This window comes from Panthera tigris, chromosome B4 (genome assembly GCF_018350195.1).
Source record: "Panthera tigris isolate Pti1 chromosome B4, P.tigris_Pti1_mat1.1, whole genome shotgun sequence".
Taxonomy (NCBI): Eukaryota; Metazoa; Chordata; class Mammalia; order Carnivora; family Felidae; genus Panthera; species Panthera tigris.
The window spans coordinates 20562892-20623839 of NC_056666.1; the positions used below are offsets into that span (position 1 = coordinate 20562892).

Sequence of the window (60948 nt, forward strand, 5' to 3'; positions counted from 1 at the left end):
CTCTATACTGTTTTAAATCAATACCTTAGAATAATGCCATTATCAGAATAAGTAATCATTTGTTCTGCAAATTTGTTAATGACCATGTCCAAAAGCCTTAAAATTCTGATCTGAAATGGCATGAATCTTGCTCATAAATGTGGCTGTATGGGCTTACAAAAGACTATAAGATGCTTGCCCTTGACTTATTATAAGGTGAAAATTATACATGCTTCTGAATTTTTCCCAATTAATCAGGTCTCTGATTAATCCAGTCTCTACAAATGCTAACTGACAGGTAAGTATGACCCCTGAATGCTACAACCAAAGAACAATTCTTTTCTTCTTTCTATTCCTGAAAATTTGTCATATGTTAATATATATATATTTTTGCCAATAGTGAAATTCTCAACGGCATTGTAAATTGTAAACAGTATTGTTACATATAATTTGCAACTCCAGAACAGCTACTTAAAACACAGTAAGCTTTGTTGATGGCTTTTCAGGCATGATCATTGACCTCCAGAGGACAAACCTGAACTAAGACTTTTCTAGGCTGATAGTAGAAATTTGCCACTTATCTAATAATATTCTTTTACAGTGATAATATGAACTGAGGCTTAGTCTACCCTCTCAGGAAAAGAAAATATTCAATTCTTTCTGTCACTTAATCAGGTATGTTGTATAAAAGCCATGGAAGTTTCATGATCATATTTTGAAAAACAAAAAGAACACTTCCACTGTTTCTAATAGCCAGTAGAGTGAATCCTCATTAATTTATATCTTGCAAGTTCTGAGTTTGTTGTTACTCTCACTGTGATTACAAACATATTTCCAGGGGCGCCTGGGTGGCTCAGTCGGTTAAGCGTCCGACTTCGGCTCAGGTCATGATCTCAACAATAGCTAAACTATGGAGAGAGCCCAAACGTCCACCGACTGATGGACAGATAAAGAAGATGTGGTTTATATTTACAATGGAATACTACTTGGCAGTGAGAAAGAATGAAGTCCTGCCATTTGCAGCAACATGGGTGGAAATGAAACGTATTATGCTGAGTGAAATAAGTCAGTCAGAGAAGGACAGATATATGTTTTCACTCATATGTGGATCTTGAGAAACTGAACAGAAGACCATGGGGGAAAGGGAGGGGAAAAAAATAGTTACAAACAGAGAGGGAGGGAGGCAAACCATAAGAGACTCTTAAATACAGAGAACGAACTGAGGGTGGATGGGGGAGTGTGGGAGAGGGGGAAATGGGTGATGGGTATTGAGGAGGGCACTTGTTGGAATGAGCACTGGGCATTGTTTGTAAGCAATGAACCATGGGAGTCTACCCCAAAAACCAAGAGCACACTTTACACACTGTATGCTAGCCGATTTAACAATAAGTTGTATTAAAAATAAAATTAAAGGGGTGCTTGGGTGGCTCAGTCGGTTGGGCGGCCGACTTCGGCGCAGGTCATGATCTCGCGGTCCGTGAGTTCGAGACCCGCGTCGGGCTCTGTGCTGACAGCTCGGAGCCTGGAGCCTGTTTCAGATTCTGTGTCTCCCTCTCTCTCTGACCCTCCCCCGCTCATGCTCTCTCTCTGTCTCAAAAATAAACGTTAAAAAAATTAAAAAAAAAAAAGAAAAAGAAAATTAAAAAGATGTGATATATATATGTGTGTATATACACACACACACACATATATGTATATATACATATATATACACAATGGAATATTACTCAGCCACCAAAAAATGAAATCTTACCATTTGCAACAACCTGGATGGAGCTAGAGTGTATTAAGCTAAGTGAAACCAGTCAGTCAGAGAAAGATAATACCATATGATTTCACTCAAATGTGGAATTTAAGAAACAAAGCAGATGAAAATATGGGAAAGGGGGAAGAGGAGAGAGGCAAACAAACCACAAGGGACACTTAATGACAGAGAACAAACTATGGGTTGACAGAGAGAGGTAGGTGGGGGCAGGGCTAGACAGGTGATGGGTACCAAGGAGGGCACTTGTTGGGACGAGCACTGGGTGTTGTACGTAAATGATGAATCACTGAAATCTGCTTCTGAAACCGATATTGCACTGTATGTTAATTAACTAAAATTTCAGGTAAAAAAAAACTTGAGGGTACATTATTATTCAATAAAATCAGGAATTTGAAAGAGGCTCCATTTCAGACAAAAGTGGATTGCTAGGGTTTTCTAAACAGTGTACAACTAAAACTTTCTCAGGTTGTCTCCAGTTTCTAATTCCAAGTTAATTTTGTATGCTAACTGAATTTTCAAGAGGGAATTGCCTATGTATATATTTTTAAAATTTTTTTGAAGTTTATTTATTTATTTTGAGAGAGACAGAGACAGCATGAGTGACGGAGGGACAGAGAAAGAGGGAGAGAGAATCCCAAGCGGGCTCTGTGCTGCCAGTGCAGAGCTTGAAGTCACAAAACCATGAGATCATGACCTAAGCTGAAACCAAGAGTCGGACACATAACCGACTGAGCCATCCAGGCACCCTCAATGTATATTTTTTGTTTTTGTTTCAGAGATAACATACCTCCCCAATATTGACTTGAAAATGCAGTGATATAAGTAGATGGATATTCAGATTATTTCAAAGTGATATGAAAAATAAAATTGCGTGTATAGTAGAAACATTATGCAAATACATTTTCAAGAAAAGAATAAAAAGATAGTGTATATTCAACTCAATGTTGTAGACTATATTTCTCCAATCAATCCATCAATCAATAAATACTTGTTGAATATCTATTGTGTACTGAGCTGTTGTTGCTTGGTGATTATATCATAATAACTATAATTCAATAGGAATGTGTGAATCCTTGAATTTAAAGAGCTTATAATATAACTGAGGATGTAAGATTTAAACAGTAGAGATCATTTTGAGTAGAATTATATTAAAAAAGAAAAACGGTACATTATAAATGCAACAGAAGTTGAGATAAGGAAGTAATTCGTAGGTGCTGGTATATTCAAGTAAAATTAAAAGGAGGCAGTGAACTTTAATCAAGGCCATAAGGAGATGAATGGAATTTCAGCAAGAGGCTGAGGGCAATGAGTTGTCTCAGCTGGAGGAAGAGAATAAGCAAAATAACACAGGTGGGAGTTCACAAAGTTTGTTTTATGGGCAAAAAGGAGTCCATTTTTGGAAGTGGTGGAAATTCATCTGGATCACCAGTGAAGACTGTGGGCCATTGCTTGGCAAAGACGATGTTACAAATGACAAAGAAAGCAGAACGTCATAAGCTCTGTTTGCTCAAGTTCAGTTGTATTGTCTTTATTCCATCAGAAAGAAGAAAATTTAGAAAAAACACACCAGGAGCGTGAAGTGCAAAACACATGGGTAGAGACTGAGAAAGGAGCGACTGCCACAATTTAATACAAAAAATATATTGATGGAGTGCCTCCTACTCGCCACATACTTGCTGTGAAGCAAACACAAAACCCCATTCATGTGTCCCAAGAGTCTGCAGGATAGTGGATGTTATACCAAGGAATGTACATCTGACATTTTTATAAATGTCCTAACAGAGGTGCAGATAAAATCCCATGAGCGTTCACAGAAGAGCAAAACCATCTTTCGGTTACACACATCAGGGTGGGCTTCATGAAAGAGGCCACATTTTTTGTAAATCCCAAAATGAGTACATTGTCAGAAGGAAAGGGAAGGGAGCCTCGGAAAAGTAATGTGTATTCCGAGTGGTCTTGTGTCTGCTAAAAATCATGAGTTATTATAGCAAAGATATCTGGCTAGTATGCAGAATACATGTGGGTCCTGCTGCCCAAACTGCTTTGGAATACTTCCTTAGCAGGAGGAATGTTCTGGCTAATGAAAGAGAGGAGTTGCTCAAGTGGGGTAGAATGATGGAGTTATGAGGTTACCAAGATGGGGAGGTGGGAGGAGAGCAATTTATCTAGCAGAGCAGTCAACCTGAAGAAGTGAAGAATGTATTTTGTGAGCTAATACCAACCTTTTCCATTCTTGGCTCTGCCCTTTTGTTCACCAATCCTGTCATAATTCAGGATTATCCTGATTGCTAAAACCCTCCTTTCCTCATTCCTTGGCTGTCTTTCAACCCTGTTCCCTAGAAAGTAAAATTCAAACTCCGGGGCTGACCATACTTTTGCTCCAAACCTTCTATTATTCATCTACAATGTTGGCATACTTAACCTCCTTTGTGTGACAAACAATGGACTCTATTAGCTGGGAAACTTCAACCTGAAGAGAACAGGCAACTCTTGTGATCTAATTCAGACATTTCTCTTGATTCATATTATCCCTGCACTAGAGACCTTCCATGTCCCCAGATATCAGTTAGTTCCTCACTAAAATTGACCATAGAGTTGGGGTGCCTGGGTAGCTCAGTCAGTTAAGCATCTGACTTCAGCTGAGGTCACGCTCTCATGGTTTGTGGTTCGAGCCCCGTGTCGGGGTTCTGTGCTGACAGCTCGGAACCTGGAGCCAGCTTCGTATTCTGTGTCTCCCTCTCTCTCTGTTCCTCCCCTGCTCACATTCTGTGTCTCCCCCCGCTCAAAAATAAAGATTAAAAAAAAAAATTCAACCGACCACAGAGCAATCTTACCTTATGCATATTTATTTAACATCAAATTTAATTAATTGGGTTAAAAATGTAATTTGCATGAGCTCAAGCAACGATTGTTTATTGTTAAAAAATAAAACACTTGACCTTCTAGAGTGGGCTACAGAGACTTCCCTAAAGGACAATTCGTTCTGCAACTGATTTTCTAAATGTTTAGTAGCACTCCAACACAGCCACAAACAGGCTATTTGCTTGTAAAAAGAAACAGTGGCACTTGGGATACCGCTGTCAAGTTTTTGATAAACAAGTACAATACGCTCTTGGGAAACTGATGGATCTAATTCAAAACAAAATAAGACCTTCTTGTGCCTCTTCCACACAACGCCAGTGATTGTCCACTATTCTTCCTCTATTGCTCTTCCCAGTCTTGCTTCCTCCTGATCCCCTCTAACTTGAATGTCGCTGTACCCCATGGCTCAGTCTTCACGTCTGCCTCCTTCCTGGGCTGATACGTAGCAATCGCTTGGCTTTAAGAATCACCTCTGTGCTGGCAACGCCCCATTTTCCGTCTCCAGCTCAGACTTCTCCCCTGAGCTCCAGTCGCATGTATGCCCGTGTATAGAGCATCATATGGATGTCCAATGTCCAAAAGACACGTCAAACTTAATCCCAAAACAGAATTTCGGATTTTCCCCCTAAAAACAAACTCAGTCCCACAGTCTTCCCCATCTCGATAAATAGCAACCCCCTCCTTTCGAATTGCTAAGGTCAGAAACCTGGGTGTCATTCTTGACTTATCTCTTTTTCTCTTGCAACACCCACATCTAAGCCATGAGGAAACCCTGTCAGTTCTACCTCCATAATCTCTCTACACTTTGACCACCCTCATTACCTCTGTCACTCATTACCTCTGTCACAGTGCAGGCTGCCATTAACTTTCACCTAAATTCTTTTAATAGTCTCCTAACTGGTTTCCCTGCTTCAACCTTCTTCTCCAACCCCCATACCTAAGGTCTACTTGACTAGAGCACCAGAGGTGATCCTTTGAAAATCTCTTCTGCTGCTCACAGCCCTCCGATGTATTCCTATCTCAGACAGAGTCAAGGTCAAGCTCTTCACAATCGCCTCAGATGCCCCACCTCTGCTCCAGCCCACCCTGGCTCCCTTGCTATCCCTCCGACCCTTCCAGGCATGCTCTCCCCTCAAGATCGTTGCAATTGTTGGTCGTCTATCAAGAATGGTCTTTTTCCGGATGGCCTCATAGATATTTTCAGGTCTTGATTCAAGGTCATCTTGTCAGTGAGTCTTTACCTGACTAGCCCATTAAAAAGTGCAACATCCACCTTCCCCCCAACACTCTATCTCTTATCTCTCCTCTACTTTTGTCCACAGCACTTATTACCTTCTGATGTATATTTTACTTATAGTTTATTGTCTATCTCCCTTCATTGGAACGCAAGCTCCATGAAGGCAGGGACTTTTGTTTATTCATCCAGAGCAATTCCTGGCACACAGGAAGTGCCCAATACATATAAGTTGAATAAATAAATAAGTAAATACAGAGTATTTGTGACTAAGGCAAAAGCATAATTAAAAATTATGTTTCGTGAAGGATAATAGCCACCATGCCATTTCTTTCTTTGTGATTCTGACATCTAACAGTATCTGTCATATTGCAGGCATTCAATAAATACTTGTCGAATATTTGTTGGAGAACACAGACTGAAGCTAGATTGCCTGTGTTCAAATCCCAGCACCTCTACTTATCAGCTGTGTAACCTGGGAAAAGCACTTAACTTCTCTGTGCTTAGTATCTTCATAAAATAGGAATAGTGATTATAACAGTAATTATATATGGGGTTGATAGTAAATTGTTAGATGACGATGATGATGATGATGATAGTCCTTTGAAACTTGCGATGAAATAAGAATATTCTGCAAAAGCCAAAACCACCTAAGCTTTTTAAATGTGAAAAGGTTACATGAATTTGGTCAAATAAGCAAATTATAGCATGTGACTCCCCAACTGAAAATCCATGGATAACTACAACTTCCGTGATAAAATCCAAACTTCTAATCTAGCATTCAAGGCCTTCTACAATTTAAGTTTAAATTTTAAAGCCAACGTTGAACTGAAAAGTTAACAAGACTTTTTTTTTTTTCAAATAACAAAGTAAAGAAGTTTCCAGAAATGTCTGAGGATAATTTTTCTAGGGATCAATAATGCTTCTCATCCTAACAATGCGTTATGCTTTTCAAAGAGCTTTTACATAGCCTGCTTGTTTATAATAGTGACCGCATTAGGAAGAATCCAGGGCAAGCATCATTATTTTCGTTTTACAGATAAGGAAAGTGAAATTCAAAGAGAAGAAGTGATTTGTTTGAGGTTTCATAGCTGGCAATTGGTGTATCCAGGACTAGAAAACTGGTTCTTCTGATACTAAATTCAGGGTTTCATTTACCGCAATCTTCTATTGATAAACACTGAATTAAATGAATGGATTTTGTATCCTTTGTATGTTTAGCATGTGCAAGGTATATAATAGGTGCTTAATACATGTTTACTAATCACTTAAGGTAAAATATATATATTTTTAAATATATTTATATTTATATATTAAAATATATATTTATAAATAAATATATATTAAGTATATAAATATAAATATATTATATATTTATAATATTTATAAATATATTTAAATATATAGTATATTTATAATATATTTATATTATATATAATATAATGTATATTATATACAGCCACTACACAGAGACAGAGCATGAGCAGGGGAGGGGCAGAGAGAGAGGGGGACACAGAATCTGAAGCAGGCTCCAGGCTCTGAGCAGTCAGCACAGAGCCCAACGCAGGGCTCGAACTAACGGACGGCAAGATCATGACCTGAACTGAAGTCGGATGCTCAACCGACTGAGCCACCCAGGCGCCCCATGTTTAAATATATTTATATACAAATAAATACATTTATTTAATTTGTATATAATTTGTTTATAAATATATTTATAATATATTTGTATTTATAAATATACATATTTATATATAAATGTATAAATATAAATATATATAAATATATATTTATAAATTTATATATATTTATATATATATTTATTCATTTATATATATATATATATTTATTCATTCTTTTGCTCTGACTTGCCAGACTTGTCATAGAAAAGATAATTCATATCATTTAGCAGAAAAATAAACAACTGCCCAAATGTTGCTAACTTTCATACAAATTAAGTACTTTCCTAAGGTACAAAAAGTATCATAATGGGCCCATGTTTTCTATTCATATTCATATTTACTATTTGTCTTTCTCACAGAAAGACACCTGATTCATTTCCCAAGAGTTCTGCAAGATTCATGCCTGCGTGTCATGACTTGAGTCATTTTCTTCTGAACTAAAAAATAAATCACCAGATCTTACAAGATCGTGTGTTCCCTTCTGCCCCTTTTCTCTTGTATTTGAAGAGTCAGAGAAATTTAACTTTAAATTTAAAAAAAATTTTTTTAGTGTTTACTTATTTTTGAGAGAGAGACAGAGAGAGTGCGAGCAGGGAAGGACCAGAAAGACAACAGAATCTGAAGCAGGCTCCAGGCTCTGATCTGTCAGCATAGAGCCCCACACAGGGCTCAAACTCACGAACCGTGCGTGGGATCATGACCTGAGCCAAAGTCGCATGCTTAACCAACTGAGCCACCCAGGCGCCCTGGGATTTAGCTTTAAATCGTCTTATAGCGGGGGTTAAAACCTTATGCTTCAACATCTCATTGCATACTCCTAACATTTTCTAGGCACAATTAAATATAAGAAAGAGTATGATTATTTATATTTAAGACTTATTGTTGAAAATAATCATGTTTCCAACTGAGCTAGGAACCATAGCCTTCTTGAACAACAAGAATTTATCAGATACTATATAATAGTCTTTTATCTTTTCTATTTCAACCGCACTAAGTCGTAGTTTCTCTAAAGCCTAGAAACACTTGGAAAAACCTCTTTTATTTCTTTGCCTGACATGAAGAGGCATCACACACACGCAAACTTTTAGCGAAAAAAAGAAAACAAAAGAAATCTAGCTTTGTACCCCTTTGGGTAATTTAAAGAAACAAATACAGTCTTTTGTGGGTCAGTTGCCTGCTGTGGCTGATCTCACCAAAGGAGTTGAGATGTCTCCTCCTGTGGCCTATCACCTTGGCGACACTTCTGAGATGATTTTCATGGTTTGCCAAGGTAGCGACCACAGTAAAATTAACCTGCAAGATCTAACCTTAAAAACCAGGAAGCTCACTTCCTCAGCCTCTTCTCTTCCACTCTACACTTCATCTGTCGCAAACGTGTGATGAAAAATGTGATCCTACAAAGGGAGAGCACTCAGCCCCCAAGTTGAGTGGACACGATGTCTAGACATTGGGCCGAGAATACATTTACATTGTTGTACAGGCTGCTCGTGTAAACTGTTATTTCCTGGCACCTACACGCTAGGGCGGGAGTCCAAACTTGTGGTGGGCAGTAAGCCATGCCAACAGATGGGCACAGGGATGACAGCCAAGGGACGATGTATGTGCATCAAGTATAGGTGTTGAGAACAGGAATTCCAACTGAGAAGATCAAAATGACTGTCTGTCTCAAGCTTATGGTTAAGAGCTTGTCAATTCATGCCTTGTTTAATACAAATGGACTGGAATTCAAGAGAATCGACAGATTTTGACAAAATCTTAGATTTAATTTTTTTAATATAAATGTAAAAATAACTTGGACATTTGCAGTAAATGGCTTGGGGGCATTTTGTGAGCAGAAAAAAGAAAATGTTTCAACTTCTCCAGAAGATTTCATGATTATTAAAGCTTCTTTTAAAGAGATATGGAAATAGAGCATTTTATAGAATTAACTCATTAGCTTCTCATTTGTAATTAAGATCCTGTAGTGCATTCAACTTATTATTTCAATGTCGTGTATAATTCTTAAGGAAATTTATCAGAACAAATCAATGAAATTGAATTTCCTAATTTAATCATCTGTTAAATCTCAAAAAATGCCTGAGATTCATTTGTACTTTGTTTTTAATTTAAGAAAGATCACTCAACGGGGGAGGGACAGTTTATTGGTGTTTTACGTTTTTCTTTTCAAAAATAATTTGAAAGCCTCAAATCCAAAAATTATATGATTTGAATCATAAATGGGAGGAGGGGAGATTTGAAATCCCTTAAGATCACTCATATGAACAGAGAAGGAAACATGTGGCTTGTATTACGTAACTTCTCTGTGCTTTTTTCCTACCTAATAAAATTAAGGAATTGGACTACGCTATCTCTAAGGTCCTTTCCAGATACAATTCTCCATTTCTTTCTTTATATATATATATAAGTTTATTTATTTTTGAGAGAGAGTACACAAGCAGGGGAGGAGCTGAGCGAGCGAGGGAGACACAGAATCCAAAGCCGGCTCCAGGCTCTGAGCTGTCAGCACAGATGTAGGGCTGGAACTCACAGAGTGCGAGATCATGACCTGAGCCGGAGTCGGACGCTTAACCGACTGAGCCACCCAGGCGCCCCAACAAGTCTCCATGTCTAATGCAAGCAAATGAAATGGTGCTCTTCCTTCAAAATAGGAATCAAAATTCCAAGTAGAAGTCTCATCGCTATTACAACTCCAAAGGAAGGCAGGTCGCAATGATTCCTGTTACACAATCCAAGTTGCCCTGGCTTCCTAAGCATTTCGGGGGGACAGAAGTTTTGATTCATCTCTACTCTTTCAAAGGCCCAGAGAGACAGGTTCCCCCTATCATGCAACACTTCTCCAAAGAAATATTGTTAAACTTTTTATTGAGGAATAATAGAAACCGAAAAGGACACATATGATGAAAGAATAGTTCGTGAACTTCAATAAACGGAATGCTCCCATGAAAACAGCAACAGATCAAGAAAGAGATCATCATTGGCACCCCGGAAGGCCCAATTCTTTTCCGGTCACTACCTCATCAATAGCAACCACTATTGGGAGTTCTACCAAGGTAGATTAGCCATAACTGTCTTTTGAACTTTAGATAAATGGAATCATACGACATGTGCCCTTTTGTGTCTGGCTTCTTTCAGTTGATATTATGTTCATGAGATGCATCCACACTGTTGTGTGTAGTTTTAGACTGTTCATTCTCAATTCTGTAGAGTAATTCATTTACCTGTACTACTGTTGACGGTCTTTCGGCTGCTTGCTAGATTTGGGCTATTACAAACAGTATTCCTGTGACTATTTGAGTACACCTCTTTTTAATAAACATGTATGTCCGCATTTCGTTAGGGCATATACTGAAGAGAAGGTGTGCTAGGTCATAGGGCATGCGTATGGCTCAGCTCTAGGAGACACTGCCAGTTTTCTGAAGTCATTGTAATCAATTTACACACCCACCGATCCGTTTACGAGAGTTCCTGTTGTTTCACATCCCTGCCAAAGCTTAGGATTTATGTATTTGGGGTGCCTGGGGGGCTCCGTCGGTTAAACATCTGACTTCAGCTCAGGTCATGATCTCGCGGTTCGGGGTTCGAGCCCCACGTCGGGCTCTGTGCTTACAGCTCAGAGCCTGGAGCCTGTTTCAGCCTCCCCCACTCACGCTCTGTCTCTCTCTCTCTCAAAAACAATTAAAAACAAATATAATTAAAAAATTAAAAAGTAGGGGTGCCTGTGTGGCTCAGTCGGTTAGGCATCCGACTTCGGCTCAGGCCATGATCTCACGGTTTGTGGGTTCGAGCCCCGAGTCGGGGTCTATGCTGACAGCTCAGAGCCTGGAGCCTGTTTCTGATTCTGTGTCTCCCTCTCTCTCTGTCCCTACCCTGCTCACACTCCATCTCTCTCTCAAAAATAAATAAACATATATATGTGTGTGTGTGTGTGTGTGTGTGTGTGTGTGTGTGTGTCTTTTTCCCCCAGTTTTGCTTTTCTGGTAGATATCCCAAACTATACTTTTTTTGAACACTTTTTTTTTTATTGAGGCAAAATTCACATAAAATTAACCTTTTAAAAGTGAACAATTCAGTAGCGTTTAGTACATTCACAATGTTGTGCAACCATCACCTCTCTCTAGCTCTAAAACAGTCTATCAACACTGTGGGATCGAGCCCTGCTTCTGGCTCTGTGCTGAGTGCAGAGCCTGCTTCAGATTCTCTCTCACTCTCTCTCTCTCTCTTCCTACGCCCCCCTCCTGTGCTCACTCTTTCTCTCTCTCTCTCTCAAAACAACAACAACAACAACAACAGCTTATCATCCCAAAATGAAACTCTGTACCCGTTTAAGCATTCACTCCCTAAACCCTGACTGCTCCCTGTCTGTCCATGGCAAACACCAAACTGCATTCTGTCTCTATGGATTTACTTTCTCTGGATATTTCATACAAATGGAATCATACAGCAAGTGACCTTTGTCTTCCGGCGTCTTTCACTTAGCATAATGTTTTCAAGGTTCATTCACACTGTGCAGTAGTTCTTTCTTTTTACAGCTGAATAATATTCAATTGTATATATTGAATAGAATATAGATACTATTCTATACTATATATAGAATACTATACTATACTATACTATACTATACTATTATACTATAATATATAGTATATATATTATATACTATAATATATACTATATTATATTATACTATATATTATAGTATATATTATAGTATAATATATACTATACATAGTATACATATACATAAATGTATAAATATACATAGTATATATAAATATACAAAAATACATAAATATACATAGTATAATATATACTATAATATATACTATAATATATAGTATAATATAATATAATATATAGTATATATATGTAATATGTATATGTATACATATACATATGTAATATGTATGTGATATGTAATATATATACTATATATACTATATATATACTATGTAATATATATACTATATTACAATTTGTTTATCTGTACATACATTGATGGGCATGTGGCTTATTTCTACCTTTTGGTGTGAATAGTACTGCTATAAATATGTGTGTGCATGTATTTGGTTGAATTCCTCTTTTCAATTCTTTTGGATAAGTGTATATAAATCCTAGGAGTAGAATTCCTGGGTCACACGGTAATTCTGTTGAATTCATCGGGGAACTGCCAGAGGGTTTCCACAGCAGTCTAACCCTTTTAGATTCCTACCCCCAGTGTACCAGGGCTCCAATGTCACCACATCCTCAGCAAAATATGACACTTACTATTTTCCAGAGTTTTAAAAGGATTGTTATTATGGCCACAGCCATTCTATGAAGTGGTACCTCAGTGGGGTTTTGATTCACATTTCCCTAAAATGATGTTGGGTGTCTTTTCATGTGCTCCTTGGCCATTTACATATCTTCTTTGGCGACATGTGTGTTCAAGTAATTTGCCCATATTTTAACTGGACTGTTTGTCTTTCTGTTGTTGAGTTGTAAGTGTTCTTTATATATTCTGGACACTAGACCCTTAGCAGATATATTTTTTGTGAAGTCTCTCCCAAGTTATAGGTTATCTTTCCACTTCCTTGATAGTGTCCTTGAATATTTAGCACAAAAGTTTTTGATCCTAATGAAACCCGATTTATCTATTTTGGTTGCTGTTGTTGCTTATGCTTCTCATGTCATAGCTAAGAATCGATTGTTAAATCTAAGGCCGTGAAGATTTACTTCTATGTTTTCTTCTAAGAGGTGTTTTACCTCTTATATTTAGATTATTGTTGCATTTTGAAGTAATTTCTATATATAATGTGAAGTAGGGGTCAACTTCATTCTTTTGCATCTGGCTATGCCAGCACCATTTGCACTTTTTAGCTTTTCTTTCTCTCTCTCTTTTTTTTTTTTAACTTTCTTCCCTTTTTTTCTTTTTGCAAACCCTCTCTCAAGGGCTGATTTTCAGTAGATTGCCATCACCATTCTGAAGAGTGTGTCCTTTCCCCCATTGAATGATCTTAGCATCCTTGTGGAAAATCAACTGACCATAGATGTATGGACTTATTTCTGGAATCTCAAGTCTATTACATTGGTCTATGCATCTGTCCTTCCATCAGTGCACACTGTTAGTTACTGTGGGTTTGTAGTTAAGTTTTGACACTGGGAAGTGTGTCTTTCAACTTTGTTCTTTTCCAGTATTTTTTGCCTGTTAAGGACCCCTTGCAATTGCATATGAATTTGAGAATTGAAGTCATTAGGATGTTGGAGATTGCACTGAATTTGCACATTGCTCTGAGAAGTATTGCCATCTTAAAAGTATTAAGACTTCCATTCAATGAGCACAGGGCGTCTTTCCATTTATTTAGATCTTCTTCAATTTTGTATTTGTATTTTTTTAACATTTATTCATTTTTGAGAGACAGAGTGTGAGTGGAGGAGGGGCAGAAAGAAAGGGAGGCACAGAATCTGAAGCAGGCTCCCACCTCTGAGCTGTCAGCACAGAGCCCAGAGCCTGACGCGGGGCTCAGACTCACAGACCGGGAGATCATGACCTGAGCTGAAGTTGGGCACTTAACCGACTGAGCCACCCAGACGTCCCTGATCTTCTTTAATTTTTTAAAGCAATGTTCTGTAGTTTTCAGTGTACAATTCTTTTACCAATGTTGTTAAATTTATTCCAAGCACTGTATTCTTTTGGATGCTCTTGAAAATGGAATTGTTCTCTTAATTTCCTTGTTGGGTTGTTCACTGCTCGTGTATAGAAACACAACTGTGTGTGTGTGTGTGTGTGTGTGTGAGAGAGAGAGAGAGAGAGAGAGAGAGAGAGAGAGAGATGAGGGAGAGAGAATATGTGTGTGTATGTTCTGATCTTCCACTTTGAAACTTTGCTGAAATTCATTTATTAGCTCTAGCAGTTTTTTTTCCCCCTTTTTTGGTAGAGACTTGGAGATTTTCCACATGTAGGATCATGTCATTGTGAATAGAGATAGTCTTACTATTTCCTTCCCAATTTGAATGCCTATAATTTCTTTTCTTTGCCCACTTGCTCTGGATAGAATTTTCAGCACATTGTTGAATCGTAGTGGCTAAAACAGGCCTTCTTGTGTGTTAGCTCTCAGGGGAGAGTTTTCAGTCTTTCACTGTTGAGTATGTTAACAGTGGTTCTTCACAGATGCCCTTTATCATGGTGAAGACCTTCCTTTTTATTCCTAGTTTTCTGAGTGGTTTTTTTTTTTAATCATGAAAGTGTTTTAGATTCTGTCAAATGCCTTTTCTGTATCAATTGAGATGATTGTGTGGTTTTTACTTTCATTCTATTAATGTGGTATGTCACATTGATTTTCTTAGGTTGAATCACCCTTGCATTTCTGGGATACTTCCCACATTGTCAGAGCATATAATTCTTTTAATATGTTGTTGGATTTGATTTGCTAGTATTTTGTTGAGGGGTTTTGAACTTTTATTTATAAGGAATACTGGCCTGTAGTTTTCTCTTTTTTGTGGTATCTTTGTCTGGCTTTAGTATCAGAGGAATACTGGTCTTATAGTATGAGTGGGTAAGGGTTTCCTCTTTTTCCATTTTTTAAAACAGTTTGAAATAATTGCTCTTCATTCTTCTTTAAATGTTTGGTATAATGAATATGGTTTTAATTTGCATTTCCCTGTTGTCTTAAGAAGGTGAACATCTTTTCATAGGCTTATTGGCCATTTTTTAAAAATGGTTATTTATTTATTTTGAGAGGTGGCGGGGGAAAGAAAGAGGGAGAGAGAGAATCCCAAACAGATGTGATGCAAGGCTCGAACCCACGAACCACAAGATCATGACCTGAGTCAAAACCAACAGTCGGTTACCTAACCATCTGAGCCACCCAGGTGCCCCTACCATTTTTAGCTCATCTTTCTAAAATTTGTAGAAGCTTTTTACATATTCGGAGTGAGTCTTTTGTCCATATATGTAGTGTTATATCTTTTCCCATTCTATAGTTTGCCTTTTCATTCTCTTAAGGGTGAACTTTTTGTCTTCTTTCATGAAAGAACAGAATTCTTAATTTTAATATAGTTCTGTTTATCATTTTTTTCTCTAGTGGTAAGCCCTTTTTGTGTTGTGCTTACACCATATTTACCAACTCCAATGTCATAAATATTTCTCCTGTGCTTTCTTCTAAAAGCTCTGTAATTTTATCTTTCACGTGGAGTCTACCTGAAACTTATTTTTATGGACAATGAGGTAAAGATTAACATCCTTTTTTCCATATAGACATCCGATCGACCCACATCAACCCTTTCCTTAGTGGCCTACAATATCACTTTTGTCATAAATCAGGTGACATGTATGAATTTTCTTCTGAACTCTTTATTATGTTCTTTAAAATGGTTTATCTTCTATGCGTGAATGCCACACTGTCCTAATTATTATAGCTTTATAATTGTATCACGTCCTAGTATCTGACAGTGAAAGTCTTCCAACCTTGTTTTTCAAGATTGCCTTAAGGGTTCTTCACACTTTGCACGTCCATGTTAATTTTAAAACCACTTTCTCAGTTTCTTCAAAGGAAAAGAAAAAGCCTACCGAGATTTTGACTGGGAGTATGTTGTTGCATAGGGCTTTGGAAGCTTCAAAAAAAACAAAGGACATATCTAGAATTTGGGGACAAGATCAGAAGAAACATTGTAATTGCTCAATAAATAAATAAATTTGCTCACTGCCCGATTTTGGCTATGATGTCCAGCAGGTGTCACAGTGTGTAGGGATACAGCAGTAAATGAACTCAAGAAGCAACCTCACCAGTGTCTGAATTCCACACTGAGAATCTCCATAGAATTGATGCCGTCTGTGTGTTGCTTTTTTAATCATGACAATTTCATAATGGGTGATATCAGGCACCTGCTGAGGCATTTTATGATCATTTGTAAATGTCTTCCTCATGAAACTGGGTGCTTTTCAAAGCCTCGTGAGGTTTCACTTTAGAAATAGGAGCTCAGAGTTTACTGAGTTCTTCACAGATTATTTTATTTAATTCTCCTGACAACATCACCCAAAATTTAGGTACATATTATTATCCCCAGTTTTACAGATGAGGAAACTGAGGCGTGAAGAGGTTGAGTAATTTACCCAAGATTATACCACAAGTATATTATGGATCTAGGGTTGGCAAAGCCAAGTCTTCCTAATTCCAAAGTATTAAAATAGAAATATCAAGGATAGAAATTATATAACATGAGTTATCCCTGTGATTTAATTTCTTGCATCATCTGCATGTGCAATGTAATAACAGAAGGGCCATGATGTGAATGTCATCTTAAACACAGAGATAGACATGCATGAATGTGTTGGTGTTTCTTCAGTATCTCACGGGAACTTATTGGGTTGGGAAGGTGGAAACAAAATACCTAGACTAATGGGGAAGCTGGAATTAGTTGTCTGGCCAGGTTGGAGCTGAATGGAAATTCAATAAAAATTCAAGCATTACTGAAGGATGGGACTTTGGTATTACATGGCACCGTTAACTATAGTCACCTGGCATGAAGTGCTATTTCATACAAAGTGTTGGGAGACCCAAGACCTATTCCCAAGAAACAGCAAAAAGGTCTGAAGAATTCAAAGACAGGGTAGAGTAGGTGCATCTACTGGTGTTGAAGAACCTAAAGGAAAAAAAAAAAAAGACCAAACTCAAAGTTCTAAGCAGTCAGCATACATATCAAGAACTAAAACTAGGAACTTCCTATGATTGTTCTTAGAGAATCTCTTATCTACCGTACACCAGAGCTGATAGACCCCAAAATAAAAGATGAGATTATTGACAACCAAACATCACTTAGATCTTGTGAGTTATCTCAGTGTCAGTTGAAGTACCGGCCTTACAGATTTCTCATATTCAACTTAAGGCGCTGAATGGAAAAGCATAGGGCCCCGAGGATTGGAATATGGGTGTAGAGGAGGATTAGAATAACTCAGACTATACTGCACCTCCAACCCCCATTGAGTATCCCTTGACAACTAAAGCTGATAATTCATGCTTTGTCTGAAGTGTCTATAAAGACCTGGGCTGATGAGAAATATTTTCTTCACACTTTGTCTCCTCCACACTTCATTGTGTCTATCTATACAATTATATATACGTTTGTATATGTGTGTGTGTGTGTATACATAGATATATACGTATATATATAACTACAGTTATATGTACACATATAACCATATACACACACATACATATGTAACTATATATAGTTATATATATATTAGTGATAGGTTAATATACTTATATATTATAATTATATATAATATATACAGAATACATATAGCATATAATCACATATATTATATTATATTATATTATATTATATTATATTATATTAAGTTATATTATATTAAGTTATATTATATTAAGTTATGTTATGTTATGTTATGTTATGTTATGTTATGTTATGTTATATCATATATCCTAGTATTCCCTGGAGGAGATAGGCTATAATAACAAAATCCAATAAAAGAGATACCAACTGTACATCAAAAGAATTGTAAGATTATGCTAACTGATAGTGCTAAACTTTGGAAATGGATTCTGAGGATGTCTAACCGAAGACAATGGGATGGAAGTTTGGGTCAGGCTGAATTTATTGGGTACATGGACTCAAACAGCTGGAAATGGTTCTAACGGATTGCCCAACTGGTTGCCTGAAACCTGGATAAATAAAGTTCATATACCTGAAATTCCTTGATATAATGTCAAAGAAGACATCTATATAGTAGGGAAATAAAAATGTTGGAGTGAATGGGTCATGCAGAGGCTGTTCTCCCACCTCCTAACTGTGTCCCCTTAGAGGGTCCAGAACATGGTCCTTGGTGAGAGTAGTGTCAACATTAAAAAACAAATGAATAAACATTGTACTGGCTGTTCTGTGTAGCCTGGGGGTGGATTGGTTAAAGCGTGCTTTTGATTTCATTCCCCAGTGAACTCATAAAGGGAGGACCAAGGTCCCAGTGTAGTACCACCTGGGCAAGGTGTATGTGGAAGCAGAATGGAGGTGCTCTTAGCCACAGAGGAACTAAATACAATAGGAGTTCAAAGTACCACTTGGCCTCTGCGATACAAACTCAGATCGAAATACTATTTCTCATTTTTATTTATTGAATAAATACTTATTTTTTAAGTGTTTATTTATTTTTGAGAGAGAGAGAGAGCAGGGGAGGGGAGCTGTCAGCACAGAGCCCGACATGGGGTTCGAACTCACGAACCATGAGATCATGACCTGAGCTGAAACCAAAACTCAGATGCTTAACCAACTGAGCCACCTAGGTGCCCCTATTCAACGAATACTTATTAGGCATTATTCCAGCTGCTTGGGAATAGATGAACTTAAAATCTGAAAGAAGCTCCATGCTGACTCCTTGTCACTCCTGTCACAGGAGCTATGATGGCAGGGAGGGCCACATTGAGAGCTGTTGGAGCATGCCCTGTGTACTTCTCTATACCAACAAGTTGCCAAAAAGCAATACCCACCCCTGAGGGAATAACAGAGATAAGGAACATCATGACAACCCTAACAGTTGTAGGGATAATGATTTTTTTTAATCACTGTTTGACTAACATGTATTGTCAGTGAAGCTGATAGATGTCTTGAAAAAGGAAGCATATCATCAAAAATTTAATCTCCTTCACAGGAAAAGAAGACTGTGAATTGATATCTGTGGGATTCACTTATCTTGTAGACCTCACTCAAAAGTAGCTGGCCCAATTGAATAGGAGAATAATAAAACACACACTTGACAGATTGTTGTCCTCTCTTACGGGATATAACAAATGTTTTTTAACCAGCAACTAATTCTCCCACAGCTAGAATAGATGGATTTGGGAACCAAGAAGAGGAAGTTAGAGTAGAATCTTTCAATATGACCCCTAATGATCCACCTGAAAAATGTTTGCTTACTATCACAGTGACACTGGACTCTGGCATAGCGGTCGTAGTACCCAAGGAAAGAATGTTTCCATTAGAGATAAACCATAGTTGCCCTTGATTTATAAGCTGAGAGTGCCACATGGCCAACTTGGGCTTCTTTATGCCGCTGGATAACGGTTCAAAAGGAAAAGCATTACACTGTGTTATGGGGTGAATACTCCTGACTACTAAGGCAAAATAAGGTTGCCATGAGATAAAAGGAAGAATATGCACTGACTCTTAAGGATACATCACATCACCTTCTATATGACCTTAGCAGTGGCGAAAATAAAACCCCAAATATGCGGAACGATTAAGGGCTCAGATCTTTCAAGACTGTTGGTTGGAGTTCCTTTGGGTTAAGAATCTTAACCAGCTGAGGGGCGCCTGGATGGCGCAGTCGGTTAAGCGTCCGACTTCAGCCAGGTCACGATCTCGCGGTCCGTGAGTTCGAGCCCCGCGTCAGGCTCTGGGCTGATGGCTCGGAGCCTGGAGCCTGTTTCCGATTCTGTGTCTCCCTCTCTCTCTGCCCCTCCCCCGTTCATGCTCTGTCTCTCTCTGTCCCAAAAATAAATTAAAAAAAAAAAAAAAAAAGAATCTTAACCAGCTGGGGCACCTGGGTGGCTTAGTCAGTTAAGTGTCTGACTTTTGATTTCAACTCAGGTCATGATTTCACAGTTTGTGAGTTCGAGCCCTGTATCGGGCTCTGCACTGTCAGTGCAGAGCCTGCTTGGGATTCTCAGTCTCTCTCTCTCTCTCTCTCTCTCTCTCTCTCTCTCTCAAAATAAATAAATAAACTAAAAAAAAAAAAAAAAAGAATCTTAACCAACTGAAGGCGAAGGGAATATGGAACATGTAGTAGAGGTGGAAAATGATAACATCTTCCCTTGCCTGGTGATTCATGATATGCAAAGGATTAGTTTCTTCTTTCCTAAGTCAGGTATAGATCTGTACATTTTGACTATGTTTTCTTAGATCTCCCCAGGTCTTTTTCTCCCACTATTTTATATAGGCTTTAAATTAATCTAGTGATTAATTTTACAACTTGGTCCATGGGTTGCAGAAGATGGAGATGGGATGGTGATGAAACCAGAGAAGGAACGTACATCATCCTGGGATCCTGACTTGGAACTGGATGCCATTACTAAAGGGACTGGGTTGACCACTTTGGGGAAGGAGGTGAAGGCATTTCCCACTGTCCTGGGGCTTACTTGTCATGCTAATGAGAATCATTTCTTTTCTTCTAAGATTCTTCTTCTGCCTCTCCCTCCTTCCTTTTTTCCCTTGCTTCCTTCCGTTTTTGGAAGTTTTAAGTGTGGGAAGAAAATTACATGCTGTTATTAGGTAGTCAACGGGGTGAACTATAGAATTGAGCAGAGGCTTGCTCTTCCTTTTGTACCCAATATCTGAACTCTTTTTCTATATTTGTAGAACCCTTCATTATATGAGGCAGAGCCTACCACCAACTAAGCTGAAAAATGTGAAATATCGTAGTTCTTTTTTTCTGGATTCCTTGCACCACGGTGAGAGCTATCAATCAGCTGCATCTACCAATACAAAGCCCTGGGAGGAGTTCTTGCAGAACTGTCCTGTGCCCAGCTACTGACAGGCCTGTGCCCAGCTATCCTGCCGTGTACAGTGCCATCTTTCATGGAGCAATGCTGTAGGTGATTCGGGGTGCTGTTTCCTGGCTGGGTGGCCCCAAAGCAATGGTGTCCCAGTGCCAGCTGTCTCAGCTTGTAAAACGCGATTGCTAGGTTACTGGAATTTTGTGAGCCAGTCACCTTATTTTGTTAACGTTTATTTATTGATTTTTGAGAGAGAGAGCCAGCTCTATCAGCGCAGAGCCCCAACATGGGGCTTGATCCCACGGACTATGAGATCACCCCTTGAGCTGAAGTCAAGAGTCAGATGCCTAAGGGACTAAGCCGCTCAGGCACCCCAAATTACGTAAACTTATAAATAAAGAAATTATATATAAAACAAAGATAAGTATTCAAAACTCGTTACTTCCTAATAATCCTTCTATATGTTACTGTTTTCTTTGGACTGAAGGTTATTTATATTATATCTGTGTGATACATTTCTTCCCAATTCCTTGTAAAGCGACATCGCATGAGGGGCTTGAAATCAGACATGGAGGGACTATTTACACCACGGAAATTGTCAAACGCTACAAGTCCGGGTTTGATTTATTATTTTGTTGACTGTCTAGAGTTTAAGTTATGAAAAAAATGTTAATAATATAAAATGTAAAAATGTGTTATGTCCATAATCATTACTTGTAAATAGCACAGAAATTAAGAAAACACATTTTTGTCCCCAGAGGACTGGTTTCACTGCTAAAAAGCCTCATTTTCTGATCTTCCCAGAGAGTCTGAGAGCAACCTATTATACTTTTAAGAAGTCTTTTACTGCATAAGGCAATCAGCATATGTTTCCAACGACTAAGAAAACTGGTGGATACACTACTCTGTCTGCCATGAGATAATATCTTTTCAGTAGCATGTAACAAAAATCTCTACCCTGAGCCTACAATGTTCAAGGGAAGGTAAGATTCTGCCTTTCATTCTGAAGCTGAGCCTTAGCTCGTAATAAGAATATTCTAACCCTTTGGACAACAATCCAATTTCTACTGAAGATTGTTCATCTTTCTATACATTCCAATTTAACTGAAACATTTCTTCTACATATTATAACATGCACCTAGTGTCCCCAAGTGTATATTTATATTCCAATGCGGGACTATTTTGCATATTGTTGAGAAACTAAGCTTTGCATATTAAAAGTCAGATTTAAGTACATACTGTCTGCAAACTACTCTGGCAGAAGCTATTAGGGGATAAATAGGGTTTGGGGACCTTAAAGAAATTTAGCATTCAGTACCAGAGAGGATATTTACACAATGACTGTAATCCAAAATAGAATGTGTTAGGAAACAGGAAAGAGGTTCGAATTGCTATGAAACCTACCAATTTCAGCAAGATAATCATGCCATCTATAACAATAAGCCATGCTTGATAATGAGTGTCATCCAAATAAAATCTTAGTTGCTATTTTCCAATATGAAAAGGAGACTGACAGGCATCCAGGAGCCAGAGAGATGGACTTGAGAAGATACACTCAGCAATTTGCTTACTATCTGTAACAGTTAATAGTTCAATGAGGGAAGCAGAACCACTTGATGGGATGTGGAAGAAGGAATTCATCACTGAGATTAGAACTTACACAATTGTGGGGTGCGCGGGTGGCTCAGTTGGCTAAGAGTCTGACTTCAGCCCGGGTCATGATCTCATGGTCCGTGAGTTGGAGCCCCACGTTTCACAAGTTGCAGCCCTGCATCGGGCTCTCTGCTGTCAGCACAGAGCCCGCTTGGAATCCTCGGTCCCCTCCCTCTTCCCCTCCCCTTCTCTCTCTCTCTCTCCCCTCCCACCTCAAAAATAAATAAACATTAAAAAATATTTTTTTAGCACTTACACTATTGTGGGAGAAGATGTCACAGTAACAACCTGTAAAGGAAGGGATAGTTGGAGGATCGGAGGAAGTCGCTGTCCTGGGAACATGAATAGGAGCCTATAACAGGTTCTGCGGTGGGTCCGGAGTCACCACAGAGCAGCAGGGCAGACTGTTAGTAAGGACAGCTGGACACGAAGGGACGGAAAGCAAGCACACCTGCTTATGGTAACACAGCATGTTGGCTTCGTGGTGTCTCTCACTGCATCTAATCTGGCCGGGGACTGAGAGCCACTGAAGGAGGAGATTGGCAGGAGCTGAGGGAGCTGCGGCCTCAAGCCGGCGAGACGAGCCAGGAGATGAACAAGAGCACGCTTTGAGGGTGATGGCTGCCGCTTCACGTCTACATCCCAAATCTTGCACAGATCGCTCTTGCGGCCAACTTTAAATGGGAACCGTACCAGTCAGGAAGTTTGGGGGATTCCAGCTTGGCTAAACTGACACAGTATAAAGCCACCGTACTGTGTTACCGCAAGTAGGAGACTACAACCCCCTTCGCCTCAGTTTCCTCCTTGGGAGAGGGAGTCCTAGCACTTACCTGGGAGAGTGGCCGCGGCTGGAATTGTAGTCTATAATATTATTGATCCCGTGAGACAAATTCCTTTAAAGCCGTTACTGCCAATTTTATGGTATTTCTGTTTTTCAAAGTATCTTTTTATGATAAGCTTATCGGTATGAGTTACAATTTTTAAAAGAAATGGCATTGAGTTGTTTTGAAATGAGTTTTAATATTGCGTTTAGTGTGTCCATTCCCTTGGCTATAAATTATTTTTAATATTATTGAAAGCGGGGCGCCTGGGTGGCTCAGTCGGTTAAGCGTCCGACTTCGGCTCAGGTCACGATCTCGCGGTATGTGAGTTCGAGCCCCTCGTTGGGCTCTGTGCTGACGGCTCAGAGCCTGGAGCCTGTTTCAGATTCTGTGTCTCCCTCTCTCTCTGACCCTCCCCCGTTCGTGCTCTGTCTCTCTCTGTCTCAAAAATAAATAAACGTTAAAAAAAAATTTAAAAAAAAATATTACTGAAAGCAAAACTTACATGTGGTTAACATTTATACTTAAGTCTAAAATTTGCGGGGCACCTGGGTGGCTCAGTCGGTTGAGCGGCCGACTTCGGCTCAGGTCATGATCTCGCGGTCCGTGAGTTCGAGCCCCACGTGGGGCTCTGTGCTGACGGCTCAGAGCCTGGAGCCTGTTTCGGATTCTGTGTCTCCCTCTCTCTGACCCTCCCCCGTTCATACTTTGTCTCTCTCTGTCTCAAAAATAAATAAATGTTCAAAAAAAAAAAAAGAATAAAATTTGAAAATTGGCATATGACTTGGAGAATATGAATTCTTTGTAATAACCGACAGCCTGGTCCTCAACCTATACTGATTAGAATCTTTAGATTCCTCCAAAGGTTCTGTGGTCCTCTATTTTTATTATTTTTTTAAGTAATCTCTACACCTAACATGGGGCTCAAACTCATGGCCCCAAGATCAAGTCAGATTCTCTACCAACCGAGCCAGCCAAGCACCCTGTAATCCCCTATTTTTATAATCTTTCTTCTTTGAGGTCCTTGGAGCCAATGTCCACAATGAAATCAAAGTTCTCCAACCCCAGGATTGTCAGACTTGGCAATAAAAATAAAGGATGCTCAGTAAAATTTGAACTTAAGATAAACAACGGATAAGTGTTTTAATATAAGTATGTCCAATGCAATATTCGGGACAAACTGATACCAAGAAAAATCATTCATTATTCATTGGAAATTTTCATTTAACTGAGCATCCTATATCTTATATGGCAACTTACTCTGACTCTTCATCGTTCTAAGGCACCTGTTAGCCTCACTAATTAAGGAATCTCTTCTATAGTCACACCTTCTCATACTATTTTTGCTGACAATTTCCATAGCGGCTCATTTCACACTTAGTATTTCCCAACATGAAACATGACCTTGACCTCTAAAATGACAACCCTTTCCATCATGTCAACTCAGTCAGCATTATTGACATTCTTCTCATCTCTTGAGATAGAATCTTGGGTTCGTTTTTGACTGCCCTTCCATTTTTACCTATTTCCAAACATATGCTAAATTCTGTCAATTCCTTCTTTAAAGTGACATCCAAATTTTCACATTCCTCTTCATTTTCATTGCCACTACCTCTGCCCTCACCTCCAGCTGCTAGATAGTTTCCTTAGTCTCCTTTGATCCTGTGTGAATCCTACTCATCTTCCTAAAACACTGTTGTTTCACTGTTCCACGCTGCTCAAGAGCTTATAACTACTTGCTATTATCTATTGTATTAAGTAATATAACTAATTTAAAATCCTTTGTTCTTTGAAGGACAATGTTAAGAAAATGAAAAGACAAGTGATGGTTTTTTCAAGAAAAAGTAAACAATCTGAATACTATTATACCCATTTTAAAAATAAATTCATGGCTCAAGCCCTTAAAGCAAAGAAAACTGCAGTCGCAAATAGCTTCCCCAGTGAATTCTACTAAATATTTACGGACAAAAATGCTAACTCTTTACAAACTCTTCCAGAAAATGAAAGGAGAGAGGGCAGAATTATCCTGATACCAAAAAGAGACAGACATTAGAGGAAAAGAAAACTATAGATCCATATGCCTCATGAACATACACACAACCCTCGATAAAATATTAGCAAATTTATACCCAGCAATGTATAAAACAGATAATATGTCAAGACCAAGTGGGCTTTACCTCACAAATGCAATTTTGTCTCAGAATTTAAAAATCGGTTGATTTTTGTAATGTAATGTAATTTTGTAATATAATGTAATTCAACATATCAACAGAATAGAGAAGAAAGACTATATGGTCATCTCAATAGATACAGAAAAAGGCTTTGAAAACATTCAACAACTATTCATGATTAAAAAAACCCAAACTCTCAGCAGGCTAGGAAAATAAGGGATGTTCCTATGTTCCTCGACCTAAGAAAAGATATCTGTGGAAAATTCACAATTAACATCATAGTTAATGGTGAAAGACGAAATGCTTTCCCTGAAGATGAGGAACAAGGTAATGAAGACCTTGGATAGGGCTCATTTTGTGGGTTTCACCACTCCTATCCAATATCATACTGGAGGTCCCAGCCAGGGCAATAAGGCATGAAAATGAATTAGACATACAGATTTGGAATGAAGAAATAAAAATTACCTGTATTTACAGAAGATATGATTGTCTACATGAAAAATTACAAATATAATCTATAAAAGATCTACCAGAACTAATTAGGGAGTGTAGCAAGGTAATGGGATATAAGGCTAATATGCAAAATCAGTTGTATTTTTACATATTCACAATGAACAATTAGAAAGTGGACTTTTTAAAAGTATCATTTAAAATAGCACCAAAAAATATAAATTATTTAGATAGAAATCTAATCAAATATGTACCAAATCTTCATGCTTAACTATAAAACAGTGATGAGAGAAATCAAAGAAGACATAAATCAAAGTAGAGACATGCCATACTCATGGATTGGAAAACTTAATATTGTCATTTCTCCTCTAAATTCATCTATAGATTCAATATGATCTCAATCAAAATGCAGCAGTCTTTCTTGTAGAAATAAGTAAGCAGATTCTAAAATGTATGTGGAAAAAGCAAACAGAATGGCTAAAACAATTTTGAAAAATAAGAACAAAGTTGGAAGACTCACACTATCTGATTTTAAGACTTATTTTTATAAAGCTACCATAACCAAGACTGTGTTGGTATTGGGAAAAGGTTAGACACATAGGTCAATGTGTCATGAAAGATCCAGATAGACCCACATATATATCAATTGAATTTTGACAAGAGTGGAAAGGCAATTCAACGGAGACAGTCTGTCAACAAATAGGACAAAATAATTGAATAGCCATATGCAAGAAGACCCAATTTAATTCATATCTCACACAATATATAAAAATTGACTCAACATGGATCACAAACCTAAATGTAAAATCTAAAACTGTAAAACTACCGAAGAAAACATTGGTGAAAATCTTTGTGACACCAAAAGCACGGTCAGTAAAAGAAAAATTGGACTTAAAACTTAAAACTTCTGTTCTCTGGAGGTGCCTGGGTGGCTCAGTCAGTTAAGCGTCTTACCTTTGGCTCAGGTCATGATCTCACAGCTCATGGGTTTGAGCCCCTCATCAGGTTCGATGCTGACAGCTCAGAGCCTGGAACTTGCTTTGGATTCTGTGTCTCTGTCTCTCTCTGCCCCTTCCCCGCTCACTCTCTGTCTCTCTGTCTCTCTCAAAAATCAATGAACATTGAAAAAAATTTTAAACTTCTGCTGCCTGAAAGACACTCTTAGGAAAATGAAAAGACTACACACGAAATGCTCATGGAAATATTTGCAAAAACATATCTAATAAAGGACGTGTATCCAGAATATATAAAGAACTCTCAAACCCAATGAAAAGAAAACAAACGACCCTATGAAAATGGGCAAAAGATTTGAATTCACACGTCACTAATAAAGATATACAGATGGCAAATAGGCACATGAAAAGACGCTTAACATCATTAGTCATTAAGTAAATGCAAATTAAAACCACAATCACATACCACTGCACACCTGTTAAGATGTCTAAAATAACTCATAACACTGGGGCGCCTGGCTGGCTCAGTCAGTAGAGCATGTAACTCTTGATCTCGGGGTTGCAAGTTCAAGTCCACATTGGGTATAGAGATTACCGAATAAAACGTAAAATCTTAAAAAACATTAGAAATAAAATAAAATAACTCACAACACCACACTGAAAGAGGACGTAAAGCAACTGAGTCTCCCATACAATGCCAGTGGGAATGACGCAATGGGACCTAGCTCTGATGGGAAACAGTTTGACAGCTTCTTACAAAGTTAAACATCCACGTATCATATAACCCAGCAGTTCCGCACTTTGATAGCTATTCAAGAGAAATAAAAGCATATGTCTATACAAAATCAGCATGTAAATCTTTACAGAGGCTTTATTCTCTATATTATTCATAATCTCTAGATTATTCATAATCTCCCCAAACTAGAAACAATCTAAATGTCCATCAAGTGGTGAGTGGGTAAATAAACTGTGATATATTCATACAATGAAACATTATCCAGCAATAAGAAGGAATGAACTGCCGATACATGCACCAACATAGGTGAATCTCAAAAATATTTTACTTGGTAAGTGAAGCCAAACACATAAACTCGAACTGAATTATTCTATTTGTGATATTCCAGAAAAGACAAAACTATAGTGTGACGAAGTAAATCAATGGTCGCCTGGGATCAGGGGTAGGGCAAGGCTAATGACCACAAAGGGGAAGAGGGGAAATTCTTAGGGTTGTGGCAATCTCTGTATCTTCAGTGTGGTGTGGTTGCATGGCTGCCTAAATTTGCCAAAACTCATTGAATCGTTGAGTACTTTGGTGTTGTAGAAGTTAAACCTCCACATTCCAAATTGTGTGTTCTCCATTCCACGGCAGGTAAGCATTCTTTTTCTCTTATTGTTCTAAATGTGCTTATCTTCTCAATGCCTTATGAAGCCTGTGGCATTTATAGAAGGTGTTCCAAGCAGAGCCAAAGGATCACAAGTTATGGCTCCCTCTAACTAGAGTATGAGACGGCAACTCCTTGAAATTAGATAAGAAGTGTTCCAGAGGAAAATGTGAAGCCATCTTGATTTTTCTCCCAGACTTTCCAAAGAACTACTCACCAATGGCTATGATTCAATAAAAACTAGAGTAAGAACCAGTAGGAAGAGAGGGAATGCCCCCTAGGCCTTCTTAAGAGGGAGGTGTTCACAGGTCACCTGACCATAATGAACACTGGTCTGGATTCTAAAATTTCCTGGGGTCGGAGTGGGGGGGTGGGGGAGGGAGGGGGTCAAAAGATGAGGGGTAAGATGATTATTGTCATCAAGGTCTTTAAGGGTATCTTATGACTGTTGCTATTAAAAGAGCTTTGTCAGATTCACTTTAGAATCCATGAAAGCAGGGGTGCCTGGGTGGCTCAGTCAGTTGAGTGACCGACTTCCGCTCAGGTCATGATCTCACGGTCAGTGGGTTCGAGCCCCGCGTCGGGCTCTGTGCTGACAGCTCAGAGCCTGGAGCCTGTTTCAGATTCTGTGTCTCCCTCTTTCTCTGACCCTCCCCTGTTCATGCTCTCTCTCTGTCTCAAAAATAAATAAATGTTAAAAAAAAAAATTAAAAAAAAAAAAGAATCCATGAAAGCAAAGAAGTGCTAGGCAGCCCAGAAGGTTTTTATTTAATTTTCTAAGCAGGGGTTTATGTACTTGGGGTCCTCAAATGGTTATATCATGTGCACAACAGCTGTAAATCTGAATGAAAAAAAAAAACAACCTGTGCCAGTAAAAACAAAACAATTACAGAATTACATTATTTGGTTATAATTGCAGGATTAAGCACATGCTAAGGCCAGGCTCTGAATGCTTTTCAAGAGCCATATGAAAGAGATGCCATTATCACTTCCATTGTACATCTGAGGAAAACGAGACTTAGAGAAAATAAGTCCAAGGTCATGGAACTAGAAGCAGGTGGGATAAGGATTCGAGCTCAATTTTCTATGATGTCATGCTCCATACCACCTTTATTCATTCAACAAATATTCTTGACTACCTATCATGGAAAGTATAAGTAAAGAAGTAACAACCATAAAGGTTTAAATATCATGTTCTTCGTACGTTAAGACATTGTAACGTGCTTATACAACTTTAATAGCGATCCTATCTTAAGATGAAAAAAAACTTCTTAAGCAAAGTTATGAAAATCTACCTATTAAAAAATAGAATACATCTCTTGGATAAATACCCACGAAAGATTTTTTTTTATATTCCTTTCCACAAAATCTTGTTATTCTAGTCAAGTATGTCATTTAAAAATTTATATTCCACTTGAAACTAGAGATAAAGTCTAATCCTTAAATTTGCCATTTAAACTCTTGTGGTTCCTAAATAACTATTCATATAATTATTCAGATATATTAAGGAAAAAGAGAAAGTGAAAACTATTTTCATTCAGAGAATGGTGCAATATTATTGCAATACACAATGTAGCATTATCTACTCTTCTATTATATTTAGCTGGGAGGATTACTTAAAATTTTGCATAATATAAAACTATGCTTGACATTCTGATGCCTTTTCAATGTAAAGGTGTTTTTTTAATGCTTTTTTTTTTTAATTATTTATTTTGAGAGAGACAGAGTCAGCATGAGTGGGGGAGGTGCAGAGAGAGAGAAGGAGAGAGAGAATCCCAAGCAGGCTTGGGGCTGTCAGCGCAGAGCCTGATGTGGGGCTCGAACCCACGAGCTGTGAGATCATGACCTGAGCTGAAACCAAGAGTCAGATGCTTAACTGACTGAGCCACCTAGGCGCCCGTCGATGTAAAGAGTTTTTTGAAAAACATCTCAGGAATCATGTTCAAATCTAACCATGTTTTTGTACTATTTTCTAAAACTTTAGTAAAGGAAAGCTAAAAGAACAACCTTAAGACAAACACAATTAGATTGTCTTTATGCCTTTTGTGTCATTGGAAGGATAGTTAAGGTTTAGCTAAAGATTTAAGTCTGTTACTTTAGGACCTAAACTCCCCCACCGCCCGCCATTACTTGACAGGATGTTTGCTTGCAAAATGACTACTTTCCTATAGTCGCTCTTGATTTTAATATAACAGACTATCATTATGACTCAACCTGAACATTAGTCATCATGGAATGTCATAGTCTCTACAAATAGACAAATATTGATCATAGCAACTTTTGGAAACAGAATAAAAGCAAAATAAAATTAAAATGAACTCAGAAGTATTAGTTTAAAAGTGCTTTTAGGTTTCTAAGAACATATTAATCATCAGTTAAGTATCTCACAAACCTCTGAAATTTAGATTTTCATTTATGTCCACAACTACTCACCTACATATTGTAGTTGGATCTCATTTAAAATTTTCTGTCACCTTCAAATTTTAAGGAAAGCATATGAAAATTTCGAGTCTTCATAGGCCTCACTTGCCGGTGTATTTCCATCTACATTATTATTCTTTACGAGTTTCTCCTCATTTCTTGGTCTGGAATTTACAGAGCACTACAAGCCAAATAAACATTGCTGATTATCTGATTAATTTTGACTTAGAATGCTGTTGCTCCAAATGATCCAGGCCTGTTTCTTTTGCACAAAATAAAATAAAAAAAAAAAATTTAAAAAAATAATCGAGTAATTACCCAGATAATAGTAACCCAAGTCCAAGTTTCTAATTACATGGACTGAATTGACTATGTTCATACAAGTCTCCCTTTCACTCTGCTGTTAGTTGTTATTTTCTTAGTATTTTGTGACATTAAAGTGATTTTTTTTAAATCTTGCCCCTAGTCCCTTCTTATAAAATACAGATAAGATGCTTACATAAAAGAAAGGTGATTGTGAACATAACACTTGCAAGAGTAAGAACAACTATATTTATGTTTTAAACTTCATACAACAATTAAATGCTTAAGGAGGAAAAAACTGAGGAATGGAAAGGTTTCATCTAGTTTGTAGGTACTTGTTTTCAGAGTCGTCTGTAAAATTACTCTCAGAGCATTTACCATGGTGTTAAAATCAGTAATGCATAAACTATTTAAAGTATTTTCTGAATACTTCTACCTATGCAAAAAATACGTGACAGTGTTGAAGACAATGATACTACTAAGATTTTCTTTAAAGGATTTCTAGGCTGAATTTTGTGTAAAATGTTTTCAAGTCTATGTTTTATTTTGGCAAGGCGGATAAAATATGTACTCTCTTGAAAATAACATATTCAAAACAACCGTAATTAAAATGTTAAATTCTTCACCAGTATTGTTTAAAATATTGTATGTATTTCAAAAATATTAAAACACTTTTACTAGGCCTTTCTTTGCCCAGGTGAGCTCTTTTAAAATATTAGTTCTGGTTTAAATGCTTAATTTAAGTGAATTAAAAACATATTTTGTATATTTTTTTAGCGTTTTTAGTGCATTTAATTCAGATCGTGCATTCTTATATACATAATTGGTTCTGAAGTGATTTGTTTGGTAAGTGATGATAATTTTTGTTTTTAAAATTATGCTCCTTTACACAAATAAATATGGATACTTGTACATTACTTAAGTTTCAAAATTAGATATGTAAAAAACATGCTCTTAAAATACAAACTTTTTTTAAATGTTTATTTATTTATTTTTGAGAGAGAGAGAGAGAGAGAGAAAGAGCGTGCACAAGAGAGCATACACAAGCCGGCAGGGGCAGAAAGAAAGGAAGACAGAATACCAAGCAGGCTTCAAGCTGCCAGCTCAGAGCCTGATGTGGGGCTCAAACTCATGAACCACAAGATCATGACCTGAGCAAAATTCGGGAGTCAGATGGTTAACCAACTGAGCCACCCAGGCGCCCCTTAAAACACAAACTTTAAAAAAAATTACTGGCTTTAAGGGCACCTGGGTGGCTCAGTTGGTTAAACGTCGGACTCATTTCGGCTCAGGTCCTGATCTCACGGTTTGTGGGTTCCAGCCTCACATCAGGCTCTCTGCTGTTTGCACAGAGCCCGCTTGGGATCCTCTGTCCTCCTTTCTCTCCGCTCCTCCCCCCTTCTCAAAAGTAAACATTAAAAAAAAAAAAAAAAACTATTGGCTTTAAACAGTAATATTCCATAAAGTAGTCCTTCTTGTTCCTTTGTGTGTGTGTGTGTGTGTGTGCTCAGAATTCATGGAACTGGTCCAAACATCAATTTCTGAAGTATGAGAAAATACTATTAGAATAGATCCCAAAACCAGAACCAAAAAGAAAGGGAATCTATTAGATATTCTCTGTTGTTGTAGTCTAAATATAGGATATCTCGAAACTGATTAAGTTCTGGGCACAGTAATTCTGAGCATTACTGTGAGGCTCAGTTGAATTCAGTGTAGCTAAGACAATCTTGCTGTAATGGACTATGACAGAGAAAATAAACAGTAAATAAGCTTTCCATGATATTTCTTTTCATGAAGAGAAAAATTTTCCTTCCTTCCTCTTTTTTCTCTTACCTTCCTTTTTTCCCCCTTCTTTCCTTCTGAAAACATTCAATCTCTCTCTCTTTAAAAATGTACTAACAATTTAAAGAACAGACTATATACATAGGAAATAATTAATTAGATATATTCATCAAAGTGAACTTCTTTCAACATGTCCCTCCTTCATTTTCATTCTCTTACAGCTAAACCATGGGTCATTCTGGCTGAAACCAGATCAATGAACTAGGAAATTAAAGTGGTGATCTTTATAATCAAAGTAGAGGGAAAAAAGCCCAACCTGCTGTTGATTGGCAAACTGTGCTTATTATCTAAATCGTCTATTTGACAGAATTTTTTGGATGATTCACCAGCTCCCAATTTTCATATCACTTCAGTGGTGAAGTAGATATAAATTATGTGATGTAAGGAGTAAACTTGCCTGTCTTAATCCATACAAAAGATAAGTAAATTGTAATCATTGAAATCACTTACTGAATTTAAAGGTAAGTTGTTAGTTTTTATTTGTCTATTAGAGAATTCTAAGACACACAATTCAATCTGTTCTTTAAATGTAATATTGAGTATGATTGCTTTGTTTCTTTCTAATTGTCTTACCTTTAAATTAAAAGTTGCCTTCATCTCTTGGCCAACTGTATTTATTTTCCTAAAAAAAATCAATTCCTCAGTCCTTCCTAGCTGAAGACCACAATTTTAGTCAGTACGACTCAGATGTTTCCATGACACATTAGTGCTTTGCTTCAGAATAAAGGCTCAAACTTCTTAAAGGAGCCCTAGAAAGACATGGTTTTTCTAGTGAGCATAACATTTTTTTCAAAATAATAGACTGGTTAGATACAAAGATTTGATATTAAAAATTATCATTTGATTCTTGTGTACATTCCTTTAATGTTACAGAGTTATCTTGTTCTGACTCAAGTAGCTAACAAAATCGTGGTGTGGAAATCTTGATGATAGTTTGCAAATTTCATTTCAGAAATTCAAGAATATTCTCCCTTTTTCACAGTATCTTGGCTATAGAATTCCCTGTTTGCGAAGTTTAACAAAATTATAAGTTTCTTAACTTCAAGAAATGCTTTATCTTTTCAAGAAACTTCATTTCTTACTAGTGTAATAATTTAACCTGTTAAAACTTAGGCTTAAAATATTTAAGTTTGCCTATTATTATATCACATTTTGAGGATTTATATTTGATATTTTCCTGATACAACTATCTGAAAAATAAATATTTCAAAATGATACTAAATGATGAAAATATTGCTTAAATAGGAATTGTACTACTTAAATATTTTGAATAGAAGTTTTGGAGGAAAAAAATCCAACACATTCATGCAAAACCATAAGTAAGCATGGGCACTGTATGACTGGTCCCAGTGTCTTTAATGTGAGTGGCATTTCACTTTCCTTCACATATTAAGGCACTAATTCTATTGAAATGAATTTGAGTTTTATCTAAAAGTCCATATATATATATGTATATATATATATATATATATATATATATGATAGACTGTATGATGTGAGGGAGGGAAAAAGTTATATTTGTCTACATTAATTGTTGTAGCAACAATTATTTATAAATTTGTTAGGGATTGGATTAGATGTTTAATTTGAAAATAAAAGTTTTGTCGCCCCCTGTGAATTTTCAGTGTGGTCTTTTGACAACATATGTTCCATAAGACTCAGTTTGAAATCACTGAACTCTGTGATCATGAATGTACAAAAACTTGACCATTCAAATTCCAAGTCCCAATCTATGTCTTACCAAGTTAAGATATTTAATAAGAGAATGCATATAGATTTTATAAACCTCATTGAAATAATTTTGACCTATCCTCTCAAATGCCATGTATAACTCAGTTAAATATTTCTGTCTACTCTCCATTTTTGGTTAAAATAACTTTAAAATAACAAATCCTATTTTGATTAATAGGTATCTCAAGGTTTTACAATCACTAACCATCAAAGAATGAGTGTTGGGGGCAGAGAGATGGTCTCTTGTCTATAGGTAATTGTTAAGGGTTTTTAACGTCCTTCTCTCTAGAAAATAAGCAGGTATGCCATGGGCAAAGATAAAATAGAATCTCACTCGAACACATAGTTAACATTTCTGGTTTCTCTTGAGTACTTTGGCATATTGGCTGTTTTCACTCCCCCTGGACCATCACTAAACTTTTCATTCTAAAGGAATACTTCCTTTCAACTTTCTTTGCATAAAAGCAACAGTCCTTATACAATCTAGAAAAAAAAAAGAATGCTAGAAAATATTTTGTTTCATGAAACTAACAAATGTACCAACGAGGCCTTTGAGAAAAGCTGACCACACAGATCTTGTAAACACCCCAGCACATTTTAATTGTAGTCAGAATGCAGAGGCCAATATTAAATTGGTTTCTTAAAAAAAAAAAAAAAATTAACAGCCCAAAGGATACAATGTATTTTAAAATACTCTAAAACACTGTTTTAAATGATACTTTCTAATTCTTTGAATAATCTCTAAATTCTCAAAAGAAAAATTTATCAGCAGTGTCTTTCTTAATATTTGTGATTTAGAAGGAAAAATCCATTATTAAATTAAGATTTTTGAGTATTTATTTTGTTATTCTCAGCTGCACATAATTGTTATTTAAAAAGCACTTTGAGGCACAGTTCAGTCTGTTGGCTTTGAGCCTGCAGAATTTTTTCAAGTCCAGTGAAAGCTCCAATGCTCTTTGCAGTAATCAAAGCAAAAATTTTTGGGTTTTTTTACACTTTCAGAATGTGTTCATCATAGTTTTTCTAACACTATAAAATGCATTGATTTTATTGCTGCAAACAATAGAGTCTGTATCTGTATAATCATGCTTTCTAATGTTCACACTTTGGTGTATTTCAATGGCTTACTTGCCAAGAACATACATATTCTATGTACATTTAAACAAATTCTTAATCCTGTTCTTCCTTCAAAGGAAGTTGAAATAAATATACCTATGGTAGAAAAATTCAGCTTTTCTAGTATCAAAAAACATATAATTAAAATTTTTGTGTGAGCCGTAAATGTACTCATCACTTGGGCCTAACACAAGTATATCTAGGCAAAAGAGGACAAATGCCTTGTAAGAGAAAGTAATCATATAGGTATAAGAGTAACATGACAGCTATTTTGGAAACAATCCCTGTGAATTTCCTAACTTTTATACTCTCAAATTCACAACCATTTATTGTATGTATTTTCCTCTTTTAAAATAACATTTAAAAATCTACAGTCAGGCATTAACGCTTTCTTTTTGACACTACACTGAGTATGATTACAATAATCAACTCAAATTCTATTAGAATATTAACAATCAGTGTTATACAAGGTCATAAAATACACATGTAATAAATGTAATGATCTCGGGTGTTGTTAATATTAACACTTACACAACTCTGCCCTGTAAAGTATCCCCTATGTAAATCAGATACCTGGAAATTTTTCAACTGATGCTGAATTATTCCATTTGTGTCCTGTTGTGAAACCAGGTGCTTTCTACGTATTGCTGTAAGTTTAAATGTTGATTATATTTATTAGAAACTTTTCTCCCCCCAAAATAAGCACTAAATTATTCCCACAGAAGTGTCTCACCTGGAGTCTGTTTCCAATAATCGCTCCTGGAGGCTAAAACACCTTTCCTGCTCCTTATCCCCGCCCCCCTCCCTCCACCATAAAGAACTTGCTTTTTAACTTTTCTTTTTAAATTCTTGTGATCAAAAATGCGTAATCTACTTTGCTTCTTATTTTCCCCCCCCAAAGAATCATTTTTGTTCTCCAACTCCGTCGAAACACAAAGGCAAAGTTGAAAACTTTGTACAATATTTGAGTTTTTTAAGTTATGGATAGCTGAGCCAGGAATCACTTCTAATAAAACCCTTGCCAGTCCTACCTGTATTTTATTAAGAGAACTGCCTGATATGTGAAGACTCTTTCATTAAAACCACAGAGATGTCATAAGCACAGCAGCACAAAACTTGTGTCCGTTTGCTTTGGGGGGGGGGGAGGGTCGTTATTTGCAGCGGCATATACAATTCCAATAATTCTGTCAAATGTTTGCGGATAATTTATGAATCCCTCAACTATGGAAGTACAGTAAGACCACACGCGCACTGTACGCATGAACATGTGTGTACACACAGACACACACACACGCAGGAAGGAATCCACTGCCATATTCCAGGACTGACAATGAAAAAGGAAAAATAAACAAGAATTATGTAACTTGAGGTCTACAGCCTCACTCACAAAAGGGCAACGCTGGGAGGTTAAGCTGTTTGAGTACAAACCCCCCCCCCCCGCCCCCAAACCAGAAAAAAAACACAACCAGTTGCTCTAAATGGGAGCTTCCCGCAGGCTTTCGCGCTGAGCGAGGAGCAAGGGAGGCGTAGTTTTCGGGGGGTGGGGGGGGGGAGCGGGGGGCCGGAATCCCCACCTCTCCCTCCACTCCCCCCCCAGGGGGTCTTTCCAGGAACGCTCCGGCGGAGCCCCGCTGGAGCTGGTGACAGACCTAGGTGAGCACCGAGGGGAAGAGAAAGCACCGAGCGCGTCCACAAAGCGCCCGGGGCCGCCCCTCTCCCTGAGGCGCGGCAGCTCTCGCGGCTGGCCCAGAAGGAAGGGCTGGACGGAAGCCACGGCGCCGGGAACGGCAGGGGCGGCGGGCGACGGACGGTGGGCGGCGAGGCGCGCTGGCCGAGGCGCGAGCCGGGGAGGCGGCCGGGGAGGCCCCGGGCTGGGAGGCCCGCCGCCCGCGCCGCCGCCGGGAGCCGCGTGCGCGCGCGGCCGCATCAGCTGAGCGCGCGGCGCGTGTCACGTGGTGCGCGTGTCGAAGGTCACGGCGCGCTCACAATGGAGCTCTCGGAGTATGTGCAGAAAGGCTTCCAGATGCTGGCCGATCCTGGCTCCTTCGACTCCAACGCCTTCACGCTTCTCCTCCGGGCGGCTTTCCAGAGCCTGCTGGACGCCCAGGCGGACGAGGCCGTGTTAGGTAAGCCGCTCGGCTCTGAGCTAGATCGGCCTGGGTGGAGGGGCGCTCGGAGAAGAGGAGCGAGACCGAGCGAGAGGGGGAAAACCCCGGGAAGAGGAAGTCTCCGGGCTTTGCCCTTCGCTCCGGACGGAGTGTGGGGATGTGAACCCGGAGCGGACCCTGACCATTGTTCTGTCCCCAGTTGGCACCTGCACACAGCCGGCTACACGTTTCTGGTCTGATTTCTCCTCCCAGTCTCTTTGTTCCTTTGTAAAGCCCGTGTTCGAGTCTTGTTTGTGGCCTAAACATCTAAGGTTTGCAGCCTGGTCTGAGGCAAAGGCTAGTTGACACTTGGACTTCATCAGGGTAGCTCCCTGCAATTCAAGCGTTCAGTGCTAGGCTGGCAAAGGTTTTAAAGGCTCTGTTTCCAAAGAATTACTAGGTCACATAGTGTTGACATTTTCCAATCTAGAGAATACCTCAAGCCCCTGTGATCACTGCAACACCCCAGTTAAGTATGTTTTGCACAGGTCCCACGCCTAGAACTTTAAAATATGGTGCATAATGTTTTGTTCCGCACCAGTTACCAGGAGACGAGTCTCTTTCAAGTGGTCCGGTCAGTGATTGCGAGTGCCGTGTCTGTATGGATTGAAAGCGTATTTTAAGACATCGCTTTTAGATAATTTTCTTAAATATAAATATCCCAACAATTCAAATTTTGTTTTTTCTGTAGTTTCATGATCTAAACCCTTGTACAAAAAGTATGAAAGTGGAAGTTCTTTAAACGAAAATAGTAACCACCACCTGGGTTAATCTCAAAAAAAAAAAAAAAGGATAGCTGTCAAAATCGGAAAATATTTTGAAAATTGTATTGTATATTCTGAACCCGTGTCCCGCTCTTGATGTATGAATGTCCTTGGAGCCAGTTATCCTAAAACTAATCCATTTTAGAGGGACAGTTTATTCATTCTTAAGTTTACACCATGTAAAATATTTGTCTTCTTATTTTCCTCTGAATATGCTGCATCCAGCGTTGTATTGACCACTTTTTAGTTATTTTTTTTTTCCTTTGGGGTTGTACAGTTGTAAAAAAAAACACACACACACAGTGAAAAAGTAAGGCAAAATAAAAGAAGGCAATTGAGACCGGTAACAGAATTATTGATGTATGCTCATTATTGTTTTCCATTGACCTTGTTGTTCATCTCATTTACTTATAATTGCCAGTCTTTAGAGTTGAATTCTTTTTGTTATCTTGTTAAAGGGGATTTTTACCCAAATTAAAATACCCATTTTAGAAACATGACTATAAAGAATTTATTATCACAGCCATCACTAGCAATTAATTTATTTTAGATCACCCAGACTTGAAACATATCGACCCTGTGGTTTTAAAACATTGTCACACAGCAGCTGCAACTTACATACTGGAGGCAGGAAAGCAAAGAGCTGACAAGTCAACTCTAAGGTACAGGATTTATTTAAATATTCATTTGTTTTCAAATAGTATCTTTAAGACTCCAATTTCACTTTTTAAACTTTGGCTTTTCTCCCCCCCTCTAGCACTTATCTAGAAGACTGTAAATTTGATAGAGAGCGAATAGAACTGTTTTGCACGGAATATCAGGTTACTTATTTAAAGTTTTTTAAATTAATAGTTACTATTTTTCTTCTCTTTGCAAAGATGTGTTTTCTTTCTTTCTTTCCCCCTCCAGAATAATAAGAATTCCCTAGAAATCCTACTGGGAAGGTAGGTACTGTATAAGGTGTCAAGCTGAGCCACTTTTCACTTGCAGGTATGAATGGAGAGTCTGGTGTGAAACAAAACAGGGCAAAAAGACAGGGATCTTGACCAAAAGAAAAGGGGCCAAAGGGCAAGTGAAACAATTGAAGTTAAGCTAATGTTTTTTTAAAGGTAAAGTTTATTGAGAGAATTTTTTCAATGCTCTTTTACTCTTCAGAACTTGAAAATGAGGTTTAACAATTTTTCAATTCAGAGGAGATTGAAATTGTGTATGTGTGAGGTGGGGAGGTAGACACCATTCTTGGTAGAGAGAAATACCCAAAGTCTTTCTGTAGATATTATGTACAAAATTATCATTGTATTTTTTAGTATAGGCAGATCTCTTCCTCATATAACTGATGTTTCTTGGCGTTTGGAATATCAGATAAAGGTAAAGTTGAACAAACTGTTTTCTGGGGGGATTTAAGGAACTTAAAAAAAAAAAAAAAGACTGAAGTGTATGTGTTGTGCTCTTTTAGACCAATCAACTTCATAAGATGTACAGACCTGCATATTTGGTGACCTTAAATGTAGAGGTATTTACACTATGCCTTGTCTAAAATTTAAATGTGTAATGAAATTTAAAATGTCCTTGATTTACATAAACAGCGTTTTTTTTTCTTCCATAGAACACTGATTCCCGATCCCACCCAGAGATTAGTTTTAGTTGCAACATGGAACAATTACAGGTACAGTATTAGGATCTGTGAATATGCCTGTTTGTTCATAGATGTTTGAGAATTATGCTTATGGAAAGTTCAAAAGAAAAACTAACCATCTGTCAGGAGACAGTGAAGGTTGGTGAAGGATTTAATGGGAAAGGGCTTCAAAAGCAGTATTTTAAAGTAGGCTTCACTTTTGAAATTAAGACATTACTAACAGAATTGGTTTATATTTGCTGTTCCCTCTGATTAAGATAAATTTCTGAATTGTAGTGTTGAGTGTGAAGTCCTTCTATTGTGATTAGTTTGATCCAAGAAGACAAAGCAAAATTAAGGGCATGTCTTTGAAAATGTCTTCTTTACTTTCAGAAATTAAACTTTCAAACAATTTTTAAATGGTTTTAAATGACTTTTTATAAAGAGGAAGTATACATAAAGTTCTAAAACTCTTTCATATTGCCAATGTAAGACTGGAAAAATTCAAAACTACGTTGATTACTGGACATGGTAACGAATTTATTTCTTACCACTTAAAACAATGAAGAGCATTACTTGAAATTTTGATGAATTTTGAATTTTTCAAAAGGCATCTCCTGTGGAATTGTTTTAATGCAACCATTAATCAAACTTTAAACTTTCTCAGAAAGTGTGAATACAGCGTAATTTTTGTTAGGTAACTGGAGAAATTTAGTTCTGACCTATCTTGCCTGTTAAGAGGATTCGGTTAGAAATTGTATTTCAAATCAGAGGGGAGAGTGGCCCATTTGAAGATGAGCTATTTCAGAGGGGAACCTTCTTTTGATCGATAGTGGCTTGCCAAAGGTTAAAACCCTCGTGAATTTTAAACTCGTTTAGAAAGTGCCCCGACTTTTTTTCTTGCATCTTTCTCAAACTTGGATACTTCTGCCTTGTGTTTTATCCTAAAAACGTGGCATTATAAACGTCTTTTAGGACTTGGTGGGGAAACTTAAAGATGCTTCGAAAAGTCTGGAAAGAGCAACTCAGTTGTAACTTGGGAAAGTTAACGATCCGCCCGGGTGTCGAGGAAGACCAGGAACGCCTTGTCGTCGACCGAACCACCGTTTGTGCGAGCTGGATGTCCTTCTCTTAAGTAGAAAAAAAACCGTTGCCTTTTGGATTTATGCCGCTCGTCAATTTTGACACTTTTTTACACGTGTAAAAGAGTTGAGGGAAATTCTGCCTATTTCAGACATCTTTAGCATAAACTGTACATTGATCCCACTTGGTCTTTTTCAAGTCTTACAAAAGGAAGTAGACAGTATTACACTCTGAATAAATAAGTTGTTCCCACAAAAAGAGTGGTGAGAGTTTGTTTGGATTTGAGTTTGTGTTAATTATTACTTTGAAGACATACATACGATTAGCGTTAACTTTTAACGATCGCCTTTTCTCTGGATTAAAGTTAAACACAGTGGGAAAGGATGCGATCTCCGGGGTTTGTGGAAGACCCCGTTTCGGGACTTGGGGAGCGGACGTGGTCGCCCCGCGGCGGGAGCCGGCCGGTCCCGTTACCTGAGCCGGGGCGGGAGCGGGAGCGGGGGGGGGGCGGAGGGGGGGGGGCTGGCCCGCAGTCGGACCCTCGCCCGCGGGGCTCCCGAGGCCCGGCCCGGCCAGCCCCCGCGCGGAGCCCCTGGCCGGAGCGAGCCGCTGCCCGCGCGCGCGCCCCGCCTCGGCCGCCGGCGGGCGGGGAAGGGGGCCGGCGCGGCCGCGGGAAGACAGGGGCGGGCGCTGTTGTTTCCGCGAGCCCAACTCGGGCGCAGGTTCCGCGCCGCGGCGCCGGAGTCTGGGCCGCAGCCCGTTGGGCTGGCGGGGCCGGGCCGGGGGAGGTGGCCCGGCGCTTTCCTTGGCGGGAGCCAGTGGACGTGTGCGCCGCGGGTGGAGGCGGGCGGCAGAAAGAAAGAAATAACGGGGGGGAGGGGGGGGAAGGGGGTGGGGTGAGCCGAGCTGCGTGCGGGGCCGAAGCGATGCCCGCGCCGGGAGCAGGGTGGCGCGTGTGGCGCTGTGGAGAAATGTCTCCGCAGCCGCGCCAGCGCCGCCGCCGCCGCCGCCGCGCTGAGCGAGGGGGAGGGGGCCGGGTCGCGCCGCTCGGAGGGGAGGGGGCGGCCGCGGGCCCGACTACACCGACACTAATTCCCAGGCCGCCCTTAAGGAATGAGGGGAGCACGTGACCCGGTGGGGGGGCGGCGGGGGGAGGGGGCGGGCGGACTCTGAGCCATTTTGGAGCCGGTGTCAGTTTCCACTCTGCCTTCAGCGGTGCATTTTTTTTTTTTTCCACCCTCCCCTCCCCCCTCCTCATCCTTCCTCCCCTCCCCCCGCCTCTCCGCACGCACACACACGGCGCCCCCCACTCGCCCTCCTCCCCCCACAGCAACTATGAAATAATAATCGTAGTATTAAAGGCAGAGATCGGGGCGAGACAATGGGGATGTTGGCGAGGGAGCCCCGATCCGGATTAGAAACACCTCCCAGCCCCGCAGAATAATACTGATCGCGCCCCCTCCGCGCGCTCCCTCCCCCGAGTGCGGAGCGGGAGGAGGCGGCGGCGGCCGAGGAGGAGGAGGAGGAGGAGGAGGAGGAGGCCCAGGAGGAGGAGGCGTTGGAGGCCGAGGAGGAGGAGGAGGAGGAGGAGGAGGAGGCCGCGGAGGAGGAGGAGGCCGAGGCGGAGGAGGAGGAGGAGGAGGCCGGGCTCGGGAGGCAGCATGAGCCGAGCGCGGCGGCCGCGGCTCCTCTCGGCTGCGCTCGTTGCCCATTGACAGCGGCGTCTGCAGCTCGCTTCAAGATGGCCGCTTGGCTCACATTCATTTTCTGCTGAACGACTTTTAACTTTCATTGTCTTTTCCGCCCGCTTCGATCGCCTCTCGCCGGCTGCTTTTTCCGGGTACGTAGGAGGCGAGGCGCCTCCGGGACGGGGCCGGGGGACGGCGGGGGCCGCGCGGGGCTCGGGCCGGCCGCGGGTGGATGGGGAGCGGCCCCCCCCCCCCCCCGCGCCTCTCCCGCGCCGGCCGGGAGGGCGCTGACAGCGTGGGCGCCGAGCCCCGCGCCGCCGCCCGCCGCCGCCGCCGCCGCCGCCGCCCGCCGGCCCCGCGCGCCGCCCGGCCCCGCGCGCCGCCCGCGCCCGCGAGCGCGCGCCCGCCGCCGCCCGCCGACTCCCGCGGCGCCGGGACCGACCCGCAGCCCGCGCCGCGCCGCCGCCGCCGCCGCCGCCGCCAGCCGGGCTCGGCGCCGCTCCAGCCGCCGCCCGCTCCAGCCCCGGACGCGCCGCGCGCGGCCCCACGTTTTAGTTCCTTTCTCCCCCGAGCGCCCCTCTACACCCTCGCGACGCACATGGCCCCCGAGAAGAACACTTCTATTTCCAGCCTCTGCGGCTCTCCCCGCCACGGCGCCCTTTGTTGAGAGGTAGATTTTGATGAAACGGGGACGGGTTCCTGAAATCGGGAGCTGCTCGGGTCAAGTGGCTTCCCTCTTCTCCCGAAGAAAGGGCTTTTGAGGGGTTTAAACATCCAGAGAATGCCCTCATTTTATAGGGACGGGTTGCGTGGGGGGCAGCGACCCCGCCGAGGTGGATGTTAAACTGGAAAGAGCCCGAACAAAAATGTTATTAACTTAAGTTGGAGGGACACTTGTGTGAAATTGGATGGCTTGTAAGATGGCGGTTCCCAGTTGTTTCCAAGGTCTCCTGCATTTGTGTTTAAAATGGTAAAGTTTTCAAGGTGTTATTTGTTGGGAGTCTTAGATAAGTTCTCGAAACATTACTTGGGACGCGCGCACTGGAAAGTGGGCATTTCAAATTTGGAGCTTTTTTTGGGGTGATGATGGTGACTGGACGTGAGTCTTGCAAGAGGTTTCCTTTCTTCTTTCCGCCCCCCTCCTCCTTTTTCTCTCCCCCCGCCCCCCACCTCGGTGGCTGCAATTTTTCTCTCAGCCTCTCCTATGGGATGCACTTAGAACCGTGACTTAAGTCCACTACGTTTTATAGGTTTTGCTGAATGTCAGCATAGGTCATGTGGTAAAGAGATGCTTTGGAAAAGGAGCACTAAAAAGTTGACTACGTGTGTTTACGCAGCCTTTTGGGTTTGACAGCGATAGAGGATGGTGTTTTCCCCCAGAAATTTACAGTTAATAATTGGAAGTAAACAAGTAGAGAGACTTTGATCATTTCCAATTGCAATAAAAGGATTTAGTGGGCTTAGTGGTCACGGTCCAATATTTAAAAGAGAAGCATGTATTTAACCTCTTCTCTTAAAGTAGGCAAAATTCTGGGCATATTTATCCAAATCCTACTGTAGGTGGGCGGTTCCTAGAATGTTGTGAGTGGTTCTGCATATATTGTATAGGAACCTTAACCCCCAAGTTCTGGAAACCCATTATAAGCTACAATAAAGACTTGAAAGTTAAGGATGCAAATCGTTGACAGTATATACTTCATGTGACTATGTTAGTATTTGAATTTTATTTTAAGTAGACTGGTCAGAATCCCTTAGAGATTGGGTTCATGAGCAGATTTATAAACTTTTAAGTATCTGAGGTCATTCCCATACATTTGCCCCAGAGTGCAAAGGTGTTTGAAATTACTTACCTGTGCAAATTACATGCATAGTAACAGTGTTTTTGAAGCCATATAAAAGTCATTGCGTGTGCATGTGTATACACACACGTGCTTTTTGTAAGAAAATTGAGTATTTAATTGTACTTGATAAATCCATTAATACTCTACCACCAAGTTCCGGGATGGATGAGTGTTAAGTACCCAGCTCGGCAAAGTTCTCCCTCAGAGTCAAGTTAACCCAAACTTTACCCACACTTCTGGGCTGTGAACCCCAACTGGGGTTTTGGAGTTCATTTGCATTTCTTAGATTGCAATAGTCAAGCTGATTGTTAACAAAAGAGCTCGCTTCTGTTTTGCTTCATTTTGACATGGTGTTAGGCCTCCCAACTAAACTGACAGCCCCCACTGAGTATGTTACAAAGGCAAGTTTTAACTATTGAGTATTTTTACTACTGTGTGGTGCATTTTTTGCTTGCCTGCCTGGCAGTTTCTGTATTGGAACCTAGGAGGCTTTCATTTCTAAGGTGCAAGGGATTGTTTGTTTCCTAAACCTATCAAGCATGTCAAACATTTTGGAAGTCATCATTACATTGCCAGTACTCTCAAGTGGTACACAAAGATAAAGAACTGATTTTTATGTAAGTAATGAAGTGATATTTACTGGCATTATAAATGGCGATAGGACTGTGGCCAAACCAGGTGATTGTGACTTACCTGTTAAAAGCCAACCAGCAGATTTCCCTCCACTGAGGTTTAACTGTTCTGTATGTTAGTATTTGTGTTTGGTGCTTTCTGTACAGCAGAGAAATAAAGGCATCTGTTTTTATTGAAGTCCCTTCTCAAACTTCATGTTCGGTGACATTAGTGTGATATGCTATCACAAGGAGACCTAAGTATCACCTTGTTATCTTTCTAGGAAAGGTCCTGTGGTTTCACTAGGAGAGTTTGCTTTAAGAATTAAGGTTTGTCTTTAATCAAGGACAATGGATTTAAATATTGCTACTCTTTTGGGACAGTGCTCCACCCACAACTCCTCTGCAACCCCAATTAGATTTATTTTAACAACATGTTGACAATATTCTTGTAAACAAGTAATCCAAAGATAACTGAGGAATCACACATGAAGTTTTCTGGTTGAAGTCACTGGTTGCTACTGTGATCACTTTCATAAAAGAGGCTTTGTTTTGTTTTTGCCTTTTTTTTTTTTTTTTTTTTTTTTTAGTACTCTAAAGCTGTTAGTTTCAGCCATTGAGGTATGTTGATTGGTATTTCCTTCTTCTGCATTAAAATTCCCTAGGAATTAAAACCTCAGATGCATCTTCAAGTTTCACAAGTTCCTAGATTTCTATTCAGAGCAGTTTTGAGAATGTACTCCACACAGGTCTAGAAACATGGTCCTGTTTTAGGTTCTGAAATGAATGAAGTGGGGGTAAGAAATCTATTTTTCAAGAGCACTACACGAAATAATTGACTTTCCTGATTGTCCGCTGGTATATTGTTGCTGACAATTCCCCACCGTGACTTTTCTGTAATATATGGTATCTTTTGGGAATATTATTTCATCGTGTGGGGATTTGTATGGAGGTTAGGCTGAGAAAATGACATTTGTTTTTCTCTCCTATCGTTGCTCCGGGTTGACAAGGTGTTGATTTAGCGTTGGGAATGGGCTGGTCACATGATTCTTTACATATTGTCACTACCGTACCGATTAAAGTAGTTTTTCTTGCCTCCAGCATAGTTCAAATAAAACACACGGCTTTGCCCCCTCCTTGTCTTCTTGTAGTACAGATTTCACTTTTTAGCCTTAGCAAAACTTTGTATCGCTAATCTGCAGGAGAACTTCATATTAGAGAAGAAAGCTTTAAAGAGGTTCAGTTCAATAAACATCTCTGCAATTTGAGCCCTGACGATTTTGGGCTAAGTGCACAGTTGGCAATTCTCAAATGATCCCTTCGTGAAATTTTTGACCTAGTGATTGCTAACAGGAGAGACCGAGTCAAGATCTGAAAGAAGTTCTTCGCACCGAGTCGACTTGGAAAGAGGCCCCCAAGAGTGTCCGAAATGGCCGGGAGTTCGGTTTGCATTTTTCCTCCACCACTCGCGCGCTCCGGGGCCCCCCAGGCTGCCCGCCGGGTTGCCGCGGGCTGGGATCCTGCTCCCCAGCGCCGCGGGCCTCGTGGGGCTGCCCCACCCCCGAGCCGCGCCGCCCGCACCCCACCCCGCCCCCGCGCCAGCCCCGCCCCCGCGCCGCGCCGGCCCCTCCCCCGCGCCCGCCGCCGCCTCCGCCCCGCCGCCCAGCCGCCCCGCACGCCTGCCGAAGCTCCGGGCTCGGCCCGGCTCCGCGCGGAGTTGCAGCGGTGGCCGGATGCCAAGTGTAAGTGTAAGTTGCTATGGAAACCCCGACAGAGGCGAGTTCCGAATCCGGAGCGAGACGGAGCCGCGGGCGCCGCCGGATCCGCCCCTCGCATCCCGGCCCCCGGGCGTCCGCGCGCTCAGGCCCCAGCCCGAGGCCGACTGGAGGTGCTTCTGCGGCCCCAGCACCCAGCTCCGGAAATGCCAGGGATGCAGATAGGGCAGAATTTGTTTTCCCTTTGTATCGCGTGAAAACGTGCCAGGTTCTGGTTGCTGGAACCGCCTAAAACAACAAGAACCCCTGGGAAGCCAGGGCATGCTCACGGATTTTCAGCTGAAGATCCATAAGGAAGTTTTACAATAAATTTGGAGACCTGGAACAAGCCCTGGCGGTTGGTAAATATCTGCGGGGACTGTGTGGCGTCTGCAGCAGCCTTGGGGCTGCTAGGCTAGAGGACAAATGGAAGAAAGAGACCCGAATACTCTCAGCTCCCAGCCCCCACCCCGGACCTTTTCTTCTCCCTCCTGGAATGACCTGAGGGACCAGAAGTTATTTTAGTTGAATCCTCTTTCATCATTTCACTGTAATTGATTTAGGTCTGATTAGTAAATTCCTTCTGTAGAAAACGTTGGGACAGCCCAGCTGTACAGTCTTAAACGAGTTTTATGAACTCCACAGCACTTCAGAGTGTACGGTGACTAGAAGTTGGGAGATAATCTCGTTTCTCTTTCTGTGGATTATGGCCAATATTTCTGTGTCTTGCAGGATCTTTTATCAAGCAGAAATGCATCGAACAACCAGAATCAAGATCACTGAGCTAAATCCCCACCTAATGTGTGTGCTTTGTGGAGGGTACTTCATTGATGCCACAACCATAATAGAATGTCTACATTCCTGTAAGTGCAAAGTTTTAGAGCTTTCTTTGTGTCATGTGTATTTCACATTTCTTTCTGATGTTTGAAAACTATAACAATTGCCTCAGTCCTTGAGAATGTTGGTACAAAATGATGGAGTTATTTTCTACTCTTGGATTTGGTGAATTTTTGTTAATGCGTATTTTAAACATTTTATAAGTACAAGTATGCAGTGGACAAGTGTTCTCAGGATATTGATGAAGTTTATTTAATTGGAAATACCTTTTGGCGTTTAGCATTTTCTTACTACTAGTTTTCCATTTTTGACCCTGATTTTAATGCTTAGCATCTAATCTCTAAACTTACAAAACTTCATTTTTCTATGTCTAGTCTGTAAAACATGTATTGTACGTTACTTGGAGACCAGCAAGTATTGTCCTATCTGTGATGTCCAAGTTCACAAAACCAGACCACTACTGAATATAAGGTAAGAAAATGTTTAAAATTAGTCTGTAATTGTTACTGGAATTGCATAATTTAGTGAAGGCTATCCTGTTTTATTTCTTCACACAAAATTTACTCTTGAATCTTCACCTGATGTGTATGCTTTGTGGAGGTTGCTCATTTCTTGCCATTTTAATGATGACTAACTTTAGACAAAGTTGAGAACTGTTCAAGTGGATTTTAAGGTTTTTATTTACACATCTTTAAAAATCTGAATTCGTTCTCCATTTCTGCATTGCTTTATTGACTTTATGACAAGCAGGAATGAGTGTGTTTAAAATGCTTCCTTTCTTTTCTCTTTATTCTCTTTCCTATTAGCTAATTTAATAACTTGAAAGGCACACTTCTCTTGACTCCATGAAATGTGAAGAATTAATGAATATAAAATAAAAGTATTTTTCTATTGATTAAAGAGTACTACTACATAAAGAAATTTTATTCTCATAATTGTTATCTTACTGATGGAGACTCTCACAATCAAGTAAAATACTATAGGAGAAAGAAAATGAATGTATAGTAACTGATATGAGCATCTAAGGTTTTTGCCATTACAATTAAGAATTTACTCTTCTAATTCTTTTTCAGGTCAGATAAAACTCTCCAAGATATTGTATACAAATTAGTTCCAGGGCTTTTCAAAAGTGAGTAACTTGGTTACAAATGAGTTTTTACAAAGTATTTATCTGTTTTATCTACTATAACAAATGTTTAAGACTTTCTTTTTCCTCCTCTAGATGAAATGAAAAGAAGAAGGGATTTTTATGCAGCTCATCCTTCAGCTGATGGTAAAATCTTTAGAAGGGAAAAGACACTTTATTTGGAGGGAGAACTTATTATTCAGTAATTTATTAAAATTGAGTTTAATTTAAAGTACCACTTCCGTCTTCCTACGTAATATTTTAATTACATATTTAATTTTCTAAAATTGAGTTTCAAAATGTCTTCATAGCTGCCAATGGCTCTAACGAAGATAGAGGAGAAGTTGCAGATGAAGATAAAAGAATTATAACTGATGATGAGATAATAAGCTTATCCATTGAATTCTTCGACCAGAACAGGTAAATTTTGTAGGAAATGGGTTTTATGCTAATCCTCTCATGGGTACATTGTTCCACTAATAAAGTTATGTTTCTTAGATTGGATCGGAAAGTAAACAAAGACAAGGAGAAACCTAAGGAGGAGGTATGTTTCATGTCACAAAAACCTATAGAAGAAACAGCATTTGGCCTCTAGATTTTATGAGGGTGTATGCTGTGCTTTAGAATATTCTAGGGCCAGATGATGCTGTCAGATGGGAGAAAATGATCATATTTGATGTTTAAGAGTGATTTATATCTGATAGTAACTAGATAGAATTTATTTTGTATGTAGTTACTATTCTTACAAAATGCTTCAAAGAGTTAATGCTTAATGCTTTGTTTTATTTACAGTTTTCTTACTATGTCAGGAATCTGTTTATTTAGTATCAATAATAGTCAACTCAAAGTGTAGTTGAAAATATAGTCAGTCTCAGCTTTGGTATTCATACCTTTTCTCATATTGAGGCAATCTAATTAAAACTTTTTTCTTAGCTGAAAAGAATTTTAAGAAACAACTTTTCTAACTGTATTCTTAGGTGAATGATAAGAGATATTTACGTTGCCCAGCAGCAATGACTGTGATGCACCTAAGAAAGTTTCTCAGAAGTAAAATGGACATACCTAATACTTTCCAGGTATCTGCCTTATAGTCTTGGTGCATTTAATGTGGATTTTTTTAAATACAGGACTTAATTGGAACTATCTCTTAAAGTGTTTAGTCTGAGTTTTGTTTTATGCGCTGAATATAAATTCCTTCATAATTTCAGGAAATATTTCTCCTCTTTTCCTTTTCAAGTTTCAAGGGGGAGTCTTTCTTTGTCCAAGTGTTTGGAGAGAATGTCTTTTGAAGCATTTTTGGATTGTATTTAGATGACAAAGAAAATCTGGATTTACCTTTGTTCTTTACGGTACTTAACAATTGAAGTATCATTTTTCAATAGATCGATGTCATGTATGAAGAGGAACCTTTAAAGGATTACTACACACTAATGGATATTGCCTACATTTACACCTGGAGAAGGGTAAGTAGCATATCTAATACTTGAAGATTATTGTGGTAAACCGTATTTAAAGAGGACTGATTTTTTTTTTTTTCCCCTTTAACTTTGTAGAATGGTCCGCTTCCTTTGAAATACAGAGTTCGACCTACTTGTAAAAGAATGAAGATCAGTCACCAGAGAGATGGACTGACAAATGCTGGAGAACTGGAAAGTGACTCTGGGAGTGACAAGGCCAACAGCCCAGCAGGAGGTATCCCCTCCACCTCTTCTTGTTTGCCTAGTCCCAGCACTCCAGTTCAGTCTCCTCACCCTCAGTTTCCTCACATTTCCAGTACTATGAACGGAACCAGCAGCAGCCCCAGCGGTAACCACCAATCTTCCTTTGCCAATAGACCTCGAAAATCGTCAGTAAATGGGTCGTCAGCGACTTCTTCTGGTTGATACCTGAGACTGTTAAGGAAAAAAAATTTTAAGTCCCTGATTTATATAGATATCTTCATGCCATTACAGCTTTAGAGATGCTAATACATGTGACTATCGTCCAATTTGCTTTCTTTTGTAGTGACATTAAATTTGGCTATAAAAGATGGACTAGATGTGGTATTCATATGGACGTTAATCGAAAAGAAAGAGTGTTCCTATAAATTGGTTTCTGGGAAGGCAGGCAAGATGTTTTCCTGTGTGTTAGGAAAGATGGGAAATGGTTTCTGTAACCATTGTTCGGATTTGAAAATACTCTGCAGTGGATATAAACATTGGGCCATAGTTTGTTAATCTCAACTAACGCCTACATTACATTCTCCTTGATTGTTCTTGTTATTATGCTGTTTTGTGAACCTGTAGAAAACAAGTGCTTTTTATCTTGAAATTCAACAAATGGAAAGAATATGCATAGAATAATGCATTCTATGTAGCCATGTCACTGTGAATAACGACTTCTTGCATATTTAGCCATTTTGATTCCTGTTTGATTTTTACTTCTCTGTTGCTACACAAAACCGATCAAAGGAAAGTAAACTTCAGTTTTACAATCTGTATGCCTAAAAGCGGGTACTACCGTTTATTTTACTGACTTGTTTAAATGATTCGCTTTTGTAAGAATCAGATGGCATTATGCTTGTTGTACAATGCCATATTGGTATATGACATAACAGGAAACAGTATTGTATGATATATTTATAAATACTATAAAGAAAATATTGTGTTTCATGCATTCAGAAATGGTTGTTAAAATTCTCCCAACTGGTTCGACCTTTGCAGATACCCTCTGTTTGAGCCTTATCAGCATAGAATATTTTTAATGTGGATCTCTCATTCTAAATTCTATTTCATTGGAAGCAATTGGCAAATTATAATACTGATTTTCTCTAGTAATACATATTTACTTTTTAAATTGTTGCAGTAAAGAAAAACTTTTAACTAAGGAATTTGGAAATAGTGTCTTCATTTCCTATTGCTTTTGATGGAATGAATGTGTTTTTAAAATGCGTATCCATCACTATAATTCTAAAACAAATTTTTAAGTAAACCAGGAAATTGCTGGAAGAAGGCATTTTATCTGAAATTATTTTAATATGTTGGATAGCAGGAATTTCAAAGTGAAGAGTTGCATTTACAGCTATGAACAATGACATGTCCTCTCTCTATTGTCTTGAAATAGAAGCAATTTATTTTTAGCTTCTACAGGTATTAATTTTTAAACAGAGTGAACATGTTGAATTTAAAATATGGATAATCCCAACAGTTTTCAGTTTGTGTTTTGCTTTGGTCGAACTTGGTGTGTGTTCATCACCCATCAGTTATTTGTGAGGGTGTTTATTCTATATGAATATCGTTTCATGTTTGTATGGGAAAATTGTAGCTAAACATTTCATTGTCCCCAGTCTGCAAAAGAAGCACAATTCTATTGCTTTGTCTTGCTTATAGTCATTAAATCATTACTTTTACATATATTGCTGTTATTTCTGCTTTCTTTAAAGATACAGTAAATGAAGTTTTATGAAACCACGAAATACATATATTTTTATTTTGACCTAAATTTGTACAGTCCCATTGTAAGTGTTGTTTCTAATTATAGATGTAAAATTAAATTTCATTTGTAATGGGGAAATTCCAATAAAAAGGATATTCATTTAGAAAATAGCTAAGACTTTAATAAAATTTGATATGAAAAGCACAATGTGCAGAAGTTTTGGAAACCCTATTGTGGATTACAACAGGTAAAACTAAAGAGAATCAATTGCTGTCTTAAATAGTGATGTTGCTAAAGAAGTACATGCTTTGTTGTATAATAGCTTGAAAGCCCAGTTGAAAGATGTATCTGTTTATTTACTCTACAATCTTTGAAGTAAAAGTTACCCATGTTTGCCAATTTTGGTGAATTTAACTCATTTTTCTAGGCTTCTCAAGTTTTTCATGATGTTATCTAAGAAAGCAAAGTTAGTTAATGGAAGTTTCAAATGATATTTTTACTTTGGATGATCATGTATATAAAGAATGAAAAAATATTTTTCAAAGACTAAAAAAACTTCAAATGCTAGTGGACCTGTCGCTTGACTTACACAAAATCAAGTTGTGAACTCAACACAGAACCCAAAGACTTTACATCTCAACCTTTTTATGATGGACTTATTTTTGGAATTCCTTATTAAAATATCAGATACTGCATTTATGGCTTCCTTAACACTGTTTTCCCATTCTTGAAAACATGCATTTATTTTGCTTGAAAGGATTTTCCCCCCTATTCCCTTTGAAAATTGCTTAAGCGTTAAAGGGTATTTCAACTAAAATGTCTCTGTCTTTTAATATAACAGAAGAAAGATTACGTTTTGCATTCCCCCATAACCAGCTTTCACAGTTCTGACAATTAAGATTGAAAACTTTTGCTAAGCTACCACTTTAAAACATTTCAATCTTACAACCCATATCAAAACTGCTAACTTTGTGTCTCTAAGCAGTAAAAGCAGGGTACGTGAAAAGTCGGATTTAAGTTTGGCTTTTGTTTCTGTAAAAGTATTCTAGGATTCTATACCACAAAGTTAGTGCTAACAAAATATTCCACAGAAAATGCCTAAATTGATTTCACAGATTTTAGCTTAAATGCAAAAAGAGAATGAGGCTGGCTTACTACTGTTGTGTAAATAGCGATCTATCTTGCTTTACACATGCATACCACTTTGCAAGTACTTTTTGCTTTTAAAATTGCCGGCCGTTAATTGCACTGAGTTGGGGGGGGGGGGGAGGTGGAAAGCTGCCCTTCAGTTGACTTAACCTACCAACCATATTGCTTCGTTTCAATATTCATACGGGCAAATGTTAGGATTTCTGGAGGTACAATGCGACAGACAGAGTAAGCTCGGAGGGGCTTCCTTAGGTCCTTCTCCTCTTACTCTTTTCCTAATAGTTTGGCATTGGAGTTTCAGAAGACACGTGGTATAGGCCTATCAAGATAAAGTTTCGTGAAATCAACACAGAACCCATGTGAAATACTACTTTCCAATGGCCAACAAGAAATGAAAAAAAAATTTTTTTTAATACCTAAGGCAATCTTTTGAGGGGATGGAAGTTTAATTTTAGAAAAAATCTGCACATGGGACCCAGTCTCTTAGAATCTTGGGATGATGGAAGTGGGTCTTTTTTCTTTTTTTCACTTCTTTTCTAGTTTAAAGGTTTGGTAAATATATATTTTTTTCTCATTGCCCCTGGAATGATAGTTGGGAATTCTGATTTAGTCTAGTGCTTCTAAGAAATGGGGGCTACAGCATATTCTGAAATACTATGACTGTTTCCCTCATACAGTCCTCCTCACACTTTATCCACAGCTAAGGTCTTGATGAAATTACATTTAAGATGATCCTATTTAACAACAGTATGTACTTCCAAGACATCTGATGTGCAAAGAGTGCAGAAGGCAGCTTCAACATAAAGCTTTTGGGTTAGAGAGCGTCATTTCACTTGAGGATGTTTCTTCAAGTATAAGATGAATAGCACAACAGGTGATTGTTTCTAAGATCGCTCTAAAAACATTCTGACTCCTCCCAAATAAAACCTTGTATTAAAATGGGACCACAATTCAGATAGCCGAGTCCTTTACAAGGAAGAGAAAGTATCACATGTTAGAACCTCCTAGTAAGTCAGATTTGGGAAATACCCCCGCGAATACCTTGAGCCTGTGGGTCTCCTTGCAAATCTCAAGATCGCCCAGTTTTGATTATGAAAGTCTCCGAAAATGTTTACACAGTCGAGTGTTTCCTGTTTCCGCAGTTAATTTTTTTTAACGTTTTTTTCTTCTTTTGGTTCTTGAAACGGATTTCCTTTATTTGCACCAGTTTCTTTTTCTTAGTGTGCAATTTCTAGAGGTCTCACATGAAGACTCCACTCTCAACCTCGTCTTCATCAAGTCGACGACATCACAAGTCATTTATCACTGCAAAGGCTATTCTAGGATCCTTTTGACTTTTCTGAATAAGTTCAAGTGCATGTGGAGGACTCATCCCGAAATCTCATTTAACCCTCCAAATAAATAGTAAGCATTCAACAGAACTCCCAATGAGTTAAATTGTTCCCATTATTCTCTTAAAATATACCTTCCAGACACGTGAGAAGGACCTTTCAAAAATAGCAGGTGTCGTTCCCTTGGAGTCACCTACATTTCAGGAAAACGATGACTTCTTGCTCTGATTGTTGGGTCATCATAAAATCCAAACTTCACAGAATACACGATTTCAAGGTCGGTGCCTATTTGGTGCTGTCAGTTCTGTCCCTCTAACTTAGCCAGAACTCAGATCGAGAGCAGAGACTTGGAAGACTCGGACCAGGGTCCTCGGGAAACGCGTCGAAAATTGGGATGGAAGGAAGGAGGACGTTACCGAGATGGATAAAGAGGTTACTGGAGATAGAGAAATCTGCCCAGGAACTACAGTGTCTGCTCTCAATGCCCCCCAACAGTGGAAGGCACTCCAACAAAGCCGAAGACAGGAGCGCAGTGCGCCGCTCGGAAGAAAAAGCGGGGGCGAGGGTGATTAGGCTGGAAAGAGCAACGGCTTAAAAAAAAAAAAAAAAAAAAGGAAAGAAAGAAAGAAAAAGAAAGACAAGAAAGAAATGGCTTCTTATATTCTGGTGCCCGGTGGAAAAGGCACAGGACGACCGCCTGGAGAAAAACGACCTCCCCTTCCCGGCCGCGCTGTCTTCCCGGTCAGGGAGCCTTTACCAACAGGACACGTTAAGGAGGAGACCGCCATGCTCCCCGTCCTTATTTTTTAACCGGCCGCTCGCGGAGGAGCGTTAAGAGCTACAGTGCAGACCGCGGTTACCACGGCGCCGCGGGGGCTCCGCCAGGCCCTGCGCGTGAGCCAGGGCCGCGGGGCGCCGGGAGGCCATTTTGCGCGTGCGCCGCTCGCCTCGCGCCGCCCTGGGTTCGGCAGACTCGGATCCCGCCAAATTTGAAAGCAAGATTCTCAGGCCCTGCGGGCTCGGGAGGTGACGAAAGGAAGTCGTCCCTCCAAAGTCGGAACCTGCGGCAAGGGGAGGCGACGGCGGGGTGCGCGTGGCCTCCCAGGGCGGCCACCTTCCTGCCGAAGGCTTGCCCACCGGCCGAGACCTCAGCAGGTCTGCCCGTCCGCGGAGGCACGGCGACCGGCCCCTGGGCCTCGAGCTCAGCGCGGGCGGGAAACGGACCCACGTCCGGGGAGGCTGCAAAGCCCACCGACGCGCATTCTTGCGGTGCCGTTCCAGATAGCCGCCTCGCTTTGCCCCCGACTCCTCCTCCGGCTTCAAATCCTACGCCCTTTCTCCTTCAAAAACGAGGTGTCCTTGCAGTTTGAGATTTTGTCGGATAGACTGCAAACTGAATTATTAAGAAAGCACGGCGTTGCCCTCTCGAAGGTTCCCCCAGGCCGCGCTTCGAGGGCGGTTGACTGGAAAGGCCGATGGGAGAGGGTCCGCCAGCTGAGCTCGTTTATTGGGAAGAACGGCTCCAATCCCCTGGGAAGGACATTTAGCCGGGTGGCGGTGTCGAAGAGGCGGTGGCTTCGCGACAGGAATCTCAAGATCCGGGCAAAGGCCTACACCTGGAGACCCAAAGGCGACGCCCAAATAGGTCTCGGGGCCAGGCGCACCCGAGAGGTTTGGCAGCCTCACGCCACCGGGCGGGGCGGCTGGCGGTCCGAGGCAGGGGAGGTCGCCTCCGAAAGACGCCGGGACGCCGCCGGTTTCCGACAGAGCCTGCGCCTGCCGGGTCCCCAGGGTGGCAACGCTCATCTGGCCTGGCACCCCAAAACCGGGAGAGAAAGGAAGGGCTTGGGAAGGGGAGTCGGGGGGGGACGGCGGCGAAGTGAAAGCGGCCTAAAATGGGCGACGCCGGGCGAGTCCTCTTTATCAGCGCAGCAGACTGCAGGAGCCGCCATTTGGTGGCGGATTTTGGTATTTCAGTAGCACGTTGTGCCGAACGTCACAACTGGCTTGTCTACGTGGCAGGGTCATTTTTACGCCGCGGTTTTCAACCATTCAAAATTCCCCCCTAGCCTTCCCCCCTGGGGGGCGTTGAACCCCCTCCCCCACTCCCGGCGGACCGCTCGGCTCGCCCGCTCGACCCCCGGGGCGGCGGACGTCTCCTCCGGGCGACGGCGGCCTCCACCCGCGCCCAAAGGCCGGGGTGGAGCGTGACGGAGCCCGGCGCACACCGAAAGGGGGGGAGGGGTTCTCCCCGCTTTTCAGAGACTGGGGCGACTGCGGGCGCCCGCAGCTCTCCTCTCTCCCCAGCGCGGAGAATCCCGCGTCCTTGCGGGCGTGACGGGCATGGTCTCATCGCCCGCCGGTACCCCTGCCCCGGCCTCCCGCCTCACACCTCTCGGGCGGGAGGAGCCTCGGCCTAGCGGGAAGGAACCCACCCGACGAGAGGCGGCTCCTCTGGGACCCCGCACTGGCGCTTCCAGCCCTGCCCGGAGCACCTTCGGGGACCGGGAAAGCTGGACAAATCTGGAGGGCGCCAGGCGGCCCTGGTGTCCCACCCGGGGTCGCCGGGTCTTCGAGGGTTTCCATTCAAAAGCCCCCGAAGCGTGAGGTGCCTACCGAGAGGAGAACAAAGGGCCGGGGGCTGAACGCGCGGCGAGTCCGCGCGCGCGGCAGCCCTTTGCTCGGCCCGGCTCGGAGTCGGGGGCGCGAGCAGGACTGGCTCCCGGCCTGGACCCGAGCCGGCGGGCGCTCCGCCGAGTCGGCGGCCCCCGCCTCCCCGGCGGACTGAATGAACCCAGTCTTCGAGCCCGGAGCTGCCATGTTGCGTTCACAGAGGGCGCCAGTAATTTGACGCTTGCGAGGCGGCGACACCCCCAACGGAAGAGTCCTTCGGCCCTTCGTGCCGCACAGCTGCGGTCAAAGCCCGAAGGGACCGCGGGGGCGCGGGCGGGAGCGAGAGAGCCCGGTGGGCCGCCGAGCCGGCGTGGCCGCCGCGCCGCAGCCGCTTCCCCTCGCCACCTTCCTTCCAGGGGCTGCGGGGCTGCGCGCGAGGCAGAGGCTCGGTTGCCAGTAGCAACCACACGACGGCGATTTGCAGCCAGGGCCGCCGCAGCCGCCGCTGGTTCGGCTGCCTCCTCTCCCACTTCGGGGTCGAGCGTTTGCAACTCCGGGGGCTGCCCTCGTCGACATCACTCGCCCCCGCCCCGGGTCCTCGGCCTCCGGGACCCTCAGCTCCTCTCGCAAGCCTGCTCCCCGGCTTGGCCCTGCCCCCACCACAGACAATAGGGGCGGCTTGGAGAGCACGCTGCGGCGCGCGCCTCGCTGAACAGGCACCTGAGCCCCCGAGATAGGGGCGCTCTGCTGAGTCCCAGCCCCAGGTGCCCTGGTCTCCAACTTGAGCCGACACGCTTTGCCAGTGGGCCGGTCCAACAGAAAGCTTTTCTTGACATCAGAAATAAGGACGGTGGTAAAGAAAGAAGTCAAGGCAAGACGCCCACTCCCTTTCTGGCAACGTGGACACAAAGAAGAGCTTCTGGTTGGATCTGCTCTCGGTAACGGTGGCTTTCCTCTGGGTGAGAGCCACAGGAAAACGTTACAATCTTCCGTCTTCTTGGACTACCACGAATATTTTGCGTTTGCGCCAACATTACAGCCAAATACTCGTTCTTGTCACGCATAAGTGGATGGAACATTTCCCCGCCCCCCCCCCTTCATTTCATTTCATTTCATTTCATTTGATGAACCACATCAGCCCTTGGCAGTGTAGACTGAGTGGTCTGATGCAGAAAGAAAATGATTGACCTTAACCCTCAGGAATCTTTCTGCCTTTTCTAATATCTGTGGTTCTCGGACACTCACTTAAATTCAACAGAACCTTGTTAGTGTTTTATACAGGTTTTTACTGAAGAAAAATCGGCAAAGTATGCAGCATAATCTTTCATTTAGCTAATAGGGTAACTTGGGAAATACGTGCATTGCCAAATTTCTTCACTCTGGAAAACTGTCCCTGCTTTAAATGGCCATTAAGTTAGTTCTTCAAGGATGAAAATGTCACGTAAATCACGGATATGCTGAAATTTCTAAGTTTAAAGCACCTAGAGGACAACACCTGTCTTGTAAATCTTTGTGTGCTCCAGAGTCCTTTTAACATAGCTCAACAAATATTTAAGTTTCTAGAGGATCCCAGAAGTTCAACAACCCTTGCTTTAAAATATATATATATACCTACTATACAGCTTGGGTACCTTTAATGAAATCAGTGAAAAGCTAAACATTTTCCAAGTTAGTGGAAACCAGATATTCTCATTCATGCATGTTTTTACCTAATTATATTTCAAGTCTGGTCGATTGTGCTAAAATTATCTGACAGATGTTTCCAGAATTCTAAGAACAATGATAAATTGTATATAAGAACTTGTAAGTTTGCTATTTTCCCACTAAAGGTGTCTGAAAATTGGTTTAAATAGCCATATGCAAGATGAAATTTTAAAGTGCCTTTCATACTTTCATACAGCACAGGCAAGACATTAGCTTCCTGCACAGTTCAACAAGAACGTTAAAGGGGCGAGTATTGGATGTTGCAAATCTACCAAGGCAATGCATCTTGAAATATCCTTTATCATTTAAGTCAGCTTTAAAACACAGTGAAAGTAGCTAATATGTCTTAATTAATCATATCTGATGGTAAACTCAAATCAACACGCATCCTAAAATGACTCTTAGGTATGATATTTTAAAAGGGGTTCACTTTCAAGCTTCACAAAATGTCAAGTTCATTAAATAAGGCAGTTTACTTCAAAGAAGAAAGTTAGCACTACTTGGTTCCTGGAGGCAACATAATGACCTGTAGCTTGCCCAAACACCCCACCACCACCTTAAAAATAGGAAAGCAAGGCTTTAGTGAAAAGTTCCCTTCTACGGTCTTTCAAGAAAGAAAAGCTCCAACAACTTGCTTTGGACCAAGTTAAAGAGATTATCTCCCTTTTTCATTACGACTGTGTCTTTCAATGAATTGAAGGATAAGATCAAAGTGCATTCATATTCATGTGAATTATCGCTATTGACTTGAATAATGATGGATTTCATTGTTTTATTTAAACTGAAACCAGAAATGCTGCTGCTTTTGAGTCTACACCCCTAAGGCTGTAGAATTTCTTCTATGAGGACTCAAAAGCCAAGCAATTAGGTCTGACAACCACGTCATTTCCATAATGTACTTCCGTACAGAGGACTATTTATTGGAATCGGTTACATTTCTATAGAATCTTACCACGCAATTTTTGACTCCTTTCCAACCTTCTGAAAAAGAAAAAGAAAAAGAAAAAGAAAACCCCAAGTTTAATAAACACACTTCCAAAATACTTAAGTGTGACTCGTACTGGGAAGATAAAGTGATGTTTAGAAAGCATCTAGTTGTTCATGAATCAGAAAATTAATGTTATCAGTAATTAACTCAGGACAGTGTTTTTGCTTTGAACATGATGCATTACAGTTTGTTTTCTAATGTAACTGAAGAACTCGGTCAGAGTAAGCTTGGGAAAATGTGTTTACCAGCTGTTTCTTTCTAAATATGCCTCGTGACAATTTTCTTAAAATATTTTCACTTGGGTTCTCTTCAAACCATCCCATCATGTTCTATGGAGACAGAGGTTATGAGATGCACTGGACCCCAATCACTTTTACTAAATGTTCATTCTACTCAAATTATGCACCTATTAAAATTCTCATCACTTTGGAGAA

The 60948-nt window shown here is 40.5% G+C and overlaps 2 protein-coding genes and 2 long non-coding RNA genes across 10 annotated transcripts; 2 read left to right on the forward strand and 2 right to left on the reverse strand.

The window, feature by feature from the left end:
• Window positions 1-29216: 29216 nt before the first annotated feature.
• On the reverse strand, window positions 29217-37643 carry LOC122240569. Of its 2 annotated transcripts, XR_006220349.1 has the most exons (5): window positions 37499-37643; window positions 36423-36496; window positions 33576-33751; window positions 30870-31038; window positions 29217-29277 (listed from the first exon to the last, which is right to left on the reverse strand). It is a non-coding gene; the product is annotated as an uncharacterized LOC122240569 (long non-coding RNA). The 2 variants fall into 2 exon arrangements; XR_006220350.1 differs by lacking the exons at window positions 36423-36496; window positions 37499-37643 and adding an exon at window positions 36881-36952.
• A 142-nt stretch (window positions 37644-37785) lies between these two features.
• COMMD3 (COMM domain containing 3) lies at window positions 37786-41716 on the forward strand. The gene is made up of 8 exons (XM_007081277.3): window positions 37786-37975; window positions 39311-39422; window positions 39518-39581; window positions 39670-39704; window positions 40068-40128; window positions 40217-40273; window positions 40367-40426; window positions 41351-41716. The coding sequence occupies exons 1-8, from the start codon at window positions 37837-37839 to the stop codon at window positions 41408-41410; spliced, it is 588 nt and encodes a 195-aa protein (XP_007081339.1). The 5' UTR covers window positions 37786-37836; the 3' UTR covers window positions 41411-41716.
• Window positions 41717-43064: 1348 nt separating this feature from the next.
• BMI1 (BMI1 proto-oncogene, polycomb ring finger) lies at window positions 43065-52707 on the forward strand. Of its 6 annotated transcripts, XM_042991207.1 has the most exons (11): window positions 43065-43298; window positions 48085-48215; window positions 48564-48660; window positions 49263-49318; window positions 49412-49462; window positions 49627-49735; window positions 49814-49859; window positions 50293-50391; window positions 50698-50778; window positions 50869-51007; window positions 51090-51170. In XM_042991207.1, exons 2-11 carry the CDS (start codon window positions 48104-48106, stop codon window positions 51095-51097), a joined length of 798 nt encoding a protein of 265 aa, XP_042847141.1. In that variant the 5' UTR covers window positions 43065-43298; window positions 48085-48103; the 3' UTR covers window positions 51098-51170. The 6 variants fall into 6 exon arrangements, with proteins under 6 accessions (XP_042847141.1, XP_042847138.1, XP_007081341.1 ...); XM_042991204.1 differs by having other exon boundaries at window positions 50869-52707; XM_007081279.3 differs by lacking the exon at window positions 43065-43298 and adding an exon at window positions 43716-43816 and having other exon boundaries at window positions 50869-52707.
• Window positions 49085-57153, reverse strand: LOC122240242. The gene is made up of 2 exons (XR_006219673.1): window positions 54920-57153; window positions 49085-51207 (listed from the first exon to the last, which is right to left on the reverse strand). It is a non-coding gene; the product is annotated as an uncharacterized LOC122240242 (long non-coding RNA).
• Window positions 57154-60948: the final 3795 nt, after the last annotated feature.

What these genes read in the sequence shown, in the direction of transcription:
- COMMD3 (XM_007081277.3), top strand. Translation starts at nt 37,837, where the DNA reads ATGGAGCTCTCGGAGTATGTGCAGAAAGGCTTCCAGATGCTGGCCGAT. An exon ending in GGCGGACGAGGCCGTGTTAG is followed by an intron (nt 37,976 to 39,310) that starts GTAAGCCGCTCG and finishes AATTTATTTTAG; the next exon opens with ATCACCCAGACTTGAAACAT. An exon ending in GCAACATGGAACAATTACAG is followed by an intron (nt 40,427 to 41,350) that starts GTACAGTATTAG and finishes AACGTCTTTTAG; the next exon opens with GACTTGGTGGGGAAACTTAA.
- BMI1 (XM_042991204.1), top strand. Translation starts at nt 48,104, where the DNA reads ATGCATCGAACAACCAGAATCAAGATCACTGAGCTAAATCCCCACCTA. An exon ending in ACATACCTAATACTTTCCAG is followed by an intron (nt 50,392 to 50,697) that starts GTATCTGCCTTA and finishes ATTTTTCAATAG; the next exon opens with ATCGATGTCATGTATGAAGA. An exon ending in ACATTTACACCTGGAGAAGG is followed by an intron (nt 50,779 to 50,868) that starts GTAAGTAGCATA and finishes TTAACTTTGTAG; the next exon opens with AATGGTCCGCTTCCTTTGAA.